The 56,256-nt window shown below is 35.5% G+C and overlaps 3 protein-coding genes across 4 annotated transcripts; 2 read left to right on the top strand and 1 right to left on the bottom strand.

Moving 5' to 3' along the window:
* Window positions 1–6,284: 6,284 nt before the first annotated feature.
* mei-P26 (E3 ubiquitin-protein ligase meiotic P26) lies at window positions 6,285–35,972 on the top strand. 2 transcript variants are annotated; one of them, XM_089631774.1, is made up of 8 exons: window positions 6,285–6,305; window positions 8,014–8,243; window positions 8,514–8,658; window positions 14,617–15,850; window positions 15,936–16,210; window positions 27,380–27,737; window positions 28,354–28,586; window positions 28,681–35,972. In XM_089631774.1, exons 2-8 carry the CDS (start codon window positions 8,104–8,106, stop codon window positions 28,783–28,785), a joined length of 2,490 nt encoding a protein of 829 aa, XP_089487900.1. In that variant the 5' UTR covers window positions 6,285–6,305; window positions 8,014–8,103; the 3' UTR covers window positions 28,786–35,972. The 2 variants fall into 2 exon arrangements, with proteins under 2 accessions (XP_089487900.1, XP_089487898.1); XM_089631772.1 differs by having other exon boundaries at window positions 15,933–16,210.
* LOC149423723 (uncharacterized) lies at window positions 9,763–13,198 on the top strand. Its single transcript, XM_089632228.1, has 7 exons — window positions 9,763–9,800; window positions 10,372–10,488; window positions 10,571–10,732; window positions 10,951–11,219; window positions 11,780–11,848; window positions 12,690–12,847; window positions 13,193–13,198. The coding sequence occupies exons 1-7, from the start codon at window positions 9,796–9,798 to the stop codon at window positions 13,196–13,198; spliced, it is 786 nt and encodes a 261-aa protein (XP_089488354.1). The 5' UTR covers window positions 9,763–9,795.
* A 6,033-nt stretch (window positions 35,973–42,005) lies between the features above and the next one.
* LOC149423721 (N-acetylglucosamine-6-phosphate deacetylase) lies at window positions 42,006–53,382 on the bottom strand. The gene is made up of 5 exons (XM_089632089.1): window positions 53,120–53,382; window positions 51,222–51,496; window positions 49,822–50,040; window positions 44,706–44,850; window positions 42,006–44,442 (listed from the first exon to the last, which is right to left on the bottom strand). Exons 1-5 carry the CDS (start codon window positions 53,319–53,321, stop codon window positions 44,057–44,059), a joined length of 1,227 nt encoding a protein of 408 aa, XP_089488215.1. The 5' UTR covers window positions 53,322–53,382; the 3' UTR covers window positions 42,006–44,056.
* Window positions 53,383–56,256: the final 2,874 nt, after the last annotated feature.

Below are 56,256 nucleotides of genomic sequence, written 5' to 3'. Positions count from 1 at the left end.
CTATATAATATAGGTATAAAAAAACACACTCGTATTTGAATGCTACGTTGTGTTAAAATTTCAAAGCCATCGTTGGAGAAATTTCGGAAGATTCAAGATGTTGAACAAACGAACTTTTTCATTTTTATTTATATATAGAAGATAGATCGAAAACAAATCTATTACTCGCTTTTAACATCGAAGAACACTACGTAAAATGTTATCATCTCATCACTAATATTGTCATATTGAATCAAAGTGCATTACCGTATTAATAAACAATTTACCGGTGTTTAAAAACCTGCATCAAAACATTTTCATCGGTTCAAATATAAATGTGGACCAGAGTTGCCAATGCATTATAAAATACACCCAAGAGATGAAAAGATTTTCAATTTCCCCTCAAGTTCCTTTATTGTAAATATTCTTTCCAAGGTTATTGTAAATATTATTTTTCGATTTGGCTGTATAATCAAGAAATGCTCAAAATCCTCGCATTTCCCTACAAAATACCCAATTCTTGAAAATCAGCAGAATGAATCAGCAGTTCAGTCCATGTTCTGTCGTACATGAGTGGTTTATTTATGGTTGGGAAAATTTTACTTCCTCTGCAAAAAAAAAGTTCAAAAAATTAGTGTGGAAAGTTGTTAATAATAGTTATGTTAAAATATATTGTAAGTGTTTTTTTCTCGCCCTTATCCTAAATTAATCGCCATGTATATTTAATTTTTTTTCCTACATTTCAACTTTGTTCTTTAAAATTATTAGCATTAATTAATTGATTTAAATATTTTATTTCACATGGTAACCCTTCATGTTTACAACTTTTTAGAAATAGATTCCTTCAGCAATTTCAGCAAAGTAGTTACCCATTATTCATGCAACAATGTTGTTCTTTCAAAATACATATTACTTTATGTTATTTTCATTATTGTGTAAAATTATTAACCTCGAGACAGGCTAGTCCTAGTAAGGTTAATAATTAAAAATCTATACAGTGATACCGCATGTAAAGAAATAATAAATAAATAAATGAACCGAAATATTTGATGAACAAAATGATTGAGTAAATCATCGGTTGTGCCCATCGCCGATCAAAAGTCCGATTGACTCCGATCATAAATAAACCGATTGACTCCGATCGACAATTCATGGCTCATGTTAATCTCCATGGAGTGAAACATAAATAAACCACTCTCCCCCCTGGACTGAAGCGTCGTATGGCGTCGTACATCCACCAATGAAAAACTGAATGGTGGTTTATTTATGTCTGAATGTCTATGGAAAAACTGTTGACAGTCGAGCACAGTCGAGTCGAGTGTTTATTTAATATTTATGGTTCAGTCGTACCCATAGATTTAACCCTTTCAGACCCTGTACTCACTTTTGTGAGGGTAAGTTACTGATTTAATTTCTGACGGTGCAATGCTTCTATGGGTGTGTGACCAGTCTCGATCGTTTGTGAGCATGGCTGGGTACTTGAAAAATATTTTTTAATTGGGTAAAATTTCTATGCGGTGGCAGCACCAGGATTCTTTTGTTGCACTTTTATGACAGTTCGATAAAGTCTTGTCGGTCTCCCTGTTTTTGCTCATAAATTTGCTTTTATTCAACTTCTTTCAATTGTTATTGAAGTTATCGTTGGTCAAGAGTGTAGTTAACAATAGTGTTGCTCTATTACAAGTTGAAAGTGTATTTTGTATTGATTAGATACATTTGAATTTTACAACTCACGTTTGTGAGCTCTGGTTCTCTACCCTGCCAATGTAAGTAATGTATGGGATAAGATATTTGTATTCATTAAATAAAATGCCATTGTTTTTACTGTGTTTTTATGATTTGTATTTTATTTACAGACCATGGAGAATCTTATAAATGATCCAGATGCCATAACTGACTTGCTTATGAACGGAAATGAATCAGATATTGAGTTATTTAGCGATGATGATAACGAAGATGAATGGACCCCACAAAATAGAACCGTAAGCAGTTCATCTGATTCTGAGCCAGACGAAGAACCGGATAATCAACCACCAGCACAAAGAAACTACCAGTGGAGGAAAAGATCTTTTCTGAGAAAGACAACAACACCAACATTGAAAGTACCATCTCAAGTAATATCACCAGTCGCATTCTTTGAGAGGTATTTTACGCAGGAGCTTTTTGAGCTGGGAGCGAAACACACTGAACAATATTATTTAAATAAAACTGGAAACATACTGAAAACTTCTGCTTCTGAAATAAAAAAGTTTTTTGGTATAAATGCCCTGATTGGCTGTATTAAATTTCCGAGGATCAAGCTATATTGGCATTCTCGATTTCTATTTGATCCGATTGCATCAGCAATGAGTCGTGACAGATTTTTTATGTTCCGCGTCAATTTACACTTCGTTGACACATTTGCTGAAAATGCAGGCCATGCTAATAATATTTTTTCGAAAATTGATCCAGTGATAAAAGCAGTGAGAGACAGATGTCTTTCTATTGAGAGAGACTTTGGGTTTTACTCAATTGACGAGCAAATGATACCATTTCTAGGAAGATGTGCCGTTCGCCAATTTGTAAGAAACAAACCTCGTCCAACCGGACTGAAAAATTTCGTAATGACTAGTTCCAATGGAACAGTGTTGGATTTCGAGATATACCAAGGTGCGAATACACCATTACCCGATCAAACATTAGGTCTAGGTCCTGCAGTAATTTTGCGACTTGTTTCAACTCTGCCAGAAGAAAGCTCTGTCTTCTTCGATCGTTATTTCACAACAATGCCTTTATTTGATAAACTCAACGAGAAAAAAATTTATGGCACAGGCATCACTATGCCTAACAGATTTAAAGGCTCCAAGTTTACCCCAGATAAACAAATGAAGAGAGGGGATTTTGAAGAAATATGCCGATCAGATGATGCTGTTTCTATTGTGAAATGGAAAGACAACAAATATATTCTAATGGCATCTTACTTTGTAGGTAGTACGCCCAGTACTCAAGTTGAAAGATGGGATAAAACTGAAAAAAAACACATACAAGTTCAGTGCCCAGCTGTTGTAAAACTATACGATGAAAAAATGGGTGGAGTCGATAGTTGTGATCAAAGTCTGGAATGTTACAGGACTTGGGTCAATACAAAGAAATGGACGTTAAAAGTAATTATTCATATGTTTGACTTAGCTATCGTAAATAGCTGGAATGAGTACAGAAGAATTTTGCAACGAAAATAATTACAGAAAAAAAGATATACTGGACCTGCTGGATTTTAGGCTGACGATTGGAGAGTATTTGCTTGGAGGACTGCCACCCAAACGAAAGTTTGATGCAGATGCTGAAACCAGCACCCAAACAATACAGTCCCCTTCAAAAAGATACCAACCAGCTGCAATTCCATTTGAAGACAAGAGGTACGACGGGTATGAGCACTGGCCCATTGTCGAATCTCTCAAAGCTCCAAGGTGTTGCAGACTGGAGGGATGTTCAAAGCGATCTCGCACCAAATGTATAAAATGTGATGTCTACTTATGCCTATCAAAAGATGTCAACTGTTTCTTAAAGTTTCATCGCAAATAATCATTGATTTTTGATAACTTACCTAGAATATTTTGTTAAACCAGTATCTCTTTTTGGAAATTTTTAAGACCCAGTACTCACAATTGTGAGTATGGCTTTTCCAAGAAAAATTGATTAATAAAAAATATTAAAAAATTCTTTTTTTCTTTTTTTGTTACCCATAATCACATTACTACAACGAAAAACTAAAAATTATTTGTCAACTAGGCTCGGGTCTGAAAGGGATATAACACCCATAGTCCACTATGGGTGTTATATATCATTGGTCGTACCAGCCAAAAGGTGTGGTTTATGAATAGTGTTTATGGGTGTGTTTTAATGAATAGTGTTTTATTTGTTTAAATTACAATTTATAATTCTACGTATGATAAAACTTATATATTCAAAATCAACGTTTGTTGATATATATTTTAAAGCCTTATCATTTTTCACTAGAGTTCCTTATTCTTTTATTTATTTATTGTTTGTTTGTAAATATTACATAATACAATTAATGAACTTAAAATGTCCAACTAGGCGATTGCCCGTTTTAGGACATTCCAATATGATAATGTTTTTACATGTAAATTATAGTGTTGACTATTCTGTTGTTAAAAAAAATACATATGTATATTCATATTCTAGAATACTTTCAGTTATATCACGACATATTTTACTATTGTTTAGCTGACATAATAAACTAAAGAAATATTAATAGATAAAAACAAGAAAATGAATTTGAAAATGAAACTGAATTGAAGAAATTCTGTTGGTAAAGTAATACAAATGTATATTCATAATCTGGTATACTTTCAGTTATACCACGACATTTTTTTTTTTTTACTATTGTTTAGCTGATATAATAAACTAAAGAAATATTAATAGATAAAACAAGGAAATGAAAAATAACAAAAAATAAAAAATGAAAGTAAAGAAGGAACTTTTCCTTTAAGGAAAAATATCACGAAGAATTTAACAATTTTCGAACTTTCTTTATGTAAAAATACTATAATATTCTAAAACTATATATCTATATGAATATATATTTTTAAGTCGTATTATTTTTCATTGGAGTTTCTTATTCTAAAACTATACAAACGAAAAAAATTGCATTACCTTTTGAGGAATGAATTGAAAAAATGGTGGTAATAATAACAAGGAAAAATTGTTCTCATTTTGCAAATTACGATTATAATTTTCAGAAAAAAGTCTCTCTGTCCTGGTCTACCTGAACATTCAAACTGATTGGAATAAATATAAAACTATTATATTTTTTAATCTTATTAAGTGTCGTTAGGTTCAAGCTGCTCAAAGCTGCCCACCACTGACAGACGAGCACAGTGGTAAATAAAAACTATTAAAACTGACTTGGGCCTAGTCCACGTGGCACAAGGCAACGTTGGCGCCAATGCTCTTGGTCAATTCATCAATAAAAACGATCGAGTCGTTTAGGCGGTAAATCCAAAACGGCACATTTTAAATCATTAAAAATTTATTCGTAAACATAAAAATAAAATAAATATACCTTCATTCAATTCCATCGTAAATTTTTCGAGGATAAAAAACGCATGAAAATACCGCACAAGGGTACCAACTGTCTGTGAGACTACGGCACCCCCGATTGGGGTATGTTGTGAGGTTGAAGATAGTGGGGAGGGGAATAAGATGGGGAAGAGAAAGGTGGGAACGTATCTGGGTATTCAGATCTGTTTACCAAACACGGCTAAAGCGATTTTAAGCAACGTTTCAATTATGAATGATAGTCTTATACCAGGGCGATACTGAAAGTATCTTCCATTCTGGAACGTGCCGGAAGTACACTCTATATTATTTTTAAATGAATTAATTGTGAAATAACGAAAATTAATGAAATAAAATTTACTTGCTCACCTTCGGATTGCTATGGAAGTGGACATTATTGAAGTCACGGCAATTTATTTTCAAATCACGTTATTAATGTCATATTAACCGTCGTAATTCGTAAACATAAATGACCACTCTCGCAATAATCAGCACTACCGTCTCAGCTGAACGCGTATTGCGAATTGAAGACGGGGCCAACGTGTGATCGCTGTCGGTGGGTTGGCGTGTGCACGAAAACCGAAAATAATCAGGTTGACCGGCCAACGTTGGTGGTCAACGCATTGGGCAAACGTGTACTACCTCCATAATAAAAACAAATATAACTGTTTAAGCTAGAAGGTTTCATAAGAATGACAAAAAATCGCATGGTGTTCCTTATTGTAATAAATCATTAAGAATATTATTTCAGGATGGTGGATTTAAATCATTTATAAAAGTACGAACTTCTCACAAAATAATTCGTGAAATTCTGTTTAGTGATTTAAGTACGAACTTAATCTGGATTTAATCGTTTTTGAGAAATTACGAACGTACCAGCCATTCATTATTTTTCTATAGATTTAAAAATAGTATTCTTTCGTAAATCTCTTGTTTAATTTAAAAAACGAGCAACCATTGAAACAATCGAATTTATTTTGTGAATTTTTTTATTGCTTCTCGCGCTGCTTTGTTTTTGGCGTGAGTGGTTTATTTATGTTTTTGGTATTGTCGATCGATGAACCGCAAATTTTATTAATTTGCTCATTTTTAAGTGTTTAATTTAAAAATAATACAACGGAAGGTTATTTTAATTCGTAGAAGCTAGACGCGAACAAAATAAATCTACCCGTTGTTTATTGAAATTGGCGGTAATAACATAAATATATTTTATATGGGAACACCGAAAATCGCCATTTGCTAAAAGTTTGTCCGTCATGGCCGTGGTAAGTAGTGCATTTTTCGTTTTTTGTGTGTGTCGCATTTGCTTATCTAAATGGTGGAATTGCACAATTTTTTAGGTTTTCTGGTATGAAATGCTTTCTGCAATTGTATTCAGTTTAGATTTCCAATTCATTTACGCAGTACAACTTATTTTTTCCTTCATATAAGTAGGTTATGAATCCTTGAAATGCTAATGGGGTACCCAATACCAAACAATTTCTGCAATTCCCTTTTCCACCGCTTCATTCTCAACGTTATCGATTTGCTATGTTTTATGCTGCATCGAGTTTATTCTAATTTTAACGCAATTTTATAGCGACCCTCTTCCTATCGAACCTAAGAAATTTCTTGTTTTGTATGAATGCAATCTGGAAAATCCTCGATCGTTGTTAGATTGCCTTTGTAAACTATATATTTTTTCTGAAATAAAGTAAATGTCTAATCACCCCGGTAGATTGTAAATTTGTTAATCCTGAAGTAAGTGCAAAGTTAATTAATTAGACTTATTTATTTTACTTGAAAAATCTATATACCTATTATTTTTCTTTTGTAAATCTACCCCTTTTTTATACTTGGGGTAATGTAGTAAGAAATAATGATAATTTTTAAAATTGAAAAGCATAGGAATATTATTTTTCATTGGGGCTTATAGCTATTATTTTTTATTGATGCCTCTAAAAAGATGCTCATTTATTTATCTCTCCATAAACTCCACACAATAAATGTTTTCAATATTGTGCTGAATTTTTGTATTCATTAGTATGTATTTGTAGTACGTTTTGTATTAGAATAGATTAGAGAATGAATACATACAATTTTAATTTTATAAAAATGCGTTGAGTATCTTATTTTTCCCATCCCGTGGTGTTGAAACTCTTCAGTAAAGCCGTCAATTGTTGTACCAAGTCTATTTTAGAGAAAATTGCATACTTAAATTTTGCATGCAAGTACTGAAATGTTTCCTTGAAAACAGGTATTTCTTGTTTTACCTCAAGTGGATATATAATATTATGTGTGCAATGAAGCTTTAAGTTGCTATGAAACTTGAAGCTACCAAGCTGGCTCACCAGTGCTTGCCTAGCAAAAATATGTACGTGCCTGGTGCTTGGTACTTTTAGCTTTAGTAAATAATGCAATCTTCCATAAAACGTTTTATTGTAAAATAGTACATATAAATAAAAAAGTACAACTAAATTATTAATGTGAAATATTACGACCTTTACTGTCAAATTGTTAATAATTATTGTTATAAATAATTTGAGATTTTCACAGCCAAATGTATTACAGTGATTTATTTTTGGGTTGTTATGCCGTGTTGCACTACCTCCTTCTTTAGCAGATGTTTCGGACAGCATTACAGTGTTAGATGTGTGCAGGCAGGGCATCTGCCCTGATGATGGACACTAATGCTGTCCGAAATGTTGGCTAAAAAAGGAGGTAGGGCAACACTGCATAATACCCCAAAAATAACTATACTTAGGTATTGTCATTGTATTTAGCTATTTATCAGAATAAATACAAGAATTTGTTTCAATTGCTGCCTCTTAAAATTTGCTTACAAAGATTAGGAATCAATTTTCCTATTTGATTTGATGGCACCAGATAGATTCTAATGGGATTTGAAATATGATATTTCAAGAAGGATTTATTTAACAACTGATGTATGAATATACTACAAGGTACAAAGAGATTTGTGTTTCTGTTTTGCAGGTGAAGAAGAAGCTGTCATCTCACTAGAGGCCTGCATATTAAGTTTATACATTTTGCGTGCAGCAGAAATCAAACAGATTTTTATGCACAATGGCTGTGAATGGGATGGAGGAGATGGATGGAGAGTTCAGTGAGTTCAGTGACAATCTCGTGGGGCTGGGGGACGAAGGGGGCTCTTTAGAGCCTGAGGACTCTGGCGGGAACCAGGACCAAGATTGTAATATTTGCGAGTGAGTATTTACTACCTCTGTGTTCACACTGCATAATATCTAATATCGCTCTCCCTATTTCTTATGAACCACTGCTGGAAAGAGAGTTTTCATCAAAGATTTCAGCAGTAAGATCATACTATGAAAACATAAAATTTAAGTATATATATATTTAAAATCTAACGAGCCTCGGTTATGTTGTATTAGCCTTATTAAAACCACCAATTCTTTGTATCTTTTAAATCAAATATTGCTAAATAGTCTAATTTGAGTAAATTTTGTCTGTTTCAGCAATAAGTTATGTAATCCTCGTCTGTTGAGTTGCCTGCATGTATTTTGCGAAGCTTGTTTGGAAAAGCTTCTTATTAATGAGGCTGGCGACTCGATGAAATTTGATAGAGTACTAGAATGTCCATCTTGCAAGCAAGAGACAAAGGTAAATATTTACAACTTTCTTTTACTCTTTCTATACACCCACCTGATGATAAATAAATGATGAAATTCCACTTACCCACTGTGTCCTAATATGGTCTCCTTGTTGGGCGAGATCTGCAACTACACTATCCTCGTCTCTTTGTCAGGTCCGGCTAACATTCAAAGGAATAATACTATCAAAGCATGTAACTCAAAACACCAAATTTTTTGCTTTCGGCCGGAGGTTACTTTAGTTGCGAGAAGAGCGATGAACGTCTAAGTGTCGCTGTTTAAAAAATGGATGGTAAAAAACCGGACGTCGGACGCCCTGTTTACACTCCGTTTAAAAATCAGATGGTAAAAACACGCTTCTTTGTGACTGGAGAGTGGGCGGGTTGTGGGATCTAATGGGGCTCATTTTGGAATAACAAGACGGGCCTGTTTACACTTCCTTTTAAAAATCGGATGGTTAAAACACGCTTCCTTGTGACTGGAGATTAGGCGGGTTGTGGGATCTAATGTGGTTCATTTTGGAATAACAAGACGGCCCTGTTTACACTTCCTTTTAAAAAACGGATGGTAAAAACACGCTTCCTTGTGACTGGAGAGCGGGCAGGTTAAGGGATCTAATTGGGCTCATTTTGGAACAAGATGACAATCTTGAACAGCTCCATACGAACCTATGAGAGAGTGTTCTGACACGTTTTTTTAAACAGATGCACTGCACTGACCATCCATCCGACAGAAAGTGCCGGAGACAACTTTTAATCGTGTGAACAGCTCCATATAACCTTTACAGCTACTAGGACATCGGATTTTTAAACCGAACGTCATCTGATTTTTTAACGAATGTGGGCACTAACCACTGGAACGATTTCGGTCGAAAAATCGACCACTTTTATTTTTCTGCGATTGATATCGGTCCAAAAATGGACCGATTTTTCTACCATTCGTAAAATATTTATTGTAATTATTTAAAACGTTTCCATGGCCAGCTACTTGTTTTATCGAATAGCTGATAATATATTCTCTTTGTCTATGAACTTATCCGTTGTCTTTGAAGTGTTATTTAACGAGTTTTCGCGGTTTTTTTATGGCGTCCTGTCAAAAACAAAATTTTAAATTTTCAACATTCACGAAATTTTGGACTCTTCCTAAAATGCCGTAAGTAATTAATTTATTGGGTTTTTAACGCATAATTATATATCTGTGTAATCATGATTGACTTATCTATCTTTGAAATGCGTTTTTAATTCGTTTGTTTGTATTATATTGTTTTGGTTGAAGTTTTTGTGTAAGATTACGTCAACTGAAGACGTCATCTGTTTTTGATTTACAATAATGTCTTAAATACTGCACTCGCGCATTTGAAATATAGATATTCCATCACAGTGATTCAAAACAAAGAGATATATATAAGTTTTATTTGAATTGGTTCATTATTAATACAGATATTTGCTAACCAATTATTTTAAGTCATATGTCAAAAAGTTGACTCTTTTTCACATGTAAAATGGTGTAAAGCCTTCGTCACACAATAAAAATTTAGTAATTTAGTTGTATAATTAATTAATTTGTTTACTTTTACCAAATTTGTGCAGAAACAGCTGTCGTCCAGGGAAAGGGATCACTCCACAACCCAATAATTATTTTCAAATTTTATATTAGTGCAATATTTAACAAAATTTAAACATTTAAGTACTTACATTAAGTGTTTTCAATTTAAAATTTATAGAGCGGTGCTGACTGCAAGAGGAGGCAGAGGAAAAGGGAGACGTGGGGTACGAGCTGGTGCCGGACTACCTGCACGTGGACGTCAACGCAGAGCTGCAATTGCAGCCTCGTCTGGAGTGTTAGTATTTTTTAATGTTTTTTTATGAAAGTACTTTGCTGTGGCCGTTGAACTCATCATATATTTGTATTTATTTAAACAGCGACCCTGCTTTGCTACTGGTGCGAGAGGATCGCGTCAAGGCCCTAAAGGCTGTTAGGGCCCTGCCTGCTTCCATCCGGCTAGAGCTGGAAAGCCGAAAATTCAAGAAGCAGGCGGCGCGCATTTTGCTCCCTACCGCACCTCCAAGAAAAACTAAACAAAAGTAAGTAATCGTATTTAGATGCTTGGTACAATATTATTGTTTTTTCCTGACAGCGTTCCACTCTTACAGTGAGAGTTGGTAAGTTCAGCGCTCTGTGCATTTGGCACATTCAGTGCATATTTTACAGAGTTCTTATTTTATTGTTTATTTACATACTGCACTTACTGTTTCACACGTGAATGAGAACAATTTTCTATGATTTATGTAAATGTTTTCAGAATTCCATCTCCGGAGAGAACAACGTGTCCCTTTTCACAAGGGACGCCTTCACCGTTGCCACGACCCGTACCACCACCGTGGATGTCCACTCCCGCACAGACCCAATCAACGGCTCCCAATGCACCAATTATGCCTATCCGTGCAGCATCTCCCGAGCCGTTACCTGGGACATCGCGGAGTGGGGAACTCTTCTCTCCGGAAGCCGGCTATCACAGCGAACTGTGGGTGGACGTACCATTCTACGAAGAATTGTCGGCGTTTGGGAACGGTGAGTTTATTTTTTGAAATGTCATACCAGGGGCTCAATATAAAATCAATTATCTATATTTTATATTGATATCCCTAGCACAGTTTCACTGTTGGTATATTGGCAGGAAATAAGCATAGTACTTAAAAATTCCACATAACAAACATACAAAATGTATTGTTGTTATGTCGTGGATGCATCATTACACATCTTTTTTCTGTAACGGGTATTGCAGAGTGAGAAATAAGACATGCCGAACTTCTTTGCGAGGATTACATTTGATTCACCGGCTTCTAAACGGTGTAATACAGCATTTTTTTCTTAAATTGAAAAAACACTTTCGCTTCACGGGACTCATTGTGTTGCGAGGCTGTATTGGTAGGTGGGTTTTGTAACCGGACAAATTATCATTAAAATAGGTCGCTTTACGTAGTTGGTCACTTTAAACGGATACGTTTTCCTACTAAAAGCTATGAAACCTTACTAGAGTTTACATTATCGTCACTTAAAACAGTAGACCGTTAAATGCAAAGTCATTATATCCAAATTCTACTGTAAATTTGTGTTTTCTTTTATTTCAGAGTCAGACATGGGCAGAAAAAGTAACGTGGACGAGGCAGCTGTACTAGAAGAGTCTGTACTTGGAAACCGTGAGTTATAAAACTAACTAACTTACCTTCACGCCATTTCGGTAGGCAGAGAGGATGAACCACCATGCAACTCGATCTTGGCACACACACTCTTTTCTTCATTCCATACCTACCTGACTGTGCTATTCTGACTCCTGACATTGCCCGCCTCAAGTATTTGATTAACTTTTTATATTTTTTTTAATATGAATACCTCACAAGAGCCTCAGCTGGAGCCAGTGAGACTATGGCATCCCCAATTGGGGGATGTTGTGAGGCTGAAGGTAAGTGGGGAAGGGAAAGAGGAAGATGGGGAAGTACCTGGCTATTCAGATCTAGTCACTAAACACGGCTAAAGCCATTTGGAGCAACGTTTCAATTCTGAATGGTGGTCTTACACCAGGGCGATACTGGTAGTATCTTCCACTCTGGAACGTGCCGCAAATATACTATATATTATTTTAATTATTATTTTAATTAATTAATTGTGAAATAACACAAATCAATCAAATAAAATTTATTTGCGCACGCCGGGTTCGAACCGGCGACCTTCGGAATGGCAGTCCAATGCGTTACCACTGGACTATGCCGGCCGTCAAAAGCCATTTCAAGCAACGTTTCAATTCTGAATGGGGTCTTACACCAGGGCGATACTATGGGTATCTTCCACTCTGGAACGTGCCGCAAATATAATATATATTATTTTAAATGAATTTTGTGTGAAAATAACACTAATTATTCAAATATAATTTATTTGATTTGATCCCGCGACCATCGTATTGCGAGTCATAAGCCGTACCAGAGGCAGTGGGTTATCGTAATATAGACACATTAAATTAATTTGGGTTTTCTGTTGTTTCAGAAATGGACAGATCGAGCGACGAGGATGACGAAGCGAGTGACGTCGACCACGAAGAGAGCGATGAGGATACCTTCTGCATGCCGCCAATACCTTATCATAATATTATCAACGTTTCACCTAACTCCGCTATGGCCATAGACTTTAGTAGACAAGACCAGGTAGATAGTGAGGCAATGCGTTTGATTCTGCCGCCTGAAGGTTACTCTTTCGATTGGTCTAATGATATCTTACGTTTTACTGGGATAAGGGAGACTTTCACAGGCACGCCGGGACCAACTTTCAATACCGACGAAATGGGCAAACCTGTGGATGCCTTTCTTAAAATCTTTGATGCAGATTTCGTTGAACTGATCGCGAGAGAGACCAACAGGTATGCAGATCAATGGATTGCGAAAAAACAATTTAAGCGTCATGCGCGTACCAATAAATGGGCTCCCACGAATAAAGAGGAAATGTATGTATTCTTGGCAATTTTAATGTATCAAGGTATTAGTCTTTTCCAGATCTAGTCACTAAACATAACTAAGCCAATTCAAGCAATGTTCAATTCTGAATGGTGGTCCCTCACCAGAGCGATACTCAGAATCTCACTCTATAGCGAGGCACAATGATATTATTATGTATTGATTTTCTTAAATTATGAATAAACCAATAAACTGAATACATTTTTATTATGACAAAGTGTGTAAACAATGTTTAAATCAAAATACTGCTCTTTCATTGTAACCATACAACTGTAATATTGATTTAAAAGGATATTAGGGCTTAATAAATAAATCAATTATTGGTTCCATCAATTATTTTCCCCTCATCCATTTTTTTTCGATACCTTTGCGTTTAGATATAAAATTATCACTATGATTTTATTTGCCATTCTACGGTCATACAAAGGTTTGATATATATATACAAATTTATCATCATTTTACATATTCCGATATACCCTATGTAGATTGACCTTAAGGTAGCTGTCAGTAGTGATTTTTCGTCAAATATTGGTGAATTTCATCAACTTTCAAAGTATCCCCCTGAAATATTGGCAATGTTTATATCTATGATGTATATCTCATTTTAAGCCTTATTTCCTCGTTTTGCACGTTATATAAAAACATGGTTACAAATCTCCAGTTCTAATTTACAATTATTTAAAAAGTAGCACCATGATTTTGACATCGTGAAATAGGCTCTCTGTATAATTCATCAAATGAATAAAATAAAGCCAACACGGCGACTATGCTTATTAATAATTGTAGACAGTTAATGTATCTTCCTAACGTAATACCAGTTTTTGTGGTAAATTTATTATATAGTATAATACAGTGATTTCAATTTTGACACGTCACGCACTCAAATTTTAAAAAATTATTTTCTAACCAAACTTTTGAAGAGAGCATAACGTACAAAAAATTATTTTCCCATTATATTCTTGCATCTGTGGTTATCAAACAGGCCATAGAGAACATAAAAACGTAGAAAATATTCTATAAAGATATTTAAAACTGCCACTGGCGGCAATTTCAAATCACAAAAACGCTAATTTCGCGCATTCATAAAGTTTAAGATTTTTTAATAATTTATCTATCAATTCTAAAAATATAGAATAATTATAAAAATATAGGTGAATTCATTGGCTGTATAGCACTACAATCAGTTTTATGTCTCCGTATTAAAATTCGGAGGTTTGATTTTTTTAATGTTGGCGGAAAATATTCAAATTCGTCGCCAAAAAACCGCGAGCAATCGGAGAAAAAAGTTTTTTGACGCGCGATCGTTCGAGTGGCTAAGGGATATTTTATGACAATTTTTTCTCTCTGTTGTGTAGTCAGCAAAGTAGAGTAGAAATTCAAGACTCAAATTTTTCCTACACCATGCATTGCTCAATGTGTTGGCTTGAAATAAATGAAATAATAATTGTTTTTTTTTTTTTAGCTTGGGAGCATGGGAGTGTCCGCATTGCCATCAGATTATGTTCTCACCAACATACTAGATGTGTCGGCAGTAGACCAGACAGTGGTGTGCACATGTTGCAAGAGCAAGGACCAGGCCGTGGCCCGATGCTCGGATTGCTCCCACTTCCTTTGTCCTAATTGCACTTCGGCACATGATTTCATGCGTTGCTTCGAAAACCACCGCGTCGTACCTTTTGATGCAATCAAGAATTCCAAAGAAAACGCAGCCATCCATAAGCCAATATTCTGCGACGTGCACACTGGAGAAAGTCTGTTGTACTATTGTCACCTGTGCGAGGAGGCAGTGTGCCAGGAGTGCATGGTGCGTGGCCACAAGACCAGTGCCTCCCACCAGTGTGAGCGCGTCACGGAGGCTGAAGCCGTCATCCGGCGCCAGTTGATGGCTCTGACCCGTCGTGCCACCCTGCGCACAGACGAGTGCCAGCGAACCACCGAGCGCTTGGATGACACCCTGGCTGAACTACAGCGCCAGAGGGAAGATGCCCAGGGACTGATCCGCGACTCCTACCAGTCATACAAGGCCGTGCTGGAGATTGCCTATGACGGAGCCATCCAGCAACTGGAACATTTACATTCCGAGCGGGAGCTCAAAGTCATGGATCTCTTCAACAACATCGATAAGACCATCCAGAAGATCGAGGATGCCTGCAAGTTTACAAACCGTCTGCTGAAGCTCGGGGACGCCACCGAGATCGCTCTATTGAAGAAGGTTATCTCTGCTCAAATCCTTTATCTCGTCAACAACAGCCCCAAGCTAGATGTCAATTATTCTCTAGAATTTGAAACCAATTTCGAAAAGTTTGAGGGCTTAATTCAAGAGAATTTCGGTAAAATCAAGACTGAGAGCAGTTCCAACGATAGTGCCGATAGCGGCATCACGGCTACCGGTTCCTCTCTCACCACCTCCTCTCCTGCTCCCATGCCCGCCTCCATGCAGTCATCCTTCGAGGAGTACTCCTTGGGTCCCTCTTCACCCCTAGTGGTGGCACCGGCTTTACCTCCGCTGTCCTCCATCGCCGAGTATAACCTGCAGCAGTTGGCCAGCCTGGCTGAGAAGGATGCCCCGGCGCCCCACGCCCTCCCACCTCCGCCGCCGCAGCCCTTCACCCTGGCAGATCTGCTGGCTGGGGACCTGTCCGCCACGCATGCCTTTAACAACCTGCAGGCCCTTGCCAAACTTGGACTTAACACTGGTTTGTTGCATACCTTATAGTTATAATCATTCCAAACTTTTATTCTATTGAAAAATATTACAATGAGACCCCTCTTTTCCAGAAGTGAACGGCAGTGGTGTACGCTCGCCCCCTTTACTGCTGGGCGGTGCTCCATCTCCGCGCCCTCCCTCCCTGGGTGCCCCTTCCCTGTCAGACGAGCAGGCTTTGGCCTCTGCTCAGTCCCCCTTTCCGCGCACCAGCAAAGCGGCGCCCATGCATATCCGCTTCAAGTTTGGCCAGCTGGGCTCGGCCAAGGGCCAGTTCAACTCTCCGCACGGTTTCTGCCTGGGCAACGAGGAGGACATCATAGTGGCAGACACTAACAATCACAGAATTACCGTGCGTATAATTAACTACAGTAGAACCTCGTTAATTAGAAATCCAGCAGACATCAAAAATCAAATTTCGAATTAACGAATTCCCACGTAATTCGAAATTTTATGAAAAAAAAAAAAAAGGGACGGCGAAAATCGAGTTCCTCGGCCGCCCCTTCAAATTCGGGTTTTATATTTGGAGTAAATTCGTAATAATACGAATTATTCCCGCTTAAATCTAATTTTTGCAGCCGATTTCCACCGCGATCGGCCCTTCAAGTTCAGTTATTCTAAACACATTCATAAAAATACCACACATTTCCGCGTAAATCAAACTTTCGCGGCCAATTAACGTCGCGGCCGGCCCTTTAAACTCAAGATATTCGAAAAATACGATATATTTATGCGTAAACCGAAATTTACCGCGGTATTTATTAGTAAACCGCGGCCTACTCTTCACATTGAGATATTCGTAAAAATAGATATATTTACCCGTAAATTGAAATTTCGCGGCCGATTTCGATCACAGCCGATCCTTTAAATTCAGATATTTTAAATAAATTTATTAAAAATACGTCATATTTCCGTGTAAATCGAAATTTTACGGCCGATTTCCGTAGCGCCGGATCTTTTAACTCAGATATTCGAAGTAAATGCATTAAAAATATTATATATTTCCGCCTATATTGAAATTTCGCAGCCGATTTCCATCGCACCGGATCTTTGAAATTCAGATATTCGAAATAAACTCGGAAAAATGCGAAATATTTACGCGTAAATCGAAATTTCGGGGCCGATTTCAGTCGCTATCGACCCTTTAAATTCAGATATTTATAATAAATTCGTAAAAATACGTTATATTTCCGCGTAAATCGAATTTTCTCTGCAGATTTTCGTAGCTGCTGGCCTTTTAAAATCAGATATTCGAAGTATATTCATAAAAATATGTCATATTTCCTCGTAAATTGAAATTTGGTGTTCGAATCCGTCGCAGCCGACCCTTTGAATTCAGATATTTGGTGTAAATTCATAAAACTATGACATATATCCCCGTAAAACGAATTTTTTCGGCCCTTCAAACTCGGATATTCGAAATAAATTGGAAAAAAATACGACATTCCAGTGTAAATCGATTCCGATTTACAAAATAATATATGTATAACCACTTAAAAATACACTGTTCGGCGTTATACCGTCATGGCTGTCTTTTAGATTCAGATTTACGAAATTTTATGATTTATTTTCGCAAAAATCGAAGTTTTTCGAATTACACAAACAAATTTTCGTGTCTGGACAAAAATAAATTTCGAATTACAAATTAACGAATTTCGGATTAAAAAACCATTTTATATGAAAAAAATTTTCTGTTGATATTTTTTTGGCGAAATTTCGAATTATGCGTTTTTTCGAATTATCGGGGTTCCAATTAACGGGATTCTACTGTACAATGATCTACAGTAAAAAGGACTGAACGATAAACAAAATGTGTGATACTCAATTTCAGATAAAAATAAAATAAACAAAACCTTAATTTGAATATTATACAATACAACTGCATTCATTTTAAAATATCAAACATTTATTTTCCTTATTTGAGATGATTTCCTTCTTCATAATTTCTGTGGCTTGTTTCTAAAAGGCTTTGGTCGATAAATTTTTTGCGAATTCGCCTTAATATTGGTTCATCTTTAGAATTAATTCTAAAAGAAGTTTTCGGTTTCAAATTTTGTCAATTTTTTGAGGGCCATGATACATACTTGCTAAAAGAGCAAATTCTACATAGGCCTTGTTAAATATGAAAAACTGAACTTGGCCCTTGTATTATTTGTTGAATATCTCGTTGTGTGATGATCAGGTAGACTTCAATTAATAATCCGAAATAAATAATTATACATTTACTTGACCGAATACAGGATTGGATGTCTTAACTAGTTAGCAGTTGAGACGTAAGAGAGGTCGAACTACCTACTAAATATAACACTTTTTATACTCTTCTATTTGACTTACTCTACTTTGAATATTGCCATAGTCAACCTTACTACTTATCACACATCCTCCCCTACTTAAATTAGAGATACCCTAACTACATAACTAATATTTCACTTTACATATTTAATTTAGTTGCAAGCAAGCAAATATATTAGTGTATTCCAATATTTTCCATCATCTAGTCAATCCATACCTGTTAGAGCAGTGCATTTTTTTTTTTTTGTATTAAGCAATAACACGGCCATAACTGTTGTTTAATTTATGAACTTGCATTGTACCTGTATTGTACTTGTATTTTACTAGTATAAGAATTGAATTGAGCTTGTATCGATAATTTTTTGTACTTGTATTGTACTTGTATTGTGCAAGTATCGTACTTGTATTGTAATTGTATTGTAATTGTATTGTAATTGTATTGTTTTTGTTTTTTTGCTTTCTCCGATTTTATCTCCGTGTTAAATCTTCCCCATAGGAAAAACTAAACCCTTCCACACACTTTTCCACAAATGATCATCTAGTCAACCCATATTATGGAAGTGCATTATATAAGCATAATAAATACAAAACAATACAAGAACAACATGTCGACTCACAAGAGATCAAGTAATTCACCGAATCCAGATATTTTCATATCAGAGGGTTCGGCTCTGTACAACTCATAACTGGACCTATAAATCCTACTGATACCTCAATATAAATATTTAAAAAATCTTCCGTAATCCTCCATGATTTTAAAATGACACTCTACCCACGTCACAGGGATTGTTCACAATTTAACACACTCGGAAAAGCATCCGATGATAGTTATAAAATAGATATTGATCCATCGGCATTTGTAAACAGTTTATTCCTTAATTTAATTATACATCCAAAAAATTGCCTATTTATAGAGGCACAAAAATTGAGTTCAGGAAAATTTGTTCTGTATTCAGGAAACTTATTGCAATAGCGTTACTTACTTAGCTGCTGATAGATGATCTGTGAACTGAAATCCTGATTGTACTTAGATAATATCACACACTTCTTTCCAATTCACCCAATGTGGTCTTCATTATTTTGAATCCCCACCTAACAGTAAGCACGAAAACAAAAACTGTTCTGGTTATTACACCAGCACAACCAATCTGTTTTATTACCTATAAAACTACAGTTCTAGGTTTAGACAAACCATTCCGTTTTGATGTGGTAGAAAAATTTCGAAAGGTGTTCTCCCTGGGGTAATAATTTTGCAAGGCAATCTACCTACCTACGGTTTTGACTCTGTTACAATGTATGTGAACATTCTCATAAATTTCTTTGAACGTTATGTAAAATGAACCCATGCTCTAAATATAGGTACAAAATGATCTGCTTTGATTAGCACGCAACACGCATAGTATATTTCCCGGAGTGCCTTGCTCCTCCGCTCCTTAGGGCCATCCGCGACTGTTCCCACCTAGACGTTGTGAGTTCAATTCCTCGGCTAAGTCCTCCATCACAACACAAGCAACATTTTCCGCTTACTGTAATGGTAGTAGGAGATTTTCAAATATTGTCAGGTTATTCTTAACCCGGAATATATATATATATATATATTTTTTATTTTTATTTTTTTTTTAAAAGAAAGACAAACATTCCCGGGTTACGAATAACCCAAAAATATTTGAAAATCTCCTACTACCACCACAGTAAGCTGAAAATGTTGCTTGTGTTGTGGTGGAGGACTTAGCCAGCCGAGGAATTGAACACACTACGCCTGGGTGGGACCCAAACGCAATGTCAACTCGGCCACCGACATTATATATATATATATATATATATTGACCTCTTCCCGTAGTATGTTGATCCAGTAAGAAGTTGTTAGACTATGTTGATCCACCTTTAACACCATATAACTTGGCTATTGTGGAATACATCTGAATGAATTGACAACAGTGGTACAATAATTATCAATGTTGCCAGTTTGCCAGAAAAACCATTTGATATACTGTTCATAAAATTTTCTAAATTTGTATGGAAATCGGATGCATAATTTATGTTGATCTACCTAAATTGGCATACTTATGTTGATCTCATATATATTGATCTATTCCCGTAGTATGTTGATCCAGGTAAGAAGTTATTGGACAAAGTTGATCTGTGTCCCTAAATATGGTTTTACTAAATGAACCAATCAAGAGCAATGGGTGGACTGTTCATCACAAGGTTTTATCTGATTCCGTAATCTTTTGTGATATTGAACTCAAAGTATTAGTCTCTAGAGTCGGATATCGCATGAAATGACTGTGAGATGGTACCGTTTCAAATCAAAATGACGTGTTCATTCGACTGTTTGTTGCTTGAATTGTTTATAAGAAATGTATGCGTATTTAGATTGAAACGAAACTTTCGCAAAAATCAAATCCATTAAAAAAATACCTACTGCGTGGCGGGCCGGATCGAAAGAGACTGGTTGAGGGATACCTTTTGACCATCAAAATCCAAAATGGCGGCAAAAGGCATAATGTTATATGGGAAATATTGAACTTGCATCTATTACCATCTCTCCTGATTACGCTTCGTGACTTAGTAGGGGTGGCCGGGTTCTTGGTTATAATGGGTAATTAATGGATGATTGGACGAGGTTGGAGCTAAGAAAAAACTGTCCAAAGAAGCGAAGCTAGCAGTCCACAATGGAGTGCTGGTACCTACCCTAATATATGGAAGTGAGGCATGGAACTGGCAGAAGAAGGCTGAAAGTAGACTGAATACTGTAGAAATGAGATCCCTGAGGCATATGTACGGTAAAATCATGTATGACGAAATGTGCGTATGCTGTGTCTATTCTACAGATATTTTATTAGAGCCTGTTAAAAGGAGCTAGCAGCATTGATCCCCAGTGCACCGTGCACGTGCTTGATACTCGACAACTGCTTGATACTCGACAACTCGACGGACACGAGCGGATTGATGTTATCGATACATATATGAACGGGTCGTTTCTCCGACTCGTTTTATCGTAAGTCGGCTCGTATGTGGAACGAGCTATCGGCATCTGTTTTTCTTCCTCAATATAATCCGGGCCTCTTTAAGACCCGCATTAATAAATTCATTCCTACAGACCCTATCTTAATCCGCCCCATAACGCTGCCCAACTGGGTGGAGACATAGTTTCTATGTATTTAACGTATAAAGACAAGGGCACTCTTGTGAGAGGTGTCACATAAAAAAGTCATACCTCCGAATTTGAATATAGAGACATACAAAATGATCTATATTATAAGCAATGAATCCACCCATCTTTTATCGATTATCACATTATTTTAGAATTTAAAAAAACTCGTAAGCTTAATAATCGCAGAACTCAACTCAACTTCAAATATTAATATTCTGTATAAACGATTGTTTATCTTACCGGAGATGACCAGATAAATCATCAAAATGATAATTCATCACATCTTTAAAAAGTTATGTAAAGTCATGGAAAGTGATGAAACAAAAACATTATTAACTGGGTTAAGTAGGTTAGGTTCGGTTAGGTTTAAATTTTGTATTCATCGTTTCTAATGACTTTACATCACTTTTTAAAGGTGTGTTGAATTGTCACTGTGTTGAGTTATCATGGAACCCTTACCGGAAATGTTTATATTTTAAAGTTCTCTAAATAAAATGAAATGCTCTTAAAAGAAACATCTCATATTTAATATTATACAACAATATGACCGGAAGTCGGCATCTTTCTTTGAAATAAATAAATCATAAACTAAAAAACAGCTACAAGGTGGTTACAAATGCAATTATATTTAATCAATTTGTTCGATTATATTTTATATGAAGTTTTTTTTACAGTGGGCCAAATGAATTCTATATGTGGCCAATTGAACCAATTCAACCAAAGTTGTCCAATTTTAATAACTTCGACGAGGAAAAGAAGTTTTTTAATTAGTTGAATAATAATTTTTCAAAATTTCAATTATGTTTAACGTAATACACTATCTGGCATCAAGAAAATCAGTCTAGTCACGAACCGTAACTATTTAGTGTAATAAAATAAAAAAATAAAATTATGTTTATATCATAGTTTGCTTTAATCTCAATAAAAAAGAAGGAAAAAAGTTTTTTTTTTATGAATGAGATAAAACTTTCCCCCAAACAACGTGTATATTTAACTAACTAACTAATTAACGATCACGCCGTTTCCCCGAAGGGGTAGACAGAGAGGACGGACCGCCAAACAACTCGGTCTTGGCACACACTTCTTGCCTCATTCACATTCATACATCGTCTCATAATACTCTTCTATTATTCTGACTCTTGACATGACCCGACTCGAGTATCTGATTCACTTGATCGTGCCATGTCTTCCTCGGGCTTCCCCGACTTCTGCTACCATTCACATTTGCATCATATATCCTCTTTACACACTCCTATCTTCGCTCATTCGCTCTACATGCCCAAACCATCTAAGCGTCCCTTTCTTAATCTTAACCACACATACGCCTCAGGGATCTCATTTATGAATTAAAATTAAAATAGCAACTTCACATTAGGAACGAACAAATAAGTACATTGACTAAGTGTTACGGACGGACATGCACTTGAGCAAGACTTGGGAGCTGTATTCACAGAAACTTTAAAAAAATAACTGACGTTTAGTTGTAGTACTGGGTCAATTGTACTGGTATCCCCCGAAAACATAAAAACATAAACAATATAAACTAATTTTTGAAAAGAAAGACAAACATTCCCGGGTTAAGAATAACCTGGCAATATTTGAAAATCTCCTACTACCACCACAGTCAGCTGAAAATGTTGCTTGTGTTGTGATGGGGGACTTAGCCAGCCCAGGAATTGAACACACTATGCCTGGGTGGGACCCAAACGCGATGTCAACTCGGCCACCGACCGGTCTAAAATATGGCAGAAATCGCTCCAGTGGATAAATAATAAAATGTAGTTTATAGGCACTTTATAAAAAAAAATCGTCAAAAGAAACAGAAAATTTTTTAAAACAGTAATAAATAAAATACATTCTGGAATCGTTAATAAGTCGTTATGAAATATTTAGCCGTGTTAAGTAATCAATAGTATCGCGGTGGCAAAACGTGGAATTCCATAGCCGTTTTTAATTTATTAAAAATATTTATGATATCAAAGACAAAACAATTAAATGTATTCTAATCAGGGTGTCGTTATATCCCGGCCGGCGGCTAGAGACGGACGCTTCGAGTCCTTTGACTCGGGCGCATTTACCGACAACAATCGGAAGTCGGGCGACGCGAAGCGAAGATGCCCGAAGCGAAGCGAAGTTCGTGCCCACACTATCGTATTAGGTCAACTTCGATCAATTGTTTATAAGAAATGTATGCGTATTTAGATTGAAACGAAAATTTCGCAAAAACAAAATCCATAAAAAAATCATAACTTAGCAGGGGTACACGGGTTCATAGGGTGAGGTTTGTCTAGGTCCTGGCGGCGGATGCGTTTGCCCATCTACTGCGTGGCGGGCCGGATCGAAAGAAACTGGTTGAGGGATACCTTTCGACCATAAAAATCCGAAATGGCGGCAAAAGGAATAATGTTATGTAGGAAATTTTGAACCTGTATCTTTTACCATCTCCCCTGATTACGCTTCGTGACTTAGTAGGGGAGGCCGGGTTCTTGATTATAATGGGTAATTAATGGATGATTGGACGCGGATGGAGCTAACTAAAAACTGTCCAAAGAAGCGAAGCTAGCAGTCCACAATGTAGTGCTGGTACATACCCTAATATATGGAAATGAGGCATGGAATTGGCAGAAGAAGGCTGAAAGTAGACAGAATACTGTAGAAATGAAATCCCTGAGGCATATGTGCAGTAAAATCATGTATGACGAAATGTGCGTATGCTGTGTCTATTCTACAGATATTTTATTAGAGCCTGTTAAAAGGAGCTAGCAGCATTGATCCCCGTTGCACTGTGCACGTGCTTGATACTCGACGGTCCGAGCGGAATACACGTTCACAGTTAAGTTGATGTTATCTATACATATATGAACGGGTCGTTTCTCCGACTCGTTTTACCGTAAGTCGGCTCGCATGTGGAACGAGCTATCAGCATCTGTTTTTCCTCCTCCATATAATTCGCGCCTATTTAAGACCAGCATTAATAAATTCATTCCTACAGCCCCTACCTTAACCCGCCTCATAACGCTGCCCAACCGGTTGGCGACATAGTTTCTCTGTATTTAACGTGTAAAGATAGGGGCGCTCTATCGAGAGGTGTCACATAAAAAAATCATACCGCCGAATTTGAATATGGAATAATTTCCTTTTGCCGCCATTTTAGATTTTTATGGCCAAAAGGTATCCCTCAACCAGTCTCTTTCGATCCGGCCCGCCACGTAGTAGCTGAGCAAACGCAACAGTGTACCCCTGCTAAGTTATGATTTTTTTATGGATTTGATTTTTGCGAATGTTTCGAATAGCTCTACAGATGATTCTTTTAAAATCATCCCATATTTAATATTATAAAACAATATGACCGGAAATCAGCTGAACTAAAAAAACAGCTACAAGGTGGTTACAAATACTATTATATTAAATCAATTTTGTCATTTAATTCCCAAACAATGTGTATATATATATTCCTTTAAATTAAAATAGCAACTTCACATTAGAAAAGAGAGGACAACGAACAAATAAGTACATTGACTAAGTGTTACGGACGGACATGCACTTGAGTTTATAAAACTTGGGAGCTGTACTCACAGAAACTGGAGTTTAGTTGTAATACGGGGTCAATTGTACCGGTATAATCATCCCCCAAAAACATTAACACAGAAACCATATAAACTACTAAATGCGGTTTAAAGCTAACGAATCCACCTAGATTTAATCAATAATCCCATATTTCTAGATTCCATAAGTACCCACTCTATTGTGTACCTAGAGGTAAAACTAAGATATTGCACAATATTGGCAAAATATGGCAGAAATCGCTCCAGTGGATAAGTGATAAAACGAAGTTTATAGGCACTTTATAAAAAAAAATGTCTAAAGAAACAGATAAATTTTTAAAACAATTATGAATAAAGTACATTCTGGAATCGTTAATAAGTCATTTTGAAATATTTCGCCGTGTTTAGTAATCAATAGTATCGGGAAACGCGGTGGCAAGACGTAGAATTCCATAGCCGTTGATTATCAAAGACAAAACAATTAAATATATGAAATTCTCTGTATGAAATTAGTTTTCATACAGAGAATATCCAAATAACCCTTTTTTGTGTATAAAAACATATCGGCTTTTTGGTTAAGATGTGGTGTGATATGATTTGTATTTTTTTATGAAACACTAATATGAGGCATGAAGGAATTACAAAATTTAAATAAAATATATTGAAGTGCTTTTAGTTGGTATTACTATAAACTGCACGTGTTAGTTCATCTTCTGCCATGTTTGTGCTAAAAATACTTTATTCAACTTCTCGAAGCAAGCTGTAGCTTTTTGTAGGAAATATGATATCTGATTATAATATTGTCAATATTTCTTTTTTCATTTTTTACAAATAAAAACTTGTGTGAATACCGCACCAGAGTCATACAGTCCTAACCGCTCCCGTCTGGAGCCAGTGAGACTATGGCATCCTCAAAGGAGACCTCAAAGGAGATGACGAGGAGGAAGGTGGGAGAGTACCTAGCTATTCAGATATAACCAAACACTAATTGTAAAATAGTGCAAATTAATTTTAGTAAAATTTATTTGAACCCGCGACCTTCGGATTGCTAGTCGAGAGCCACCTCAAGTAGTTTGATATGTTTGGTGACTTAGCAGGAGTGCCCGGGTTTATGGGGTGAGGTTTGTTCGGTTCTTGGCGGCGGATGCGCTTGCCTACCAAATGCGTGGTGGGCCGGATCGATTAATCCTCTTTCAACGCATCGCCTTGCAACGCAGTAGGAGACTTGGATTCTTATGTTTATCACTCGAACACACTGACCCCCAGATTACTACCCACCCATCATACCTATTTCCTTCCCAGAACTCACTCTCATTCCTTTCTTTCAAAATACCCCCAACACAGCATTCACAAAGATGACATAGGCCTTGAGGGTTACGATTTTCCTTAGGGCCTCCTGTGTGGAGACGATGTAAAAAAATACAAAAAATAAACAACTTTCTCGCTAAATCGTTGGCGGTGACTAATGGTAGGGGTATTGGTTATCTAATAAATGGTTCCCGGGGCGGCGGTACACATAATTGTAATAGTTCTCGAGGGCTCTGATGTACAGACATTATGGCTCCTGTTGATTGACGAACATATACTAAAACATCGTTGGTTGGAATCGGTGCTTGAAATGACTTTAGCCATGTTTAGTAAAAAACAAATTGGAATTAATTTTTCAGCAATTTCAATTTAAAATTTGAAAGATTAAATTCTCACCAATCTAATCGCCGCAATTTTAATAGGCACATATTATGGATATTACGCTTTGTTTCAACTTAATCATTACAAGAAACTTACGTCGGGAGAGATGGTAAAAGATACATTATAATAAAATTTGATTCCATCAATGTTCAAAACTTCTCTTATAAAATGACTTACACAAATCTCACCCCATGAACCCGGGCACCCCTGCTAAGTCACGAAACGTAGTAAATGATGCATTAAAGTTACATTTTTGTTTAATCAAGTTCAAAAGGTTTTTTAAGCATGGATTTGACGTTTGCGAAAGTTCCATTTCAATATAAATACGCGTGAGGCAGTCTATCCTCTTTAAGTACAGAGTCATTTTCATAGAATATGGATGTTCTAACGGAATCTAAAAAGTACCACAACGCGCGCGAAATTGGCGGTTACAAGTTACAACACATACAAGCGGTCAAGTTTGTCTGAAATATATAGATCAACAAAATAAATCGTGTAAAATGTATATGCGACCGAAAAATGGGCGTGGCTTACAGCTAAATCTCGATGACACAAGTTGATCTGTAGGGATTTACATATGTATGCCAGCTTGGGTAATGGATCAACATATCCGGGGTGGATCAACAAATGCAAACGGATCAACATATACCTGGCGTACCGTCGCGCGAGATCAACATAGTACGAGAGGGGATAAATATATATATATATATATATATTATATATTTTCATTCATATAAATATTTATGTTAGGTACATAGATTTGCTAAATTCAAATTTATTATTTTTTTCTGTGAGTGCCAATTTAGAGATGATTAATAATACTGCATTTTTTGTTTAGGTATTTGAAAAGACTGGAACATATAAATTTCACTTTGGTGCTGCGGGTAAGGAAGAGGGTCAGCTGTGGTATCCTCGCAAGGTGGCCGTGATGCGCGCCACTGGAAAATTTGTGGTCTGCGACCGTGGCAACGAGCGCTCCCGCATGCAGATATTCACCAAGAACGGCCACTTCCTGAAGAAGATAGCGGTGCGGTACATCGACATAGTGGCCGGGCTAGCCGTGACTCAGCAGGGACACATTGTGGCCGTGGACAGCGTCACTCCCACCGTGTTTGTCATCTCGGAGAATGGGGACTTGCTGAGTTGGTTTGATTGCAGTGAATGTATGCGCGAGCCCTCTGATATTGCCATCAGCGGTAAGTCAATATTTTATATCAGTTTTCTAAGTATAGGTAGAGTTCCAAGCACAGTGACAGTAGTGTCAGTGTTGCCTGATGGTGTACAAAGTGATGGTATTAAGCACTATAAATATGCCTATATGCGTGCATATTAGAACACAGCGATACTGATGCAGCGTTAGTCGGTAGCGGCGCTGCACCCATTGATTTGTATGTTTTGTAATATATTTTTTTAATGGAGGGTTTTTGAAGTTTTCACCAAGGAAGAAGATGATTTTCTTACAACTTTGGTGCCACAACATCCATTATTGTTTGATTTACTTAAGTGGAAAAGGATGCAAAAACACAACAACAATAACAACAAAAAGAATTTGGAGTGAGATTGCAAATCTTTCACAAGATATATTGCTTCATAATAATGTGTTAGTTTAACTAAATAAAATTTATAGGAGCAAGTCGAGACGTAGGTTGGTGACCATGTGATTAGTAGTCCGCTTTAATTGGTTGTCCGCCGGCGATAGTGTCGCTTCCCTCGGAAGTGACTAGGGTTTCAGTGACGCTGTGGTCGGAACTCTTCCTTAGCCATCTAGTCACCTCTTATTTGAAGTACCTGATTTGACGGCTATTATTTCAGGCAAGGAGTTCTACGTTTGTGACTTCAAAGGCCACTGTGTGGTAGTATTCTCAGAGGAGGGCAAGTTCCTGCGCCGCATCGGCTGTGAGAATATCACAAACTTCCCCAACGGAATCGACGTGTCGGATGCAGGCGACGTGCTCATCGGGGACTCGCATGGCAACAAGTTCCACGTGGCCGTATTCTCCCGGGAGGGCACCCTGATCACAGAGTTTGAGTGTCCGTACGTCAAGGTATGTAGTGTGGTGTCTGACCGGTCACAGTGTGATGTGTTTGATGTGGTTGGGGGGAATTAACTAATGCGCGCCGTGCCTCTGTCTGTTGTAGGTGTCACGCTGCTGCGGACTGAAAATCACGTCCGAGGGCTACATCGTTACCTTAGCGAAGAATAATCACCACGTGCTGGTCCTCAACACGCTGTACATTGTGTGAGGAGGACGGTGAACTCTGCTGCCACCAATCAGTAGAAGATCTCATGCTCACCCTATTTCTATACTTTATTTGATGTTTTGTTTGGTATTGTTAGTTTGCGCACTCACTGGTAACATCTACTCCTGTAATGTTATTTCACTTATGGTCTGATTAATTTTATTAATTTTTTATTAAAATGAAAAGTCATATAACCCCCAAAGTACTGAATAGGATTTAGGTATTATTGTGTAAATCATTTCATGGCGCATATATTAACGAGGATGCATTTAGTTATGTAGTGAAGAGAATCCAAAGCTTAGTTTTACAGCAGATTATATAAGCGTACTATTTTATTTAATAACATTGTATTTGATTAAATTAGAGGCAGAAATGGTTCCTAGTGCGGTTGTTTGAATGCGGAATGATTTACATTGGTCAATTAGGATAATACATGCATACGTATGTATGTATGCATATGTATGTATATGTATGTATGTATGTATATGTATGTATGTATATGTATGTATGTATATGTATGTATGTATATGTATGTATGTATGTATATGTATGTATGTATATGTATGTATGCATGTATGCATATGTATGTATGCATATGTATGTATGCATATGTATGTATGTATGTAAGTATGTATGTATGTAAGTAAGTATGTATGTATGTATGTATGTATGTATGTATGTATGTATGTATGTATATGTATATGTATGTATGTATATGTATGTATATGTATTTATATGTATGTATATGTATGCATATGTATGCATATGTATGTATATGTATGCATATGTATGCATATGTATGCATATGTATGCTTGTATGTATGTATTGTATCGTATCGTATCGTATCGTATCGTATCGTATCGTATCGTATTGTATTGTATTGTATTGTATTTTATTTGTTTAGTAGCAGTTCAGTTTGTGTGGCGATGGGAACTCGGGGAGGGAGCGTCGTGTGGTAGCACATATCAGTGTGTAATGTATTCACGTGCCATCTATATTTTAGGTATACTTACTTATATAATGTCCATTAAATATATCTATACCATATTCTGAAAAGTCTTTAAGGTTAAATGTTTTTTCATGTACTCTTTTTTGAGAGCATCCTAATATACATTAAAACATTTTTGTTAAAATAGATTGTGACAATTTACTGTAGGTGTAGAAGTGTGTGTGTTTGTTGAAAGTGTGAGTGTGATTGATTGTGTTACTTATTTGAGGAAGTTCACTCCTCTCCTTCCCTGATTGGTGACCTCAGCTCGCTCTGCTCTGCTCTACTCTACTCTACTCTACTCTACTCTACTTTACTATACTCTACTCTAGTATGTGTGTGTGTGCGTGCGTTCGTTCGTTCGTTCGTTTGTTCATTCATTAGTTGTGCGTGGCGTCCAGTGATCCAGCGGATGCAGCGAAGGGAACCGCCGAAGGACCCTATTGTCTAAGGTGCAGCTTATTGGCCGACACCCCGGTATCCCCGCACGCCTACTGGCTCGACCCACCACCCACGACCCACTCCACGACCACGGATCTTGCCTGCTAAATCTTTTAAGGAATCTCCTCTGGGTGCCCAATCTATCTCAGCTGACTAGGATGGCTCCTTGAAATGAATGTATCAGTATCCATATGTATATGTATTGTAACTTCATACTTAGGACTTATTTCATTCCATTCCATTAATCCACGGTGGGGCACCTTGCACGCACCTTTGTGTGAAAGCTGATAATTGGGTGGTAATATTAAATTTGAAACCTGATGGGATATTGCGCCATTGGAATAACATACCTGTGATATAGTATCTTCAGGATAAGTTGTGCCCTTAGACTCTTGTTATAGTGTGCGAATGATTTGGCAGACTTTGAATGTAAAAATATTGTTTCTCCAATATCACAAAATTATTATTAGTGTACGAGAAATACTATTTACCCATTTGCAACTCAAAATTTCATACCATATAATATATTATAATATTTTATTTGAAATTTTCTCCAAAATATAACATTTAATAGTATTGGTAGTATTTGGATGTGGATAAATAGCTACATTTAATATAATAATAATGTATCTTATTCATGATAATATCTACATCATATTTAACTTGTTGGGAGGACTTGTTGTTTGTTGCCTTGACACAGTCGTACGTACGTCTGCTTGTCTCATTTTACGTGGTGACGGTGACTTATGTGGCGTGTTGCCACATTACAGCAGGAAGAATGGAAGTAGTGTGGTGCGTACATGGACTGTGCGGTGGAGCATGTTGGGGAGGTGTACTAGTACTAGCACTAGCTCTAGTCATGCAGATGGAAGTGGAAACAAGAACAAGAAACTGCCTGCTTCGTATGCCGGCATATAATGCGTCACATGCCAAGCGTGTCTTGTTATTTATTTTTCATTGTTATTAACTTTAAAATTGTAGATTGAGTAGCCAGTGATATTGTCGTTGAATGTTATTATTCCTAATTTATAATTTTACCAATTATTATTTTGGTCTCCTTTTCGGCGTTAGCATATCATTTTGAATAAAGCACCAAGCGACTGATTTAGTTAATTTTTCCACAATTGGAATGAAAGTCAAATACAAAAGAATATTCCTAGACTGGAAGTAATAGAGTAAATCTGGGCTAGTCATACAGCATACAATACAGTAAATGTTATGTTGTTTCCTTTCTGCAGTGGTCTGTCTGTGCAACCTTAGCCAGGTACGTCACTACTTCATTAATTCACTACTTCACCTAATAAGGTGAATTGTAAGATCCCTTACCCTTTTAACGTACATTGAATACAGATACATCGAAGAATGAAATACTCTTGGATGATACAACTGCAGAATGCTTGATGTTTGGCCTATACTATATCCGCGTTGTGGAATTGATTGGCCTTAGTCTGTTGGCCTTTTAATAAATACGAATTTTTCTGCCAAATTCCTTTTTTATAGTTAATACGCTAATGTTATTTTAAATGAAAGAAATCTATTTACACAAAACAGTCACTACGTTAATTCCGGTGATTTTAGCAATATTATTTTATACCTATTTTCCTTTTAATTAAGTAATAGCAGCATTCAAAATGAACAAAATTCAGTTCTAAAACCGATTTTTCTCATTTGCAGTCGGCCAAATAATATTTAGTGTGATCAAAGCAAAGAACCTGGAGAAAAGCTTAAAGCAGTAAATTCCCAAAGTGGGTGGGGGGCAGTACGTACCTATAGCAGGCTTTACACTGTTTTTACACTGCCTTGTCCACTACTCGCTTTGATCTTGTATCTAATCTGCCTTGGATAAGATGGGAGGATTTGCCAGTTACTGAACTTTTCCTAATATTTAAGAATTCAATAATTTACAAAAAAATTATTACAGCAATGTGATAGGATTTTTGATGATTTTTACAAGTCATTAAGTGTGTACAAAATTCCCATTAAAAATGAATATAAATAATAATGAATAAATTCCTATTATTTTACTCTGTGTTAAACAATGTGTACCTATTAAATGTTAAAGTGTTAAATTGTGCATATGTTAGCGGGTATGATGCATTTAGTTTGTACATGAACCATGAACAATCCTCATGACCACTTCTATTAGCAAGCAAGTATTGCCAGAACAATATGTGTCTGTTAGGCTGTAGGCTTGTTCAAGGTTGATTATTCTAGTTTGGGATATTTATGCCCATTTATATATTTTTGAATGTTAGTAACTTTTATTTTCATTAAAATTATTTTCAGTTTATTTTCAATTTTACCTAATATTAATCTTTCCAGATTTTTTTATTTTTCGTCTATGTTTGCCAGTTTGGCATTTTGTAAATATTTTACTTAACGAATGTTAATTAGGCTCATACTACCACATAAGTAATGTGCCCACACAAAATTTCCAGCAATAATTGATTGTAGAATGGTATTGTCGTAGGAAGGTCTTGTACCCAACTTGTGGGGCAAGATGTAGCAATTGTGCAAGTGTGGTGGCCATATGCGACGAGTGGCTCTAGGGAAAGAGACCCAGGAGGAAAGCACAATGCCAATAGTGCAGCAAGCACTAGCACTAGCACTAGCACTAGCACTAGCACTCAGTGTCATGGGATCGAGTCTTCCGCATTGTTGAATTAAAGGAATTATACTATTTCCTAAATTATTTACAAAAAAACGCACCAAGATTGTTTCCATTGTTGATACTAATGGACATTTCAATATTTCTTCAGTATTTATCCATGTTTTTGACAAATATTTATTATAATACGGTAGATATTAAGCAATGTGAGATTGGGGCGCGGGGCTGGCTGGACGGGAACTGGCTGTGGGCAGTAAGACACTGTATGTTGTGTAGTTCAACAGGCACATGCAGAAGCTAATGAACCGCCAGCTCCCCGCCCCATTGCGACTGTTTGTGTCCTACAAGTGCTGGTGGAATGAGGAGGATGACGGATCTTTAATATTTAACAATAATAATCAGTTCGTATCTCTTTAAGTAAAAATGGTTGTGAGCTATTTCCCTTGGATTTATTTAAAGCCACATGATGTGCTTGTGCAATAATATCACAATTCAGATTTAGGCTTTTAAATTAAAGAATATATTCATTGTTGATCTAATACGAAAATTTAATATATGATATAAATATACATTATTACGATGTTATAGTATATAAATTGCATTCCACGATCGAGCATCACATTCAGCCTAGTGGGTGGGGCGGGCGAGTGGTTGGTGGGTCCTTAATACTGGGTACACACGACGGTGCAGACAGTACAGTACAGTTCAGACAGTACTTGGCCAACCACCACCCCTATTGTTTTCCTTAGTCAGTACAAGTACAAATATTTAATGTAATACATACACAAGTCTAATCTAATATGTATGTATTGGTATTCACCTACTTATAGTAATAATATGTGTTTGTTTGGTTTCATACTTGTGTCATGTTGTTCAGACACTCTAGCCTGTACTCCAGCATTAGCAGCTTACTTAGTTGCTTGTTTATTCTGTCTATTATTTAGTTCCGTGTTGGGGCTCCTGTCCTCTGTGAGTTTTTCATTAACATATCAAATACCTTGGTGTATTAATCTAAAGCCTGTGGGAAGATCGGCCGTGGGAAGCAGGTTATTCTTTGTATAGTTTACAACACACATGACTTGTGTAAGTAGTCTAGATATGCTATGATAATTATAAAGGATTATTTTACATGCGTATTAGGTCTAAGGTTGTCGCTAGTTTTATTATATACACATATGAAACAAAGTGTCATGTGCTTTTACATGTCATCTATTTTTTGTGTCAAACTATTATCATTATAATAAGTAAATTTATTGTGTCTTAGCTATAAAAAAATAATAAATGAAAAATATTCAGTATGCATTTTTATATATTATACATCAGTTTAATTTCCAAAGATTTGTTTCTACTAATGATTTAAGTACCAACTCATCTCGTCAGGGTTATTTTATAGCAAATAGTTAATCCGGGGAATGCAGGCGCGGCTCTTGCCCTTGCCCCTGTGATGGGTGTCCATGTCCAATGTAAGATAAGGAAGGTGAAGGTGCAGGTGCAGGTGCAGTTGCAAGCGACCACCACCGACACGACACCTTCTTACTAACAAACCAAGTGCGGGAGGGCCTGCCCTGCCTTCCTGGATTTGTATTTAACTTTAGTATTTTCATTAGTATGTGTGTCATATTTGAGCCTTTTGTGGATTTTGGTATATTGTAGATGTATTTGGTAAGTCAGTGTAATGTGTATGTGAGTGATTGAACTTGATTGGAATATTCTTAAGTATTTGTGCTTTTTAAAAACGAAGGAGACGTGTGTAGTTACACCATTTTTGAACCAATTAATTACTTGTGGTTCCTGTTTTCATCCAGTGATAATAGTGTTGCTTTTGAAATATTCTAGTTTTTTGATATTTTAAAGCAAATCTAGTATCATTGGAAACTTTTTAAACTAAAATTATAACATGTATTTTATTTTTTAAATTGTTAGATTTATTTATCTAATGTGCGATATAATCGCTATTGCATTATTCAAATACCTATGTATTCTTTTTGTTGATGTATTTTTTCTTATTGTAACATTGATTTTACAATTTCAGTACCATTTTATTTTACATTAGTTAAAAATATGAAAAAGAGTAACAACTCGTAAAAAAATAGTGTATAATAATGGTAGCAACATAATATTATTTGTATTTGTTGTGAGTTGTTTGTTTCACCTGTCGAGCGGAAAGCGGGCAGCGGGCAGCAGGCAGCGGGCAGCGGGTGTTTGAGATTAAACATAGTATTCTTGCAATATTGCACTCATAAGCAATTGACATCAGTCTTACTAAATGTATTATGGCCCGTATAGCACAAACGTTTTCATGTTATCCTTATTAGTGTAGGCCATTTTATCTTCAATGTAGGGATGCGTACGGACCTAAGCCAAATATATTCAACATTCGTTGTACTCATAGACTAGATTTACTATTAACTCATTTCAAATTTATAATGCTTACGGCACTTAAAACTTCCAATTTTATAAAAATGTAGATATATTTTTGGTAATCTACATACTTTGAAGAAATGTTTAACTTGAGCTAGTTGGAACTAGTTGTCTATTTGTTTGTTTGGAAGTAATTACTATTGTTACCATATCGCTTGTAGAACAAGCATTCTTGTCAATCGGTGAACAGAGTTTGTTGTACGAAATGTATGTTTAGTGCATGGTGTTAGGAGGTGAAAGGACAATTCTCTAATATTATTCTAACTGCTGTTGTCAGACTAGCTGTATTTAGGATATGTATTGTAATTCTGCTTGCTGTTCAGGTTGACAAAACAAACAATAGCCTTGTTTATATAATATGGTCAACGAATATACATAATATGTACTATAATCGGTGCCTAGAGATAGTTTACCCGTATCTGAGTAGATGTACGTTTTGGCTCTTTACAATCATCAGGTTTTACAGTTTGTCAATTAGAAGGTATTACGTACTATAATTATATGTACTCTCAGTGATGTTTCATTGTTTTGTGTGTTCTAGGAAAGGGCGGAGGCCTAAAGTATCTTTTTGTCACGCTTTTTGTTCAATGTTTTATTTTTCTCAATATATAGCCTGTATTTTAACTATGAATAATTATATTAATAATACATTAGCAGGGTTGTATTAAATGCTCCTGCGTCTTAAATATTTTTGGAAACTATTGACCTTAAATTGTACTGACTTTATAAAATATATTTACTTTCAATAAAGATATTATAATACTTAAAACCAAATTGTTTTACTCATGGTTCTGTTTTTAGAATGTGGGCCGATCACAACATTAAATTGAGAGCGAGAAACAGCATCTGCACGTGCAGATCACCTGGTTGCAGAGAGGCATTTTTAGAACTTTATTATCTGCACCTAAGCATGTCGTCGCTGTGAAATTAAACCGGCATATCTGCAAAATGCATATGTTTCACCAGAGCGCTTTAAAGATTTCACATATGATATTTTCCTTTTAACGTCCGTTTGGTTTACATCAAAGCCACCTTATGCATGAATAAAATTTAGACGAATACTGCTTATTGAAGTAGTAGTTGCAAATAAATCAAAAATTGCTTAAATTAAGAGAAATATGCAGATATGCCAGTATGACTTTGAAATCAGTGTAATATTTGCTTTTGTGTCATAGTGGCTTCTTCTTTTGGAACCTGTTTTAGGTATAAAAAAAAGATGTCAATGAAAAAATAATTTATTGCTTCACAATTTTTTTTAAACAACAATTAACATGATACTGCTCTTCCCTCTGCTGGTAACTTCAAAGTTTCACGATTGTTTATAGAAATCTGAATAAATTGACGGTATTATCCCTCCAGTAACTAACTTTAGGATACCATTTTTCTTCTCATCAATGGAAAGTCTCTTGGAATAAGTTTGCATCAGAACAGGATTCACGCTCCCTTTGCCCCGTTTATTCCTTTTCTTCGCCTCCTCCCATGCGTGTGATCTGTAGGATGTTTTGAAGTAAAAGTTGCCGTTTTCTTTAATTATTTTTGACATTCGAATGTTCGAAATGGGTAAAATTACTTGAGTCCTTCAGAGCTTTTATATCAAAAAAATCCTCATATATTTCAGCACACAGCTCCCAATCTCAATAACGCCTCTTTTTCCCTGTGTCTCATCCCAAGTGTAACAGTTTACTGTTTTGCCGCCTTTCAGTTCAGCAATTGTTTTATTGTAAACGGCTAGCTTTGAAATGTAGTAGTAGGAAGACGCCTCCCCCTGCGGACATGACAGCACTGCCTGTAGGTCGTATTCTGCTACGACGGACAAGTCCTTCGTCTGGACAAGTCCTTTTATGGATTCCAATATCATATTCTCTCGTATTTTGTTTCGTGTTTTGGTAAATGAGACAAACATCACACTGATCTTTCTTCGGTGTGAAAAAAGAAAGGTTGTATGACTGAAAAATCTCTGTACTGGTAGTAGCTGATTCCTGCAAGGTTTGACTCCTTTCTTTCTTTTAGATAATCTCTGTGAAGTTCGACGATAGATTTTCCACCATCGATATACTCCCGAAAACTTTGAGATGTGCATTAATACCTAGGACTTCTGGGAATTTTTTCTATGTGAACCTTTGCACTCTTCACAAGTTCTTTATCTAACTTTTATGTTTTTGTCTGTTTTTTCAAAGGTTGTACGAATAGCTCTGTCCGATAGGACAAAAGTTTTTTTTTTTAATTGTTAGCATCCTCCTATACTTGGGAACAACTGCCTGTGTGCTACCTTTTATGAATTCTCTTTGTCTTTGCAAGTCTCCCATTCCAAAAAAACATTCCAAAAATTTCTTTCAGATAGTTTTCATCAATTTTTTCAGTTCACTTGAGTTTACAGTTGTGGCAAAGAGGCTTCATGCTTAGTTGGTTCACTCTTCCACGGGTTTTAGACTCGTATTCCTCACTGCAGTTTTGCATCTTCTTTGCTAAAGTTCTTTTATTAAATTTGCCTCTTTTAATTTATTTTTTTAACCGGGAGAAATTTTACTCGGAAACAGACATTTTGGCATATATGCCGGTTTGTTTTAGTGGGGCTGCTATAAACGCTTATGTTAAATGTAAACCGGACTATCTGCCAATAAGTCATATCTGAGTAACAATAAAAATGTACTATTGTGAGATAATTCAGTTTTACTTACATGATGGACGTCTTTCCCCTTGAAAGTTTTGATGCAACTGGCGTATTGCAGAATAGATCTGTCTTCTGCTAAAAAAATTGCGATTTTCGCGTAAATGCATACCAGCTCAACGCCATCCGACGGATTTTTATTCAACTATACGATATGCCGGTTCGACATAAGTATAGAAGGGAAAAAAAGAAATTTTTTGACACCAACAACTCAAAAGCTCAATTTTTGCACATATGCCGGTTTGATTTAACAGCGACGATGTGTCTGAACTGAAAGTTTGATACTGCTTCTAAAACACACCCCGCCCATAGGACAGCACCTGATATACAGCTTGTTTTCTTAGGTTCGGTGGGTGTGAGATCTAAGTAAAGATGTAACTGATTACACCAGTGGTGAGGTGGTGTGTGAGATAGATTAATAGGATTCATTAGCCCACGTCAAATACTAGCAGTGAGCTGAAGGTTGTCAGTTATCAGCCACCACTAAGGAAAACTTTCATATGTCAGTGAACCGTATATGAAATGACACAAAAAACATGCAATCTCGGAAATACATATTTGTAAAATCATTTTGTTGAAAAAACTTTGGAAGAGCCAGACAACAGATTTTGATTTTGAAAGTTTATTACTGCAGAATAACAAAAGAACCGTCTACCAAAAAAATGTAATTTTTTTACACCCCACAGTGTACAATACTCACCATCATCAATCATCCTAACAAAGAACCGAGTGACAATGAATTGACACCCTAGTTCTTTAACCCGCCATCTGTGTCAATTACTGTCTCTTCACTTTCTAAACATCGCTCTTCTTTGGGCATTCCTGTGTGTGGGTTAAATGGTGCGATTTTTTTTTCCGGACGACTTCAAATAGATTTTTAAAAAAAGAGGAAGTTAAAGTTACGAAGCCTGATGGGAACAGACGCGCTTTGATCTCGCATCAGATTTGTATCTTTCATTAAAGTTAATAGGATTATTAAGCCTGGGTAGCTAACGTTCGTCAAAATGACGAGTACGAGGACGACGACGTAAGACGGGCACGAATGCATATCAACCTGTACCTTTTGAATGCTTCTACCAGGAGTATAGCCGTCACAGGTCAAGTGGCCGTTAGACTAGTACGCATGGCGGTTGTTTTTAGTCGGAAAGTTCTATTGTTTTTTGCCCGTCTGCAGTTATTCTCTATCCCAGGGCTTCCCAAACTTTTTTCAACTGTGACGCCCTTGGGAAGTTGCCATATTTTTGCGACCCCCCCCCCCCCCCCCCCGGTGACAAAAAATCGTCGCAAACGGTAATAAAACCCTTAACGCTGCAGTGCTGATGGAACGATATTCTTGATAAACTGAGCTCCAAAATTCAAGTAGCTTATCATTATTATATTGCAGCTTAAGGCTGGAGTCACAGGACAATTCTATTAACTGTTCTTCTTCTGCTGTCGAAAGTGTTGATGGTGAGGATAGTCGCTCCGAAGTGTGCGTGTGGAAGACGCTATAAAGATTGCCTCACGACGCCCCTGGGATGATCCCGCGGCGCCCCGGGGCGTCGCGACTCACAGTTAGGGAAGCCCTGCTCTATCCAATGGCCTGCACCATTGATGTATTATACTAGATTAGCCCTGTCTAGTTAAATCCATTTTAAAAATGACATCACATAGCGTACGTCACAAATATGGAGATGAACTTAACAACCCAACTCTGTTTAAACTCCTTGTACAAGCGTTCAAACTCGTAAGCGAAACCAAGGAACAGCGTTCATTTTTTACCGAGTTGTTGTTGTAATTTGAATACAAAGCCGTCACCAAACTAACATTTTTTTGCTAAACCAGGTCTGAATCAGGTAAAGGACTAATAAATAACACAAAATGATTTTTATTTTCACATTTTAAGTTTTGGATTCTGTACACTACATGTTGAACCAAAACGGGAAACGAACACATATTTACTATTGAGTAGGTTTTATGAATTTACAAAATTATTTATGTAAAATAGTAAATAATTAACAAAGAAAGCGTTTACTTTGTGGCTTGACACTTTAATCAAACGAAAAGTTGTTTTGTTTTTAACCGCTTTGTTAGGTTTATAAGACAGCATTGTACAAAACTAGTCTAGGTACAAACATTAATAATGTATAAAATATAATATTAAAATAAAGCGAGAGAAATCAAAGTAGACGAGGACAGAGCTTCAGAGAGGGTGTGGTGGGGTGGGACAAGGGAGGGTGGGGGTCTCATGGTAATAATATCAATTTATTTATGCCCATTAAATAAGCTTTTACATTTTTACATTGTGTTAAAAAAATATATGATTGTGTACCTTCCTTCCCAAAGGATTGGAGTGAACCGCGCCAACAACCTTGCCAAATGCATGCCAATCGGGTAGGATTGACATTTATTTCCTATATTAACTGCTGTAATGTCATACGATTTCAGAGAAATGCCTATTCGGTTTATTTTTGTAGTGCCATTTTTGTGAAATATATAGATGGTGCTTAATCAAAGCTAGATAATAACAACCAGTAATTAAAATAACCTTTCTCAGATTAAGCAACGATACCTAATTTGTGGGTATATTACATTCTCTCTTCCACACAGCATGCTCAAAGATTATAAAGGACCTGAATGAAATTGCAGTCTAAACGTTTGGGATGAAAATGATTTGAGCACACATGGTTTCCTGATGATGGTACGGTCAATGTGTTCCGATATCGTGATAATTAATGTATTCGAAATTTACTAACAATTTAACAGGAAACCTGTTAATTCATTCGTTAAGGGCCTGCAATCCCTTTTTTAAATAAATTAGAAAAACTCTGTTCCAACATCGTGATAATTAATGAATTCGAAATTTACTAAAAGTTCAACCAGAAACCTGTTCATTCGTTCGTTAAAGGCCTGCAATCCGCTTTTTTAAAATAAATTAGCAAATACTCTTTTTTTCCGTATTTGTAAATATACAATATATATATAATAAATATTACCCGGTTATTTTCACAAAATTGCATCCGGATTGCTTATATCCATTTCTCAATTTTTACTCGGTTTGTGGGAAAACCTAAGCGAAAATAAGACATTTTAAGAATAATTATCGGAATGTATATAGAAAATATTTATTCCTGTACCTAACATTTTAAGCCTACATGAACGTTCCTTTTCATGTAACATATCTTCCACCACCTTCATCACATCTACAGCAATAGTTATAATAAAAAAGGTAAGTGTAAGATATATATAAATACTTTGTAATATATATTTTTTGCAATGAAAAGAAAAATGTAATTAAAATAGTAAACATAAAATAAATTACTCAACGACGCGATTTTTTCATATAATTTAACACGCAAATAATTGTGGACTTAATACAACCCGAAATTAGAGACAAGACTAAAAAATAACCCATACTTTTAAAGTTTTTTGCGCATATCAAGTAAAAACGCGTGATTTTAACCAACACATCAATAATTATCATGTGGCAGGCTCGTGCCATGTAGTATTGTTTATATGTATTCGTTAAAAGCGTATAACACACTGCATGACGTCATGATTGTGACTAGTTTGAAAGATGACGTCAGAAAATTTACTTGTCGTTAGTGAAATTCTATTAATTTCTGATATTTGTTAATGCGCCGCCTTCAATCTATCGGTAAGGTACTTATATTTTTTTGTATTCAGATAGTTGATTACATTTTATAAAATAAAGTCCGCGATAGGTACAATCTGAAATATTTGGAACTGGTTTATTTTTGTGATTGAAAAAATGAACTTGCCCAGCATAGCTGACAAGCAAAATAGCTTAAATCTAGACCAACAAAAGGTAAAACACAATGCACAGTGCCTATTTCGCATTGTGACACAATGCGTGCGCCTTTTCATAAATTTGCATGTGAACCAAACCAAAATTGTGTTGAGGTTATTTTTCAATGGTTATGGCTTGTCTAGTTGTATTTAGTCTATGGCCTGCACAGATACCATTGAAGATCTGTATGTTCTTTATAATAGAGCTGGCTTTTGAGGAATGCTTGGATATAGGAGAAACAATACAAAGTTAAATACATAAAAAAAAGTTTTATTAATTTTATAATTACATATTTATACATAAAAAAATATTAATTTCTTTATAAAAATGTCTAAGCTGGACAGTAAAAGCTCATTCAAACAGTCGGAAAGCATTGTGAATAATTTTATTTTGTATGTATATCAATTTTCATTTCTGAATTTTTAGGGGGGTTGGAGGTGACTGTAATGTTACCCGAGCGAAGAGGTATATATAAAATAATTGACTTAAATGATGGAAATTCATTCGGTTTTGTTTTCGGCAGCACTCATTCAAAAAATCATACCGGTGAATATTAATATGGAAACATAAACTGCTTACCGTGGTTTAAAGCCAAATAATAAATCCACTTTTACTTAATCACTTGTCTCATATTCATAGGTTTTATAATTGATCTGTGGAAATTTATAAATAAATTCGAAAAAATCGTCTACCTAGATTTAGGTAGCCATAGCTCAAGGCCTAGAGAGATGAGACGTAGCCATCATTCGACTAGTTATACACATTTATTTATTAAAAATAATTTTTTCTTAATTCGTTTTGACTCTTGGCAAAAAACGTCTAATATCTCTGTAGTGCCTGCACCTTTTGTGAAATTTTAGCAAGAAATTTAAAAAAATTATTTGAGGGTTGTAAAATGAATAATAACCCCAAATGATGTAACGAACACAAGAAGTTCTGGTAACAAATGAATTATGTATTTATTATATTAATTGTAGATCTCTACTTCGAAACGATAACATCATTTGGATTACTATGAAAATTCAGTTTTGAAAAAAAAAACTCATGATATATAAATTATAAAAATTCACCCAAAAAGGAATTTTATGAATAGCGCTGCACAGTGATATAAAAAATGATGTAATGAATTTCCTTTAGAATATAAAAGCATGATTAACAAGATTGTCCACTAAGTAAGGGGCAATAAAAATTATTACAAATAATTAGAGCATGTTATAACAAATTATATCTATTCTGTTTGCAATAAAACTAAGGCATGTTTGAACAATCTGTATAAATAAAAATGTTAATGTTCGTTTGTTCAAAATCTTAAATCTCAGAAAGTTCTTCACTCATTGCTTTGAAATGTTGACACAACGTTGCATTCGAATACGCGTGTTTTTATATACCTATATGTAGATGTCACCTGTGACTACTAAAAACTGACTTCGTGTTCTACTATTCTAGGCACTTCGTTACATGATTGTTGCCAAGAGGATGATCCATGTATTATTATATTGGTAATACAAATCCATTACCTAAATAAATCCCATTCGAAATTTTTTTTACATTGTCAAAAATCAAATTAGATTAATCCAATGTACGGGAATGTCTTTCCATCACTGTACTCCGTTTTTACGAACATGGATGGATTTGCATAAAAAATATCTACATTAACACATTGTAGTCGGGCGCTTCAAACAATAGACTCTAGCCTATAGCGGGTGTTTTTCGCGATTAGCGCATAAATATATCGCTTTCCTAAAATTGACACAATTTCTAAACCAAATAATATTTTCAATTAAAATTTTCAAAGGATTCATATATGACATTTGATCATCAAAAATAAATTATAATTGCTTTGATTACATCATAATTTCACCAAATTTCAAAGCTGAATATAAAAACCTGATATATTCAGTAAATAGCATTCAATATTCAATATTTGAAAATTCCAAGTAAAAGATAACATGTTTATTCATATCATATATTTAGTTATAAAAAAAATAATAATGTATATTTGCCATGCCCGCAATTTTACAATCGCTGGATGTGTGAAATCTGATCGCGTAAATTGAACACTGTCGCCTAAGGTCGAAGGCGAACACTCAATAACTCATATATGTTTAATTGCTTCTTGTCAAAAAAGAGTCTTTTGCGGTTGTCTCGCCTAATTGAAGAGCCCATTCCACTTATGAATCATAGTATTTCACACTGATAACAAACCCGTATAATGCCGTTTCCCGCCAAAAACCGACAGTCGACAAAAACGACATTTGCCGTGTCCCGCAGTTGACCGACAGTCCGCGAAAAACGGCAAAGGCCGTGTCCCGACAACAATGTGTTAAGATATTAATAATTAATTGCAAAAAAAAATATTAAAATATTTGTGAAGAACATTTTTCTTTGTCATTTATTTCAAAGACGCATTCTCCTGCAATCCACGTCGACCAAACGCTTAAATCTTGGCCCAAGCAAATGAAATCTGCATCTGCGCCAAATGAGAGAGATCCCTTTTTATGTTGTATTCCTAATGTTCGTGCTGGATGTAGGGAGGCGGCCTCCAGGGCGTACTCAGTGGAGCAGTTGGTTGAATGGCGGAAGACTCTGACACATTCGTCCAGAGCGGCGATACTTCCGCACAGAGTTTTGGTGCCGGCAACGTAAGCTCTACCCCCGCTTACTTCTATTTCCATTTGACCTATATGATGTAGCCCCTCCGATAGTCCTAAAGCGGAAATCGCGTCACTTACTAGAACCAAACCTGGAAAATAACAATTACGGTTTATTTTCACAAGCAGAATGAATAAATTCAACTCAATTACAAAACTATTGGTGTTCTAAAAGTAGAATCTGTATCTGAATTCAGTTTGCAATGTGACATGTAATGCTAAGGTTGCCCCTTAATAATAGAAACAAAAGGAGATTGGCACGGAAGCGTCAAACTGCACTGCCTATGGAATAGGCGGGGTCAACGAAAGTTGTTTCCATTATCTATGAGTTGGCCAAAGCCAATAAACAGCATACCATCAGGATGAGTCCTGTGAGCTATGCGCAGGGCTGCGGGGTGAGTGTGAATTCCATCTGAGATGATACCAAAGTAGATCTGCTGCCCCGGGGGAATAGCGTCAGAAGCTAGGAGTCCAACAAGCCCAGGGTCCCGGTGGTGGAACTATTCAAAATAAACATTCATTAAAAAAACTAAAAGCTTTAAATTTGTAGAACTATTCAAATCTGGCTAATGCCATTTCAAGGGAAGTTTCGATTCTGAATGGTTGTCTTTCACCGGGGTGATACGGAGAAATTTTTGCACTCGCAGATAATTTTAACCCGTAGGAGCCGACAAGAAACTTCAGTAATTATAGTAGTATATATTCAGTAGAACTACTTGATAAAGTGTCATTTTTTATTTTTGTCTTTAACTAACCTATGAACATACAAGTTCGGCACGATTCTTTAACACTGCAAATGTAGGGGTCCGTCTCCTAGGGGTTAAAATGAAAATAATATTTCGAATCAGTTTGACGTATTATCCTTAGATATCCAAATTGATAAACTAGCCCATCAGGGAAAGGGGAACAAACCAATTTGCGAGGAGCGCGGAGGGGGCTTTTATGCTTTTATCCCTTTCTGTAATTTGTCAATAAATGATTTTGATAGTATACAGACCACTTGAATTGTATTACATATCATTATTCAGTCTTAGGAAATAAAATTACTAGCCCTTTTTACAATGATGCGCAAATTGCAAGCTGCGTAAAAAACTACAAATCGCAAATCCAGTGAACAAACGTTCTGGCTTATTTCCAAAACTGAATGTTTTTTTTAGATACTTTTACAAATGTGTTATAATTTACCACCACATTCATATTTGGGGTTGCTACGCAACCTGATTTTTACGTACATTCCATTCTTGCGCACAAAAGTCCCACAATGGACTGCGTTGCAAACCGTTGCCTGACTTTAGCGAACTTTGCCAAGGTCTGGTTATTTCAATGTGCATTTATAGGCGTTCTACGTCTGATGTGGTAGATTATTCAAAGCATTCTCGAACCCCTCTGGTGCCAAAAATATGGTCATGTGGTTTTCCTCCAGCTCGTCGAAATGATACCCGGATTTCATGTTAAGGCAAGTCTATCAATTTGGATATATATTGTATTATCAAATAAAAAGAAATAATGGTTTCTTTCTTTACAATCAGTGAGATAACAAAAAAATATACATCAAGATTCCAATAAAAAAGTATGCCAAGACCATTATTGCAATCTAATATACTATTTATACTGGATATTTGCAAAAATGTTCGGGGAAGTGGTTACTATCAGGAAAATTTTATCTTTTAATGTTGCATATATTTTTTATTATGCTGTTATTTGCATTTTTGGTTAAAAACAGATAAATAGGATTGTAAATATTATTGCCAATTCAGTGACTTGGGTTAAATTTTAATACATAATATACATACATTATAATAAAATTATGTAAAATGCAAAGATACAAAATTACAAACATTTACCAAATTTTAAAGGAAAAAATTGCAGACAGTGTTGGAAATTGGGTCAGTGAGGCGATAGACAGCTGGTGTCATAAATGCATACATAAGGTGACGTTCCTATGTATATCAAACGTGAGATTAAATTGTAAGATGACATTTGGTAAATCAAATTTGAATTTACGTGAATAACTACATCCTGCAATTTGAGGATACCGTGGCGCCGGCGCCTTTAATAATGACAAGGACATATTTAATTGGTAACAAATATTACGTGCTACAAAAATAACAGATTCTGAATCACATCTAAATAACCATCTAACTCTTCATCTTCTGGAGCCACCAGATGAGGAAATGACCATGACTAAGGAACTGCCCCAATATTTACCTTGCTCCCTCACCACTCCAGACGAAAATATAAACTTCCACTGGCCCAAAACCGACAGCCAATCACAGCAAACCTCCATAATGATCTCAAAATGAGAATAATTCCATTTCCGATAACGTCAAACTAAATTACGGTAAACAGATCAAAATTACAACCAGTAAATAAATATCAGCATAAAAAAATGAACATATATATATGCTAAAATAATAACCTGAAAACTGACATCTACCTGTATTTTCGGCTCTTTGAGAAAATATTTATTCCAAAAATGTTGAGAATGGAGCTAATATGTAAAAGTGTACATTTTATTATATAATGAAATTAAATGGTTTAGGTGAGATGAACTGACTTGAATAGAACTGTTGAATGCAATTTTTGCACCCTTGGCCACAACAAAACAATCAAGAAAAATATCTAACTAAACACATCCTCATCAAGAGCCTGACCCGGGCTGGCCCTATAAATATAGACTCACATTTGGTCATAAGTCAGTTCAAACCTACCACCGACGAAGTAATCATTCACCTGAAAACATCCAAAGTCTCCAAGTCGAAATATTGTATTATTGTAATAATAAAGTGTTTTATTTAGTAGTACATTCAGTTCCTTTCCCAATATGTTTTAAATCACTTTTTGTCAAATAGTAAATCCAATTTCAATCCAAATCTCGAATTCAATTCCTGTCTGCGATTGACTTTAAATTGATTAACTCATTACGCTTTTCTGCTGAACTCTCTGAAAGGCTCTTGCCATGAAAATTGTGTCCTGCACCTTTTTTGAAATACAGTATCTGTACAAACACCACCACTCCTCCCATACACTATGCGAGGACAGAAACAACTATGTATAGCCGTGCGATCTGAGACACTTGTACTACTACAACGATTTTCAGTCTCGACGTGAACGCTATGGAGGATACATTGTGTTGGTATCGTATCTTCCCGAGGAAGAGGAAGAAGAAGCTGAATTATCAAAACCACTTTTAAAACGGTCACACATAACACACAATAATTTATTTTTAATTCTAAGAAATAAGAAAAGAGAATGTATGAAACTAGTGCACTGGATACTATATGCAGGTATATCAAAAAATCATGTTTAAATAATACTAAAATAATCATTAAATTTTAGTAAAAACTATAATAATACACCATTAACAATATGGATACTAAAAAATCTATAAAAATAATTAACATTAAATAAAAATGCCTTTATGGTGTAGATATGAAATCGGAAATTGAAATAGATCTACATACTTGTAAGATTACCTATTGAGTTTGAACTTACTTGTGAGAATGCTTTTTAAGAGTTTTTGAGAGATTGATATTAACCTGGCCGAAACGGTGGGGCCACAGCTAAAATTCAATGAAAACATTACCTTTTTTTTTTACAAAAACTCATTGTAAGTTTTTTTGCTATTTGTTTTTGGGGTGTTATGCCGTGTTGCGCTAACTCCTTCTTTAGCCAACGTTTCGGACAGCATTGCAGTGTCCATCATCAGGGCAGATGTGTTATTTTTCAAAATAACACATCTGCCCTGATGATGGACACTGCAATGCTGTCCGAAACGTTGGCTAAAGAAGGAGTTAGCGCAACACGGCATAACACCCCAAAAACAAATAGCAAAAATACTTTTGGCCGTGAAAATCTTAAATCATATTTCATTGTAAGTTATTTGTGTGGATTGATGTCGATGACATTCTTATTCAAATAAAAGATTATCATTAGTTAATCTACGATAATATACAAAAAAATAAGAAAATTAAAACAACAAAAAACTCACTTCCCAAGTACAGTTAAGTTCGCCAAAACTCACTAGTCGAGAAGTTAAGAGTTTTAACTTACTTGTGAGATTGCTTATCAATAGGGCTCGAGGAATTTTTTTTAATGTTTTGTGCATTTTCGAAGTTGCCTGTGTCCATAACAGCACATCGAAAAAATGTTAGATAAATGCATGTTCTCTGATGCTGAATGATAGAAGAAGTCGGGGACGCCCTAGGAAGACATGACACGATCAAGTGAATCAGCGCTCTTGAGGTGATTTTTCACTAAAACGGTGCTATACAAATGATCATCATAAATTGTTCATTATGATTATTTGACAATTAAATCTAGCTATTAACTTTATCTCTTAATTGGTGATCCAAACAAATTAAAATATTTATTATCTTTTTTCAGTATACAACATGTATAAATACTTGGTGATGTGTACCTCGGATTGGTCAGGGTTGTGAATGGTTTAGGTTTAGAGTAAAGTTTTGAGGTTGTGTATTCTAGTGTACCTGAAAACTGGGTGTGGTTTTAAGATGGAAATATTATTATTGTGAAGAATCGAAAAAGTTTTTGTTCAAACACTTATGTTTAATTACCGCAAATTTTTTTTTGATAAAATGTAGTTTCCAAGCTACTTTTGTGGTAGCCCTATTAATTCAAATGTTGGCAAAAAAACAACGTGCAATCCTGCAGGTGTTCCGTATATTGTTATATAAATAAATATATCCCATCATAAAGTGATTTAATATTTTCTTACATAAGTATTTCCAGGAATTTTAGTTAATACGTAAATTAGAGCAAAAAGCTTTTTTTGTTCATTTTGCGCCGGAAAGAATCTGATTTGTTTTACATACATATATCCAGGAATAGTAGTTAATATGTAAATTAGAGCAAAAAGCAACCAATGTTCATTTTGCGCCGGAAAGAAATTGATTTCTTTTACATACATATTTCCAGGAATATTAGTTAACACGTAAATTAGAGCAAAAAGAACTGATTTGTTTTAGATGTTTGTTAACTTTTGTTTGATTTAAATTTACAAACTTATATTTTACACAATTTATCGTAAAAACTCATCTACATAAATGAAGCGTTAAATTAACCAATGGAACGCTGATGGGTCTCTGGAGAACATGCAAGCATTCTAATATTATCCTTTTAGAATAATTTGCGATGCGATTTTGACCTTAATGCTCCGAAAAAATGTATGAAGAACAAAATCAGCATTGTTTGGGATAATAAAAATTTTAGTTCCGGCCTTTAACAGGTTAATCCGTGTATTCTAAAATTGATCATATATTTTTTAAAAATAAAATAGGGAATTTCAATGGGAAGTTCCCCAAATTATAGGGAAAATCAACATTCAACTGAAATAGCGATCCACGAAAACAGTCAATGATATTTATAACATATAATTTTTAATTTATTCGGTGAGATTGATAATAAGAGTTTGAACTTAGTTGTGAGATTGCTTATCAAGAGTAACTTACTGGTAACATGGCATTAAACAGGTGTGTGATGAATGTAGCTCCGGCCCGAACAGCCTTTTCCCCTTCAGCCAAATCAGCGGTGGAATGTCCAACAGAGACAGTAATTTCGCATTCAGTGAGCTTTTTAATTACATCTGCAGAATTTACAAGTTCTGGGGCGAGGGTTATAATCACAACATCTTCCAGAGAACCATACATATTTCTTACAGTTTCGATTCCCTGGAAAAAAATTTCATACCCAATTACAAAAAATTACCTAAAGTAGTTAGTTATCAAAGGTTTTTTAAAACATCTTGCTACTTATTTTGAAAATCAAAATAAATACATAATAATATATTAAAAAATCCATTTAAAGATTGTAGCTCTTCATGAAATGATATTTTATGAATTTACTTGTTTCAGAGAATTTATCAACTTTCAAAGTCAAATTTCAAGTTCGGTGTTTCTTTTCAAGTTCTGTTATTATTTCACTACGGGTCAGTTGCTTTACACATGGATAATAATATAACTTAAATAGAACATTTGCAGAATTTGAATTTTAACGAAATTTGATCAACTGTTCAAATTCTGTGAAACAACCCGTCCCAAGTCAGCTTAATTCTTTGAAATGAGATTCTTGAGGCAACTGTGTGACACAATACATACAACCGTATTACGAATGTGGAGATCTGAAACGAATGCCAGGCCAATGTAAGTGGAAAAGTACAAAATAATGAAAAGGATGCTTAGATGATTTGGGCGTAGAGTGGGCAATGCCAGGATAATGTATTATGATACATACCTATGTGACTGGAAGAAGAATTTGAGAAACCTCAGAAAGATGTTGCAAAATCAAGTGAATTGATACTTGAGTCGTGGCATGTTAACCAAATACCCCAGAATATTAATTCATCTATAAAATCCATTAAAATATATGAAAGTAAACCAAGCCTCACAATTCGTGCCGCTAGGAGGCGCTAGTGTAACATACTACCATCATAATATATGGGAAATATCAGAAGTTGGAGCTACATAACTATTCTGAAATATTTGATATAACAGAAAAGTATGCATGAGTCAATGTATGAATAATGAAGATGTGTGACGTTCCATCCTCGCTGCTTAGTTTATTTTTAACTAAAATTGATAATTTTATTATAGGTTTTTTTATGTGAGGTCCCAACTCCACCTGTCCCAAACGACTGGAGCCAGTTGACCCTCTCTTCCCCTCCCTACTATGGCAGTCGTGAGGCCAAAGGTAGTGGGGTCACCAATCGTGGCTAAAGCCATTTCAAACTTGATATCTGCCGAGTGCAGAGACAACGCAGCATTCGTCCCGCAACATTTTCCTCATCATTGCAGCACTCGGTGTATGTGGATTCTTTACCAACCCGTGGGGCGACGGCCTAAGAGGAACAAACCTTATCTAGTGTTCTGATACAATCAATCGGATGAGCCCCTTTCTTTTCTTTGTTGATGAAGGGGCCTTCCAAGTGTACTCCGAGAACGGTAGCTCCATGTCTCCCGCCCTGGTGTTTCCTGATCTGCGGCAACACCTGATGGTAAGTATCTGATGGAGAGGTCACCAGCGTCGGGCAGAATGATGTAACTCCGCAGGCCAGAAGGCCCTTGGCTACTTTGTTAATGCCGCTCTTAACTGAAGATACATCGTAAGAGAAATCTATCCCAAATCCACCTACAAAAAACACAAACCTAAGTGTTTTTATTATTTATAATTTGGAAACAGTTGACCAGCCCGCAGACGAGAGACTTTAGTTACGGCAACTATTTCGTCTGTATTAATTAAAGAATTGGAGCACATAAAGATTTGAAAGATGAAAGATAGTTCTAGTAGAATTATTAGTAATGTGTAGTATTAACTTATGTATGGGTAGTAGTACTTTGAGGAAATATGGTAGTATGTGTACAATTTGAATTCGGAACAATCTCCAAAGACTTTAGATATAATTGTTCAGCCACGGATAAAGTTGGGGTTGCTGGAAGCCGCAACCAAAAAGTTTCTCGTGTGCACACCTCCATATATTTCGAAGCGTCAAAGTTCATAATTAAAATTAAGTATGTAGCAAACTGAAAATAGTTGCTTTGACATTGAAATTACCAAAACAAGAATCTGTGCAAATTTCACGAAGCCACAACTTGAGTACCTTTTATTGGGATACAAGCAGGTTTTATAGTGCATGACTAAGATGATAAACAGCTAATAATAATAATTATCTATTCTATAACAATACAATATGTCCATAAATAAAAGGTGATAATTGATAATTTATTAGCAAGTATAACTAGTATTATCATTATTGGTCATTACATTAGTAAGCCATTTTGTTAAACAGAGAAGATAGAAAGCTATATTATTAAGTTATGCACTAATAATAATATATTCTACGACATTCATCATCTTATCATGTTTGTCAATAGTTAGGCTCAAGCATCGTAAAATATTTAAGTAATTATTGTCGTAAATAACGAGAGGCTTATCAATTGAATGGTTTACAGTGAGACATGACGTCTGCAAATAATAGTCATAGTTCAATATTTTTTGTTTAAAAATTCATTTATTAATTAATTCTTCTTAGGTTGTTAGGTATTTTGTCGCCATATTGTTAATAAACAATAAAGTATGCATATATAGTAGAGTAATAATATAAAGAAATGTGACCTGAATAGATTAAATGACACGATTTTAAAAACAAATAAAGATAACAACCCTGTTTTATTTCACAAATCGACAATAAAGTATGAAAATTATGAAATGATGGAAAGTAATAAATTTAAACAAAAAAAACATCGATACACTTGTCGAATTCTGCTGCACGCTTACAACGCAAACACATATAAATAGCACTTCGTTTTTTAGAATGTCGTGGGAGATTATAAACGATACATTAAAGATCCATTATTTCTCAATCAAAGTTAAGTTTGACGGTTAGGAAATACGCATAAATTATTAAAATAACCTGAACTCACATCCTAAAACCCTTTTTGTGCATGTTTACTTAAACCCCCAACTTAATAGTTGTCTCACTTGTCTCCATTATTCATGTTGAAATCAAGTGATGTTTTTAAAGAATCTTTGCATGCAGCGGAATTCGACAAGTTTACCAAAACATAATTTATTTCACTGCTGCACAAATCGATCAGTCATATTAAATGCACCAGGAATATATTTAATAAATTCTGATTAGATTCTAAACAGGAAAGATTGAGATTAACAAAAGTTTAGATTCAGGTTTCACTGAAGAAATAAGTAAGAACCGGAAAATGGTATTGTATAGCAGATTAAAATAATAACACATACCATTAATTTGGAGATCAATGAACCCGGGAGAAATTATTGCTCCTTTGCAATCAAACACTCTGGCTGCAGTAAGTTTTTCAGCGAAAAAAACTTTTTCAGGGTCCACAATGGCCCCACCACGAACCCACAAATCTTCCCTGATGATTTTGTGGTCCCGAAGAATCGAGCAATTCGTGAATTTAGACAATTCCGAAAACGTCATTGCGTTTGTGTACTGTTTGATGTTTACGATCGAAACGTCAAAATTAAAGTCAGCGGGACTTGACAGAAATCGTCCAGAGATAACGAAAACGCCAAGAACGACAATCGGCCAACCCGTGCTCGGCCTGACATTAGCCACGAGTAGAGTGGCGCCTGATTTAAATCGCACAGCCGAAAGGCGCGCCTAAAATGTCTAAAATACCATTAGAATTACAGAGTAAGAACTTCGGAACTTATCTTATTTGAATTTGTCTGAATGTAAAATCATTCCTCTTTGGTCGGGTTGTTTCAACTCTATTTATATTCAGCCGAAACCACACTTTTTGAAGTCGGTTTTATCATTTAAAGCTGATATCTTTAACAGGATTGGATTGCTGAACCTTTTCTTAAAATGTTAGAACAGACTTATGGCTAAACATTATAAATTTGGTTACGTTGAAATGATTCGTCTTTTTGCTGAGATTAGTTCCTGATGTGCGGCGCGGAGAGCGAAAACGCGAATATTGATTTATTTTTATTCAAGTATTTGTTTACACTTTAAGTATATTATTTTTCAACATTATTTTATTTTATTTTATTTATTAGCGTTATAAACAGTCTTTATACATGCATATATAACAGTGATCAGAGTAGTTATGTCATTGACCAATAAAATAACGACAAAACAAACCATAACAGAAAAATACATAACAACATACCTAATACAAACAATTCTGATAAAGTACATCAATTATCAAAAATGTATTAATCAATTGAAATATTTAAAAAAAAAATCAATGAAATATTAAGTTTTTTGGTTAAATAAGATGCAGTATCACTTTTTTACGGATGCTGTGAATTTAGCTAGGTTCGTGTTAAACACATCGATGTTTGGGCATAATCCATTGAATGTGCTACAGCTTCTTCTTATAAATACATTTTCAAGGTAATTTGTATTGCTTTTAGGAATATAAAACGTATCTAGAGATCGAGTAACTCTTTTTGGACATTTGAAATGAATATTTTGTAGTAAGTATGGGCTATCAATATGGTTATGAAGTATCTTATAGAGCATCAATAGGTCTCTGATATCACGGCGTTGTTCAAGAGATTTAAGGTTTATAGGGACATAGTATTCATCATTTCGCACGCGATAAGAGACATATTTGATAAACTTTTTATATTATAAAGCTTTTTTTTATTATAAAGCTTTGACAACGTTCCAAAAGTTAAAAAATAATGCAATGTTTGGGCATGGTTAACGCGGCGAGAGAAACTTGATAGGGACTTTTCGCACTTCTTCATAGGGCTCTAAAAAACTTATCCATCTGTAAAACGTTAATTTGCCATTTTGAGAGGCTCACACTCAAGAAATCCATCAGTTAGCTGCCCTACCAGAGATTATGCGAGCGTTTATCGCCTAAATTACATGTTTTCGTTGATTTGTCTTGACCGCGGATAAGCAAAATTGCGGGTCCAATAACGCCGCCACCGTATTCCCATCAAACATAATTATATTTTTCTGTAGAAAACAAAACATATTTATGTACCTGTGACTATTTAGTAGTACACTGTCTCGTGTCAATAAGGAATTTGAGTAAAAAATATTTTGTCTTTTAAGGAATATATTCATGTAGATTGAAAAATTAATTAATATACTTGTATATTTCTATATTTTAACTCTCAGAATTAATAAATCGCTATTTAGAATAATTTAAAAGCTTTACTGTGTATCTGATATCAAATAAAGTTCTCCGTGTTAAGTTTGTACAACGTAATAATTAAACATCTCTTTCTGTTACATGTGTATTTTGATAACAAGAGGGAGAGGTCGTTATAAATTTTTGTATTGTGTAGTTAGGCATGTTGATCTGAGTTTTTGATATGATTTGTTGTTGTCTTTTACTCATATCGATTGTTTTAACTTACATCGTAGTATCTCCTAACATTTTAGAAGGTTTTGTTAAATTCAAAGCTGTAAAATTGAAGCTATTCCATAATATAATGCAACACAAACAACTAGCGCGAACGCGACTAAAATCACCTGCATTCCAATTTAAAAGGTTTTGTAAACATGAGTAAGTAGGAACTCACTTCAAATTTACGTAAAAGCAATGACAATAATCCCGCTGGATGGCGTATTGATTGATGACACCCAGCGTACATGATGTACGATGATACCGTGTAGACTTCAGTGTACGTGCTTTGTCTAGCGATGTTTTGGCGACAATTATAAATTCTAACATTAACAATTAATTACAGTATGAAATTATGGTATTAAAAAAATCATTACTTTAGTTAGACGGTAAACATTGATAAAAAAATATACTGGAATTCCTCACTAAAGAATTAAATAAATCTCCATAAAAAATGCAATAACCACAAGACAGCAAGAAAAAATACAAGCAAAAACCCTACTTTGTTGTGTTGTTTTGTATTTTATGTTATTTGGCGTACATTTAGTGTTCTTCTTTCGTATGGTGAGGGGTCAAAAGGGGACATCTAGGTTTGCGAGCATTTCTAAAAAAACTGCTACTCTTGAGTAAGTAGTAGGTACTACAAGTAAGTACCAAAATAATAGTTCACTACAAGTAAGTATCAAAATAAACACTTTGCCTTGAATTCACGGTAACAAACCCGAAGAAAAAACTAGTCCGACGCAAGCAATAAACTATTTAGTTTTTAGAAATATTACGGACTATCCCGTGATATTTCTAAAAACTTTCCGTAGGACAACTCAAAAAACATATTTTGGTGCAGAGCGCTAATTATATAACATTATTAATTTGCTCAACAGGATTGCTGATAATTTTGAAGATTTGTGTAAAACGGACTCTCGCGGGCTAGCTGAATGTACCTATCGACATCTACCTACATATCCGGTGCGCAAAATGGCCAGAAGTTCGTGCTAACCACAGACATATAAATTCATATGTCTATGGTGCTAACGAAATAGC

Source organism: Hesperophylax consimilis, chromosome 5 (assembly GCF_061612785.1).
Source record: "Hesperophylax consimilis isolate HC1 chromosome 5, BYU_Hcon_1.0, whole genome shotgun sequence".
Classification (NCBI taxonomy): domain Eukaryota; kingdom Metazoa; phylum Arthropoda; class Insecta; order Trichoptera; family Limnephilidae; genus Hesperophylax; species Hesperophylax consimilis.
This window is presented reverse-complemented; position numbering and strand designations above follow the sequence as displayed.

What these genes read in the sequence shown, in the direction of transcription:
- mei-P26 (XM_089631772.1), top strand. Translation starts at nt 8,104, where the DNA reads ATGGCTGTGAATGGGATGGAGGAGATGGATGGAGAGTTCAGTGAGTTC. An exon ending in CTTGCAAGCAAGAGACAAAG is followed by an intron (nt 8,659 to 14,616) that starts GTAAATATTTAC and finishes TTTTTTTTTTAG; the next exon opens with CTTGGGAGCATGGGAGTGTC. An exon ending in CTCTGATATTGCCATCAGCG is followed by an intron (nt 27,738 to 28,353) that starts GTAAGTCAATAT and finishes CTATTATTTCAG; the next exon opens with GCAAGGAGTTCTACGTTTGT.
- LOC149423723 (XM_089632228.1), top strand. An exon ending in ATTGCAGCCTCGTCTGGAGT is followed by an intron (nt 10,489 to 10,570) that starts GTTAGTATTTTT and finishes TTATTTAAACAG; the next exon opens with CGACCCTGCTTTGCTACTGG. An exon ending in AGAGTCTGTACTTGGAAACC is followed by an intron (nt 11,849 to 12,689) that starts GTGAGTTATAAA and finishes CTGTTGTTTCAG; the next exon opens with AAATGGACAGATCGAGCGAC.
- LOC149423721 (XM_089632089.1), bottom strand. Translation starts at nt 53,321, where the DNA reads ATGACGTTTTCGGAATTGTCTAAATTCACGAATTGCTCGATTCTTCGG. An exon ending in CATTGATCTCCAAATTAATG is followed by an intron (nt 51,497 to 53,119) that starts GTATGTGTTATT and finishes TGTTTTTTGTAG; the next exon opens with GTGGATTTGGGATAGATTTC. An exon ending in GTATCAGAACACTAGATAAG is followed by an intron (nt 50,041 to 51,221) that starts GTTTGTTCCTCT and finishes ATTTTTTTCCAG; the next exon opens with GGAATCGAAACTGTAAGAAA.